At 50.6% G+C, this 68453-nt stretch overlaps 3 protein-coding genes across 6 annotated transcripts; 1 reads left to right on the top strand and 2 right to left on the bottom strand.

The window, feature by feature from the left end:
- Positions 1-902: 902 nt before the first annotated feature.
- Positions 903-23315, bottom strand: TFAP2E (transcription factor AP-2 epsilon). 2 transcript variants are annotated; one of them, XM_085081076.1, is made up of 8 exons: positions 23155-23315; positions 22600-23046; positions 22246-22297; positions 9102-9320; positions 6446-6674; positions 6109-6227; positions 3006-3147; positions 903-2444 (listed from the first exon to the last, which is right to left on the bottom strand). In XM_085081076.1, exons 1-8 carry the CDS (start codon positions 23179-23181, stop codon positions 2156-2158), a joined length of 1524 nt encoding a protein of 507 aa, XP_084937202.1. In that variant the 5' UTR covers positions 23182-23315; the 3' UTR covers positions 903-2155. The 2 variants fall into 2 exon arrangements, with proteins under 2 accessions (XP_084937202.1, XP_084937203.1); XM_085081077.1 differs by lacking the exon at positions 9102-9320.
- A 5847-nt stretch (positions 23316-29162) lies between these two features.
- NCDN (neurochondrin) lies at positions 29163-33718 on the bottom strand. 2 transcript variants are annotated; one of them, XM_085081365.1, is made up of 7 exons: positions 33398-33718; positions 32634-32758; positions 31274-32260; positions 30903-31129; positions 30504-30728; positions 30196-30338; positions 29163-29898 (listed from the first exon to the last, which is right to left on the bottom strand). In XM_085081365.1, the coding sequence occupies exons 2-7, from the start codon at positions 32733-32735 to the stop codon at positions 29432-29434; spliced, it is 2151 nt and encodes a 716-aa protein (XP_084937491.1). In that variant the 5' UTR covers positions 32736-32758; positions 33398-33718; the 3' UTR covers positions 29163-29431. The 2 variants fall into 2 exon arrangements, with proteins under 2 accessions (XP_084937491.1, XP_084937490.1); XM_085081364.1 differs by lacking the exon at positions 33398-33718 and having other exon boundaries at positions 32634-32858.
- Positions 33070-63220, top strand: KIAA0319L (KIAA0319 like). 2 transcript variants are annotated; one of them, XM_085081362.1, is made up of 21 exons: positions 33071-33389; positions 34426-34592; positions 38449-39095; positions 44117-44402; positions 46425-46526; positions 47343-47440; positions 48581-48668; positions 49705-49797; positions 50361-50493; positions 51372-51600; positions 52343-52466; positions 53008-53140; positions 53965-54113; positions 54423-54574; positions 54748-54886; positions 55213-55372; positions 57278-57420; positions 58402-58524; positions 59027-59117; positions 59473-59564; positions 61510-63220. In XM_085081362.1, the coding sequence occupies exons 2-21, from the start codon at positions 34451-34453 to the stop codon at positions 61695-61697; spliced, it is 3312 nt and encodes a 1103-aa protein (XP_084937488.1). In that variant the 5' UTR covers positions 33071-33389; positions 34426-34450; the 3' UTR covers positions 61698-63220. The 2 variants fall into 2 exon arrangements, with proteins under 2 accessions (XP_084937489.1, XP_084937488.1); XM_085081363.1 differs by lacking the exon at positions 58402-58524 and having other exon boundaries at positions 33070-33389.
- Positions 63221-68453: the final 5233 nt, after the last annotated feature.

Raw genomic sequence — 68453 nt, 5'->3', positions numbered from 1 at the left:
CTGAGAAGGGTCAATGCAGGGAGTGCTGCCATGGCTCAGTCCCATTCCAGCCTCTGGCTGTGAGGAGCAATGGATGTGTAGGCAAGACTGCAAGCAGGCTCCCTAAAATCAGGCTTTTCCATCTTTTCAAAAGCCATTTTTACATCTGCTCCCATGAGAAGTCGCAGCTTCTTACCTGAGACAGTTAAGACTTATTCAAACCTGCTTCCTGACCATTTCATGGGTGTCCTGCCTCTTGTTTTGGTGTTTTCTTTCCCTGTTTGTGTTCTTTTATCCCATAGTTTTCCACACCTCTGTCACACACTGCTCCTGGGTTTCCTTCTGCAGGTCCAGCCCTTGGATTTACCAGCTGGACTGGCCGTATCTGTAAGTGCCATTCAGGACAGAGCAATACAGGTGTCATGCAGCATAATCTGTTTTTTGGTTTGTCAGTCCTTTTTTTTTAAGCAGTGTGTTTATTTCTAAGCTCTGAGAGTACAGGGTGCTGGTGCAGAGTCCTGCTCATGGTGACACCACAAACACAGCTAATTTGGAGCTTCATTGCCTGGAGATCAGTGGGGCTGTTTTATCTTCTATTTCATCCCTGATACCATGAGGTCCTTCTGCAGCTCTTCACAGACAGGTTTAGATTTGACTACCCTGAGTAATTCTGAAACATCAGCAAACTCATTCATCTCCAGCGGCGCCGGCTGGCTCAGCACGAGGCCTGGGGACACCAGGCAGGAACACCAGCTCCTGTCACCCCTCAAGCTCTTTTTTTGGCATCATTCAACCCCCAGCCATGAAACTAGGGAATTCTGTCTTAAATCTATACAATTTTATATAATTTCCATATAATTAACCTATTTTAAGATACAACCACAGAGGCGAAGGATTCTTCATCACAAAGACGATGGAGGTGCTTTCTTCAAATAAAAAGAGGTTTATTAAGAGAATGAGAATGACATTGTGGTGTGGGTGTTGTACATCTATTGCAGCATTAAGAGAAACAACAGCAAGTACAAAATCCTGCAGAACTTCTAGAGTCATCATCATCACAGCCTAGCTTGTCCATGCTACAGTTTGGTGGATCCAAAACTTCATTCCCATTTCTATTGGCAGAAAATCCAAAGACTTTCATCTTTCAAAAGAATAAAACCCAACCCAAAACAAACAAACAAACAAACAAAAAAAGGCAAAACAAAAAACCCAACTCAATTTGATATAAATAACTTGCACTGGACATTTTAAAACTTTCAGATTTTAATTACACATAAATAAATATATACAGATTTAGAACAGTTCCGTTTGGCCTGGTTCAAGTTCTGCTCCTTGTGCTTTATTTATTATTATTATTACTAACTTTAGAAACTGGTGTGCTGTTATCTGTAGGTTGTGGAGTTTTATTTAGTCCTGGGTTTAACTTCACCTGCCTTATCCCCAGCAGGGAGGGCAGCAGTCAGGAGGCTCCCCTCGATCCTGCCCTGGGACCTGTTGGCTGTGTGGTTTTTCCTCCCTCCTGCCGGGGCTTGGGGCTCCTCAGTGAGGGAAAATCCACAGTGAGTCTCAGTTTGAAGCTGTAAACAAAGCCTGGACCTGCTTTAAATCCACAGCAGTTCTGCTGGCAGTTTTCCGTGGCCTGGCGTTAGGACTGGGCTGTGGGTGGGGAAATGGGAAGGTTTCCTGTGTGTTTGCCTCAAAACCAGCAGATAAATCCAGGTAGAGCTAGGGTTCCACGCCTCTGCCCTTGGCTGCTCCTGCTCTGGGTCTTGCACTGACGAGGCTTTTGCTCTTTCCTCTCAGTTTTTCAGTTGGAAGAAATTCCTGGAGCACCTCGGGATTTCATGATGGGTTTTCAAAAAAGCAAAATAAAATCAAATTGCACATGACTTGGCTTCCTGCATCCACGTTACAAAAAAAAAAAAAAAAAAAAAAAAAAAGGCAAAACCCCCAAGCCATCAGCCTGGCTTCTCTCAATCTCACTATGTTCATCAGCACTGTTTTCTTCTCAAATTCTTTAGCTCTTCTCTTTTTTTCTGTCTTTTCTCTGTTTGCTTTACGAGTTTCCTCTCACGTCCAAACTCAGCAGTTTCAGAAAACAGTGCACTGGGTCATCTTCCCCCCTGGAGCCATCGCTGGTGCCCTGGGGAATCTCCCACCGGGGGAGGCAGCGCCGTTATTTCCGATGCTTCACCTCTTTGTCTGACGCTTTGGAGTCCCCAGCCGTGTGCCCATTCCCTGTGCTGTTCATGAATATTTTATCCAGCCCCTTGAGGGACTCCACCAGGTAGTTCTGGAAGGCGGTGAGGGCAGCACAGATGGCTGGGCCCCCGAAGCCGTGGGTTATCAGGCTGAAATGAGTCAAACAGCTCTGGACTCCTGGCTCGAGGATGAGCGAGGGGCGGCTGTTCCCCAGCGGAGAGCGGTCCTGGGCTATCAGGTCTGCAAACTCCTTGCAAATTTGCCTGAAAGAGAGAGGTTTGGTCACTGTAATGATTGTGGAGAGCTGCAGGATGCAGTTGTAGAATCATGGAACAGTTTGGGTTGGAAGGGAGCTAAAAGATCATCCAGTTTCAACCTCTCTGGCATGGACACCTTCCTAGACCAGGCTGCTCAGAGCTTCATCCAAACTGGCATTAAACACTTTCAGGGATGGGGCATCCACAACTTCTCTGGGTGTATTTGGGGGTTCTTTTCCTGCTCTCTGCCCTAACAGCCACCTCCCCACTGGGAGTTTTCGGCTCCAACCTGGGGAAAGCCCCTGGGTGCAGACCTGGAGTCACTGCTGCTGCTCCTGCTCTGAAGGGGCACATGTGGCAGTACCAAAATGCTCCCTGGGGCTGGGTTACCCTCTCCCATGTGGGAGCAAACCCTTCAATCCCTGCAGGTCATTCCCCTCGCTGCACATCTTCCTGCAGTGTGAGCCCAATCTCTTCCCTGCAGAAGAACAAACTTAAGGGATTGACACTGCCCTCCCAGGCTGGTGACACCAGACACACTGGTGGCTCGTAGCCCTCTGTACTCACTTGGTAGCCAGCAGCATGTTTTTCCTGGTGTGGAGCTCCGTGGGGTCAGAGTGCTGCCGGCACAGATACTCTGCTGCTGCCTTGGCTGGGAACTCCGTTTCACAGACGTAGCCAAAATCCCGAGCCAGGTGAATGGCTTCTCCTGCAAGCAGTACAGATGAACATCAGCACTGTGCCAACACCAGTGGGAAAAGGGAGAATTTCTGCAGCAGCTTCAGCCGCTTCACTAATGGGGCTTAGTTGTGATGGGGCTCAGTGCTGGTGGGATTAGGTTCTGTCTCTGTCTCAGTGGTCACCCAAAAGCTCTCCCCACCTTCATCTCTTGCTTCAGAAACACCACTGTGAGCTTCTTATTCTCATCTGTAAAGCAATTAATCTATTGGGCCAAATGGGTCATTGCCAGCTCTAAACAGCAGCTGAGTCCTTCCTTTACTGCCTTTTATGAGAACATTGAGAAGGCGCTGGCCTTGGAGCAGGGTGAGGTGTGACTCAGGGCACCTGAGCCTAAAGGAAGAACAGCAGAGAGATTTCTCACTTGGGAACATCCCCTGCTTCATCTTTCCCTGCTTCTTCCCAAATTTCCTGCTTGGTCTCTCCAAATTGAGCAGAGATTGAAAGGGAGACTGGAGGGTCAAAGAGTGACCTCAGTGCTGTGAGTGCTGGACAAGGCAGGGCAGGAGGAAGGGGCAGGAGGAAGGGGGTTACATCCCCCACAGAGCCCAGGGGCCCTCGGGCTGGACATGCAGGCAGCGTATCCATCACCCCGTGGAAATGCCCACCCATTGATGGAATTGATCCATCTCCAGGCGTCCCCGTGGAAATAATCAGAGCTGATGGCAATTGATCATACCCAACACCCGAAATCCCGGTCGGGCAGGCAGAGCTAATTTGCCTTGCCCCCCTGCTGCTCACACGTATTAGGCCATCCATCCTGACAGCATTAACCCAGATCCCATCCCAGCCTGCCAGAGCTCAGCCTGTGGAGCCCTGGTACAGGGAAGGGTCTCTGCTTCCCACATAATGACAGTACTTTCCACATCATCTCCTCCTCCAAAGAGGGAGTAAATAAGGTAAACCTAAAGAATCAGAACTGCAGTTGTTTGTGTGTTAAAAAAACAGTCAGAAAGGAAGAACTGCTGGAAAACTCTTACTGGGATGGTAAAAAAGAGCTGAGTGACCCCACAGTCAGAGCCAGGGCTGGAGCCAGGATTTATTTCTTCCATGAGTGTGTGAGTGGCTGCAAATCTTAATGTTTTAAAGGCAGTTTGGATGCTGGATTAGAGAGGTTTTGGGGGGATAGGGCAGTCTGTCTTTGGAAAGAGCTGTTAAAACCACACTGAGCCAGATTCTAAGGAGGAGAGGTTGTAGGAGGGAGCACAGAGGGCTGTGGTGGGCAGAGAGGAAGAGAGAGCCTGGCTGAGGGCCCACCTCCTTCCAAGAGCTTAGGGATGTTTCTGGAGTGGAAATGCAGCCCTGCAGCTCCTCTGGGTCCAGGCTGGAGCTGCTCTCATGGTTGCCCAAGAGAGGGTGAGTGCTCAGTGTACATGGGGAGAACTCCCAAGGGAGCTGCTTCTACCTGGTGCTCCCTGGGTTCTCCAGGAACATCCTCCCCATCTGTATGAGTGGCTGTGGGTCAGTGCAAGAAAAAACATTTCATTAGCACTCAAAAACCCACCTGGAGGCTCTTTGAAATGATCAGACATTGGGAAGGCAGAGGGGAGAAAACACATTAAGCCAAGGAAATGTCCAGGAAAGAGTGGGGTGGAAAGGCACAAGCCAGTTTGTATGGGCTGGGTGATGACAGCGCAGCAGAACCTTCCTCTGGGGGGAACATCCCCTGGTTCCATCACACTTACGTGCAGGAGGAAATTATATCCATCAAACACACACGGCACCACTCCTATTAACTATGAGCTGGGAAGCAGGAGCCAAAACATCAGCAGCCACTTGAAATCGAACTGTACATTTCTTCCTTCCTTTTCTTCCCTTCATTCTTTTCTTCCTTTTCTTTTCATGGAAATCAGCCTTTCATTCAGCACGAACCAACTGCCCTGGGTAACAACCTCCGCCTAATGAAGCGGGTCATTTAATTTGCTGGCGACAATGGAGATGATTTTCTATTCAGGATCCGAAGGCAGCTGCCTGCACCGCCCGGGCACAGACACAATGGATTCCTGAGCTCGGAGGGAGGCAGAGCTGTCATTCCATTTGTTTGCATCCCCGTGTGCTTTTCTCCCAGGACGCAGTGGCAACATCATCATTTCCATGGTGCAGAGAAGTAGGAGGGGAGGAGGTAACCGAGTTAGGCACATCACATGTCTGGGCAGGGCTCTGCCTGCCAGGGCAGCACCTTTTCCGTAGCTCTCAGGGCAGCTGCTGCACACCTGAGCTCCACCTGCATGACCTCGGAGTGGTTTGGCATCTCTTCAGTGTCTCACTCTTCCCCTGGAGGAGGGAAGGTCTTGGATATGGGGCATTTCCTTCTTACAGGAGAGAAGATCTGAGCTTGGGATGCTGCCTGAGGGTCAGAAGCACCCAAGTTGTGTCCTAGGTGGGCCCACGGGGCTGCAGAGCAGCTGTGAGATTCTTGGCAGCTTTATTCAGGCTTTTTTTGTGTTTGGTTTCTGTGACCCAGCTATCAGAACCAGCTCACAGGAATGAGGGATACCCTGAGCTCCAGCCAGCAGGATGCTCACAGTCCTGCTTGGCATTCATGGGGAGACCTTTTCCATGGGCTACATCTGATCCAACAGACATGGCTGAGTTTTGGAAAACAAACACAGAATCATGGAGTTATAGAATGATTTGGGTTGGAAGACACCTTAAAGATCATCCAGTTCCAACCTTCTACCACAGGCTTGGACATTTTCTTGGACATCTGCTGTTTTGGTTTCATTTGTCTTCTGCCCACTGCCTTCCCAAGAGTCTGGTCATTTAAAAGGACACATTTTTGAATTGGTGTGGTGACTTACATGGGGACATTCCCATGCTCATTCAGTGGTGACCACTCCATACTTTGAGTTCTGGTTTGTGGAAAGCTGGGAATTAAAGGGATGGAAGTTTTGGCACTCCACCCTCCATGGGAGCAGGGAGAGACTCTTACCTTCCACAAGGGATGTGAGCAGGGTGACGTTGGCAGCTTTGCGCCTTCCTGCAGGTAGATTTAGCCCAATTTTCTCTAACCTTTCCCTTAAACACCGACCCCCATTTTTTGATTTGGCTCTGAAAAGAGAAAACAAAGAGGAGAAACAGATTTCCATGTAATTCATGTTAAAATAACCATAATCCTAGCTTAAGCTTTGAAGTTTGAAAGGAAAGGAGAAAAAGCAATAAAAATACTTTTCCTTAATGTACCACACGCCAGAATTTCTCATCTTTTTTTATCTGAGTGGTAAGAGCTGGTGCTCAACACAGCTCCTGGGGCTCTCAGAGCAGCTTACCTGCGGAGAACCCCGCCGAGGAGAGAGGCGTTGAGACACTCGGGGGGTGAGAGCCTCCTCTGCACCTCCCCGACTGTCACCTTGTACTTGGAGGTGGAGCTGAGCAGCGAGAGGCGGCCAGGAACAGAGCAGAAAACCTCGTTGGGATTCGTGACCCCTCCGATCAGGCCGTCTTTGTTCATGGACAGCGTGGAGATGGTGGTGCCATTGGCCTTCGAGGGGATGGGCACTGGAGACAAGGGAGAGGGAGAGAAGAGGAGATCGTGGCTGAGAGATCCAGACTCTCCAGGCAGCTCTCCAGGCCCCCCAGATGGCAGCACAGCTGCTGGGGTGTCTCACTAGTTTCTTATTTTCCTCAATGAGAGAAGCGAGGTTGGGTGATGAAACTAAATTAAATAAAGGTTAAAGGGAAGGAAGAAGCCTGGACTCTGCCCTCGCCTGCATTCCCACACCTCCTCAGCTGTAATTAAAGCCAAGGTTTGGGCTGCTCTTCTGGAAGGCTGAGGATTGTCTGCAGTGTGGCTGGCTGGGCTTGTGACCAGCTGCCCTCCCTGTCCCCTCTGGGTGCTCCATGGAGGTGGGTGGCCAGGCAAAATGTGTCATGTCCAGCTGGCCAGGATACCAAATCCCCTCCAGGGATTGAGGTTGCAGCCCAGCTCTGTGCCAGCACACCCTGCATCCCACCAGGCAGGATCAGCCACCTCCATTCCCTGCCCCAAACCCAGGAGCTGCTGGGATGGCCGAGAGCTGTGCTTCCCTTATGTGCCCACAGGAACCAGGGGAAAGAGTTTCTTTGCCTTCAGCTTTGGGATTAACCCCACAACAAGCCGCAGCCCTAAACTTTCATCATCCCTGTCTTAAAGGAAGCTTGAGAGGATCAAACCCAATTAATCCGACACAAACTTCCCTTTGCTTAATGGGCAAAAGTCAATTAACACAAGGTTAGGCAGGCACTGGTGGCTGCAGCATCTCATGGTACCCATGGCATCACACTGGGGCAAAGGGGCTCAGTCTTCCCTTTTGTCATCCCATAAGAAATGTTCTTAGACGCAATAAAGATTTATAAGTTAAAACTGTGGCCGAGACTTGTGCCAAATCTCTTTGGCTTTTATGCTCTGACATTAATAACCAATTTAACTCGGGAGAAAAAAAAGCAGGTTTTGAAAGAATCCAAAGATCATTTCAGCCCTGGCATTCATTCTTTGTGGCTCCTCAGGAATGACTGTTTCACAGTCAGATGGTTCCTGCAAGTAACACAGCAGTGAATGCCAGGGTTTATAAAGGAAATACACATGCCCAAAATGAACCAGAAGCCCCAGGATTAATCGGGGAGGGTACATGGGCTGGACCTACGAGGGGGCGCTTACAATCGGCATATTGTAAATCCAGCTCAATGACTTGCTAGCGTGGCAATAAAAATCAGCACATGCTCCATAAAAATGACTCATGTTTTAAGACTAAGGGATGAATGGAAAGGAGCTGAAGGACATGGAGTTTCCTCCCAGCATGAAACTTGCACAACATCAGGGAGAGAAGGGCTGGATGCACCAGTGCCCTGCTGGAGCCAGCAGCTGCGGTCAGTGTTTGCCATGACTGAGGTTGGTCCAGGGCAGAACAAACACAGGAACATCCCCACGAGACATAGGAAACCAGAACCATTTCCAGGAAGGAGCAACTTCAAAGCTTTCTTCCACAGCACCAGAACAGGTTAGGTTAGTCTCTAGGGGATCCCTTAAAATCAAAAGTCAGAGCGTGGTTTGCAAATATCCGTGCAGCGCTGCCAAGGCGTGTGGCCCTGCAGGGTCCCAGGCACAGGGGATCCTCTGCAGAAAGGGCCACCCCCAAACCAGACCCCCCTGGGGAGCAGGTGTTGCTTGTAGTATCGTGTGAAGAGCTGTGCATAATTGATCACTCTGTAACCTGGATTGTATTTGGATAAATCCGTGCATGCCTGCGATCATGCCGTGGCTGCGCTCGAGCCGCATGCGTGGCTGAGGAGCTGCAAACACACCCGAGGGACAGCAGAGCCATGCAGGGACAGGGATTGTGTCTCACCACACATCCATGGGACACGGTGTCTGGGGAGGAGGCAAACCCAGCTGGCACCAGTGTGAGTTAACACTGGAGCCTATGGAAAACGGGGCTGGTACAGCTCTGGCATGTTTGCCAGTCACCCCACAGGCAGCGACAGGGAGGCATGGATGATGTCGATGCACAGCATGGAGACACAACACTTGGGAAACACATACTGGGGGTTTTAGGAATGATGCTACTGTCAGAAACAAAACCCTGGGAAGCTGTGCCCCGGAGCTGGCCGCTGTGAAGGGTAAAGCCCAGCGCAGTCTGGTCAGCCCAGCTGTGTGCCATGAGCAAACCAGGCAGGCACTGAGCGTGGATATTGGCATTGCTCTTCAGCCACAGCCACAGCTCCGTGGGCACGTGCAGCTGTGGGACAGGATGCCTGTGTCACACAGAGCTTGTGCCCTCACGAGGCACATGGGGTGCGAGGGACAGAGCGGGTGGCAGCACTGGGAACTGAGCTGGCCACGGAGTCCTGCAGCAGTGCTTCATCCATTAGACAGCGTTGCCTCAATACAACAAGAATAAACAAAGCCACATTCGCCATTAATCATGAATTATGGTTATTGAGCCTCACCTGCTGCTGTTTGCCTGGTCTGATCTGCAGCTTGTTTGCCCATAAACATGCTGCAGGAGGGAGACAAGCTACCATTAAAGCCTGACAGCTTTGTTTCCTTGGCTTTTGGGGAACCAAAATTGTCTCTTGTCATCTGAGTAAACCAAAAGTCCCCCTCGATCTTCAGCTGCTGCTTTCCTGTTCCCGCAAGCAGCAGGTGATCGGAGCACCTGAGCCAGCCTGCAGACAAGAAGGAAGCATGAGAGCGGTGCGGGCGCCCGGCGCGGCCGACAGCCCCACCGACCCCCTGGCCCTGCCAGCCCAGCCGGGAAGAGCTCGGTGCTGCTCCCACAGCCTCCTGCCGAGGGCTCATCCCGGCTGCGGCGCAGAGGAACGACACAGCAGAACGGAGATGGGGTGTGCACGATGAGGTTTGGGGTGCTGAACGGCTCCGGGGTGAGTTGGGGGGCTTGCGGTGCCCGGGAAGGAGCAGCCGGGTACAACATGGACCTGAGCCCCACGTGGCGCTTTGCAGCTGGGGATAGAGATGTCACATCGTGTCACTCACTCGTCACCCCTTCTGAGGTCCTCCAGGATCAGCCATAGGAGACACCCAGCATGGGAGGAGGACATCACCTCAGTGACACAGGTGTCCCCCTGCTCGTCCCCCTGGGCAGGCTCAGATGCCACTCCTGAGCATGGAGGATGAGCTTCTCAGCAGGAGCACAGCCCAGAGATGCACACAGTGACAGACCAACACGTCACACAGGCTGAGGAGGGAAGGCTTGGATGCTGATGCCCAAACAAGTGCCCCTCCAGCCCTGCCTGATGAGTGGGACTGGGCACTCCTGGGTCACCCCAGCCCACCCCAGGAAGCTGTAAATGACTGGGCACAAGCTGGGTTTGGGGCCAAAGAAAGGGGAAGAGGGAGATATCGGACATTTTGTGACTGCTCAGAGCACTCCTGGGGAGTGCAAGGTCCTTTTCTCTAACGTCCATCTTTGCTATCTGTTCTTATTATTTATCAGTTCACTCTGTCCCCCTAATTTTTCTTTTCTCTTTTCTTAAGCTGCTTGGCATTCCTGAGGGGGTTTTTCCCATGGAAGAGTGGTTTATTCAGATTAAACCTTCTACTTCTAAATCAGCAAATCCAGGTGAGCTTGGCTGCAGATTTCACAAACTAAAGCCCCTGTAAAGCATTTTGACCTGCCCTGGCGATGCTGCAGCTGGGACTGGACACAGGTAAGCACTGGCACAGGTCTGGGAGGTCAGATTTGAAAGGGAAAACTGGTTTTGGAATAAGGTTATGCTGGCAGACCTCAAAGGGCTTCACGCATTGCTAATCCTCAGCCCAGTGCTGGTACAGCACCAGCAACCAAAGCCATTAACTCACTCCTGGCTCAAGCCAGCTCCTTAGTGCAGCTGGGGAAAATTAAGGCACAGAGCAAGTTAAATGATTTACCAAAGCTCAGGTACATGAGCATGATCTCTGTGTGCAATTCCATTCTGTGGGAATGCCTTCTAAGCAATCCAGGCTTCAGCTATTGCCCAAGTGTTGGGAAGTGTTGTGCTGCAGGCTGATTACGTACAGCCTCTGTTTTTATAGCTCCGGATTTTCTGTGGGAAGCTGTGAAATAGAGCTGTTTGTCACTGCATCCTCTTGGCTCCTGGTGCTCTGGTGATTTGGAGAATGGCAGCGTGGCAGTAACAGGAGTACAGCAGCATCTTGCTGAGTGTGGGAAGGGAAATGATCCTCCTTTCTTCTGTACAACATCACAAGAAGTGTTTCCATCAGGCTCAGCCTCTCACTGCTGCCTTTAACCTCACAGGGCAGGTGCCACTTGCAATCCATCGAGTTTCAGGTGTGTTGAGCAGCACTGGGGAGTCCCAAACTCCCACACCAGTCTCTTGCCCCAGTGCTTGGAGCAGATACTTGTTGGCTTCATCTTCCATGTGAACCACGAGGTTTGTGATCTCCCATCAGAAGAGGCTTTCTGTGCTGAGTCAGCTCTGGTTTGTCTTTTAAACATACCATGGTGTAACTGTCAGATGATGAACTCACACAACTCCATTTCCTGTGGCTCAAAAAACCCTGATGCAGAGAGAGAGAATTATTTCAAACAAGTCCCGATTCCCAAAAACACTGAAGGCTTCATCCCTTGACTTCCCTGAGCTGGAGAACGCCCTGCCTGCCTGGGGTTATCTCCTTGTGTCTGGCACAGCCAGCATGGAATTGTGTTATGACACAGGACAAGCCACTCTCCCAGTTTGGGCTTGACTGTCTCCAGCAACAAATTGCAGATAATGATATAATAATGTCTACCTGGGAGGGATGCTGTGATACCCAGTTAAAACTTGCCAAGTAATATCTGGTGAGAGATTTCTCCAGGTGAGGAGGCCTTGGGTGTTGAATGTAGCCAGAAGAAGTTGGTCCAACGCCTGAGCACAGGATGTGATGATGCCTCTTGGAGCAGACAGGCAATGGAAAGGCAATTCCCATGAAAAACAGGAGGACCTGCGATGCTGCAGGTGGGATGGGATGTCACAGCCTTGTCTCCCTGAGGGTTTTTCAGGAGACAGCTAGGAGAAAGATAAAAACACGACTGAATGGATTGCTCGGCTGTGAATCCAGTGAATGGAGTAAGGAGCCTAATGCCTTCAAAGTGTCCCAAAAGAAAGCACAAAGTTCATGCCGCTTTTCTTCTGGCTTGCAGAGGTGCATCCCTTGCCTTTTAAAAAGAAGGTAAAAAGAGGAAGGAGCAAAACAAACCCATTCTTCAAAGGCTTTTACCTAGAAAACCTTGGAGAATTTCCTGCTTTTCCCCAGTGAGTTCCAGCACGAACCGATCCGCAGCTCACTCCTCATCCTCCCTCTCTTGCAAGGTCCGGGCTGAGGATGCTCCATCCCTTAGCTCCTACATTCCTTCTCCTTCCTCATCCAAACCATTCCACAAACCAAAGCTTGTGGCTGAAATTACCACTGTGATTCCTGAAAATGGAGGCTTTGATATGTAAATATTCGGTGAAAAAGGTGCATCTGCAGCCCGACTCAGGCTCCGGTGCGGGAATTGCCGGGAGCTGCGGGAGCTGCTGTCCGTGCTCAGGGCTGGAAGCAAACCGACGACTTTTGGGTCTAAGGGGAAAGAAACTTTGCCTACAAAAAGAGAAAAATACGAAGTACTGACTCATTTCCATAGGAGAAATGTGCTGCCTGCTCGCAAAATGATTTGTAAGCAGGAAAATTTGTGGTGCTTGGGATTTGAGTTGCTTATCGTGGTGTTATTTGTTCTGTTCCATTTCCAGCTGGAGCTCGGAGTGCTGTGAGGGGAAAAACAAGTCCAGAGGGAACATGCAAATCGCGTGCCCGTCTTACAAGTCTGTTTTCTTCTCTTCCCCAGATACATTACAGGTAAATTCTCTTCCTCGGCAAGGCGGAATCCCTGGATATCGGAGCTTTTATTGCGACATCCCTTGAAAAGTGGGAGTGTGCCACTGTTGAGATTGCATTTTAAAAAGGTATCAGTGAATCGCCTTAGGAGACAACCTGGGACAAAGCAATCGCTCATCTTCAAGCACAACAGCGCTGTCTCCAGCCCCCCGCAATGCCTCTCAGCCCCCCATCCCTCTCCGGGGCCATGCCGCGGTCAGCTCGGCTGCCTCGGGCGTCGCTTGAGGACAGAGACCTGAGCTTTCTGCCCGGCGAGGGGACACCTGCACCCTCCAAGCCTGCCGCAGGTGCCGAGGTTTTGCTTCCGTGACTCTGCAGGTGCAGCGATGACAGCCCCAAGCCCCGCGGTTTGTCCCCTAGGCGGGGGTTCTGCTGCTCTGCCCCGCTCGGGGCTCCGGCAGCGGTGGGAAGCTCGGGCTGATGGATGTTTGTGCGCAGCCCCTGATGGAAGTGCTGCAGAGACCTGAGGAATTGCTGTTGTCTTCCAGGAAGAGCTGTCAGCGAGCTCACCTACCCTTCGTTTGAATGTCTCTGATGTAAATTATAAGATGGAGATACATATATAAAAAAATATCTGGATGTGGGCGTGAGCCGGGGCAGCTGCTCCCGCCATCCCTTTAAAAGCCCTTTTTCAGGGAGGAGGTGCTGCAGAGTTCAGCTGCTCCAATTTCCTGATGTTTCAGCAGAGAGGTATTTATTGATGGTCCAGGGAAGGAGGTCAGAGCCATCAGCTGTATTTCAAACGCGCACTCTGTAATTATCCTCTCTTCCCAGAGGGGATTATACAGGTATTCTCTTTATCTCGAATGCACAACCTGAACCAAGTCCCCGTGTCAAAGAGCCTCTCTAGGAACCACCATCATCGGCCTTTTCAAATGGAAGGATGGAAAGAATCTTGGTTTTATCTGCGGGTTTTCGAGATTGCTGAGTCCTGATAGGGAAATGAATCTCGGACCCTCAGAGGAGAGCAGGGATACAACTTCAAACTATTCCCATGAGAAAGTTAATCAGGAGAGGTCCCATGCCTATGCAAAGCTCCCATATTTAACATTTTGTTTCCCATGCAAATCAATTCATCATGTTGGGAAAGAAATGTGAAGGTGCTGTGTGATATTAATTCCATTTTTCATTCTGTGCCTCTGTTTGTCCCAGGGAAGTCCCGACCATGTGTCACTGCAGGTGTCTCCTGGAGAGCTTTGGAATGGATCGATGGAGCAGGAAGGTTCAGACTCCCCCAAATCAGTGGCCACAACGGCTTTGTTGAGGATGGTCCCTGCTGAATACACTGTCCTTTGATAGAAATGGCCAGCTGATATAATATTAAAATTTACTCAGTCCTCTGTGCTCCTGCAGGACTGGGAAGGGGATTAGTAAATGTTTTGCAATTGATAATTTCAGCGAATGCATTTTCCTGCTTTACCATTTAGGAATGGTTCGGCCTCAAATATGCTGCTGTTCAGAATAGTTTGTCAGTTTTTTGGAAATTGCTCACATCTAATCTGTGGGGAGTTCCCACATATTTCCTTTCTATCTTCATTTCATGGAATGGATTCTGCTGTGTGTGGAACCCTGAAGTCACAGCCTGAGCACTAACTGCAGAAACACCTCACTGGAAGGCACCAAATATTAATTATTAAAATGTTCCCCTACATGGTAAAACTCCTGGTAAAACAAGGTGTCCAAATCCTTGAAAGGAATTAACGAAAATTATTTGGGTTCTGCTTATGAATGACAAAGTGTTGGGAGATATTTCCTGCACTGTTGGTCGGAAGCTGCCCTGATGCAGCAACTTCATTGGAGAAGGCAGTTCAGTTTGGTAATTCACATTATCTCCCTCCCCCTGATTCTAAATTATTTTTTTTCTGAATCTACAGCTATGCCCTTTCATATCTACACTGGAAAATTAACTATTTAAATTTCAGTTCAACTACGGAATAATTATTTAAAATTCAGTTCCAATTCTGCCCGTATAGAATTCATGTTTCACAGCACAAACCAAGCAGGCCTTGGGAAGGCAAAAAATAGAAACACGAGGCTGGAGAGCCTGAGGATTCAAGCCAGAGGAACTGGAAACCCGCACTGCTCCACGCTGACATCAAGGGAAGTTTCCCATCCAGTGTCACCCCTGGCTGTGCTGCAGCGAGTGCTCCCAGCCCCGCGCTCTCCATCGCTCTGCCTGTAGCATCAACCATCCCAAGTTTATTCCTTTAGCAGCACAAACACTTTGGCACCCGGGCAAATGGGATCTTTGCGTGTTTAAACAGTTTAATCCATTTTACAATAACACGATTGAGAGATTTTCTCCTGTATTCCCTATAGATGCACCTGAATTTGGGTGGCTGGGATCTCCATAAGCTAAAAAGGGAGAACAAAGCTGGGACGCCGCGGTGAGCTGTGGCCGATCTTGTGGAAGCCACTGCCACGTTCCTGTCAATTTGTTAAATGTATTCAGGTTGTTGAAGGGCAAAAGACCCTTCAGCAAAGATTAGACACGAATAATAATAGAAAAAATTCTTCCCTTCATACTGAGCCCGCTGCCAGCCCTCCGAGCTGGCGGAGTTTCTGTCTGGGTCTGACCGCAGCAACGTGAATCTCTCTCTCGGTTCAGCGGCTCCTCCAGAGCTGCCGGCTTGTCCAGGGATCGCTCCGGGGACAGGCAGTGCTCACCCACCATCACAGCAAAAAGGGTTTTCCTTTTCCTTGCTCAGATGCCCTGGGCTGCTGACACCAGTGTATTCGTGGGACAAACCCTCTGATGATGGTTTTTCAATGCCTGCCCTGTCTTTTGCTAACTGGGGTCTTGTGCTTGAAACCACCCTAAGCACCCTCTGATCCTCTGCTAGCACCTCTCCAGCCCTGGGACGGTGGCTCTGCTTTCTCCCATGCATGTGGCCACTTTGGGGCTCCCAGGGAGCCCTGGGGACACCACTTGCTCCCTGGGACCTGTCTGACCAGTCCAGAGGGAACAGGACCTGACCCGATCCCTGGCGCCTCGGCACTCTGGTGACTGATGCCAGATAAATGCCTGAGATAGAGGGTGGGGAGACTCAGCCCGGCTGGAATCCCAAGCACGCACCGCAGACGCTACGATGGATTTTTAAGCCTCGAAGGTGAACCTGCTCCCAGCTCCCCTTGTCCTGCTCCAAGCGCCGAGCTCCTGGCACATTGTTTTGGGGTGTTGAACTGCCGTGGGTACCTTGGGCTCGTTTCTAGCAATTCCCTCTCACTCCCGTGTGCTTCTCAGCCCTTTCCCACCAAACCACAACATATCTCCCCAAATGGGAGGCGATATTTGGACGCGGCAGAGCTGGGCTGGGGACAGGCCAGGGAGATGAGAGCTGAGCACGCAGCAGCTTCAAGCACCACATCCACATTTGCTAATTAGTTCCTCCATTAAGAATTAAAATAAACAAACAAATGGAAGGACAGCAAGAGTGAGTAATTCCCTGGATCACACAGGAAAGGGTGGGATGGTTTAGTGGTTACAGTGCTAGTCTAGGACTTCAGAGAACCTCATTTAGGCTCTTCAAATAATTAAGACAGATTGCAAACATTTTCTTTTCTGAGATCATGTATCTTGGGATATTATTAAACTGGGAGGAACAGTCTGTGTTTGCCTCTGCTGTGCTGCAGGTTTGGTGTGACCCTGGGCTGGAGTGACATCGGTGGGTCCCTATGGGTCTTGCCTGTGGCTATGCTGCTGTGGGTGGATGTTCTGTGGGACCCCGGGGAGGTAGATACCTGTGCTGTGGTACACTCTACGAAATTAAGATCTTGGCACCACTTCCATCGCAGGGACAAACACCACGGGTGTCACCTGGCCGAGGCTGTCCCACTGCCAGTCCACCTGTGGGTAAAGTAGCCCCCAACGGGAGCCAGGCTAGTGATGTGACAGTGGCCACCAAACTGCAAAAACACCTCACAGCCCCAAAATGAATGGAAAGGTGCTCCAGAGCCAGCCCAACATGTCCGTGGTGCTCACTCAGTGCTGTTCATGGAAAAGCCTCACCCGGGGTCCACCTCCTGGAGCAGAGGTGCTGCTGTTTTGGCTCAAGCCACTCGCCAAAAAACAACCCAAGCTGGCTTTCCTGAACCTACCCTTTAAGAGTTGCTCTTTATTTCTACCAAAGAAAAAAAATTCATTTAAAAACATCTAATTAAACAGTAAGTCATGACAAGGTACATGAAACTTGGAGATAACACATGCCTGGGAGGCACTGGGGAGGTTGAGACAAAGCCCAGCGCCTTCACCAGTACCCGCGTGTGTTATCTCACATGAACACACACCTGGGCTTATCCCGGTGCAATTATAGGACATTAAAAATATAATTTTAATGGAGGAATGGTGATCTGGATGCAGTTCAGAGTAAAAACTTTCTTTTTAGTCTCTCTGTTTGATTAGTAGGTGTTCCTGCCGCGCACCGTGTGCGCGCGAGGGGGAAGCGCCGGGCTCGGGAGGTGTGACTGTGTTTTGAGGAACGCTGCTCTATCTCCCGGTGTGTGCGAGGGCTTGTCGAAACTTTAAAGCATTCGTGAGCAGCGCTAAGGCAGCAAAGCTTCCAGTCAAGACCCGGCTTGTCCCGGGTGAGCCCCTTTTCCACTCAGGCGATGTACCGCCGCAGATGAAGCTGCAGAGAGCTGGGAGAACTCCCCGGTGAGCCCAGCACCCTGCAGCTGACTGGAGGCCAAGAACCTCCACCCACGGCCCTGGACAATCCTATAAAAGCTGTGTCTTCGCAGCCCCAGGTGTTTTACAGGATGACCTCATTTATTACCTTGCTCGTCACAGGAAATGATGTTTATCTAATCTTACCATTCTTTCAGGATTTTTTTTTTCCCTGCCACATCTGGTTTTTTACATTTCTTACGGCTCAGTTCCTCCTTGCACCAAAACAAGGGAGAAATGGCACCGCTGCTGCCATGCCAGTGCCCCAGTCCCACCAGTCCCACCGGCTCGAGAAGCACACGGGGAAACTTGGCTTCAAAACCTGCAGCTCGCGTGCGGTGGCGAGTGGATCTAAGGATCTCGGTCTTAATCTCCCTCCTCTGCCGCATTCCTTAGTAGTGACAGCTACTTCTTGCAATATTCCTGACTGTGGGCTCTGAGGCACAGCTTTCCATCTGTCTGTCCAGTATCCAGCCAAACAGGTCCACATTCCTGAGCAGAAACGCTAGCACTGCCACTCGGAGCGGCTCGAAAGCCTCGGGTGGAAATTGGAGCAACTCACAAACACGAGGGAGGGCAGCGGCAGCAGCCGGATCCACGAACACGAGGGACAGTGGCAGCACCAGATCCACAAACACGAGGGACAGCGGCAGCACCAGGTCCCACTGTCCCACCACGCAGCCTGGGGATGTGCTCCGTGCACGCCTGGGTGCCAGTGTGAGCCCACGCTGGTCACACCCTGCTCTGTCTCTACTGCAGGTTGTAAAATGCCACAGCCAAAACTTGTGCCCGCGAGCGAGTGCACGGCCCCTGTGGCTCACCCTGCTCCTGCTGCCACGGGGCCCCAGCTCACCCCAGCCCACCGCCCGCAGGACCCTGGGCTGCTCCCTCACCCCAGCCTGTCCCCAGGTGCCAGGGAAAGAGATTTGTATTTTTCTTTGCAATAAAAAGGCTCTCTCAGAAGCTTTGTGCTGATCCCAAAAGGATGTGAAAGCAATAAAACCCCTCCTTATTTTACAACCAAGCTGCAGGATTTTTTGCTACTGAGCGCAACGACCTAGTGCTTGATTTCATAACCAGAAAGTCGCACCCTGCATCAGGAGCTCGGGGCTTGCTGAGTCCCCAGATTTATGTTTGGGGGTCTCACAGCCGGACCTCGGTAGCTGACCTGGGCATCTAAACATCAGGGCAGCAGGTGAATGGAGCAGAAAATGCCTGAGCTGCTGTAGATTAAAGCAGCCAGAGCCCCAACGAAACTTTTTCAGAGTTAATTTTAATGTTTCCCAGCCTCATATCTTCCTGGTCTTATATAAATGTTTGAAAGGAAAAGTAAAATTAATAATAATAATAATAATAAACAACCCCCAACCACAAACAAAACAACAACAAAAGAAAGACTCAGAAAACCATTCCTGAAATACTTTTGGGGGGAAAAAAAAAAAAAGGAGAATGAACAAACGGGGTACAAGATATTCATAAAGGCTCTGCTGCCCTATCCGAGATTTTATCCATTTAATTCCTGAACTAAATCTATCACCCCATTTGTCATGACAGCACGGGGGGAAAATTATCCTCTGTTTTACAGAGCTGTCACGTCTCTCCCATTTCTCCAGGTGAAATCCCAACTCACACTCCGCACCCTGCGGCCGAACTGGACCCTCTCACCAGGGGTCCCCCGGCACCCCGCATCACCCAGCACATCCAGCCCCAGGGATCACCAGGGGCATAACGAACCGGAACCAGTCCCGAGGGACACGGTGGAAATGGGTATTTGAAAGCCTTTTTCCAGCCGGAATCTACCTCCTTGGGCTGCCCCTGCCTCGATGCGGGCACCGCGCAGCCACCGCCGGGACTGCGGGATGGGGGTCCCGGGGAAATCCCCCGAGCCCTTCCTGGGGCGAATCCCCCCTTTCCTCTCCACTTGCTAAATTCGGGAGTACCTGCAGCCAAGGGGCCGGAACGCTGCCGGCTCGGGAAAACATTCTCTTGGGGGGAGGGTGTCAGTGCACCGCATCCCGGAGATCCCCACAAAATCCCTGGAATTATATTAACGGCTGGAACCGTGGAAGTTTTTTAAGAAGGAAAAGGAGGGAAAAGAGACACGCTGCCAGGGATGCTCCCCCATCGCGCTCCGGGCGGCATCTTCCCCGCTCCGGGCAGTGCAGCCCTGAGCTGGTGGCGGAGCCCGTCCGTTCGGGGGGACATCGGCAGTGACACCCCTGCATCGGGGAGGGACCCGAAACCCGGGGATACGGGAGGGGACAGGCTGCGGGGACAGCGCGGGGCTGCGGGTTCTTCCGTTCCGGGCTGTTCCTGCCCGGGGACTAAATGCGACTCCAAGGACGGGAGTTAAAAGGGAGATTTGGGGCTTTGGGGCAGGTGATTAATATTTTGTTGAACCAGGATAACAGTATCTCGGCAACTAATTAGGAGAGATATATCTGTTTTCACAGGCACAGATTTCTATCAGCTTTTTGTCCGACGGCCATTCCGCCAGGAATTCCAGGATTAATCGGTATTTGGAATCTCGGTGCGATTTAGGACAAAACTGCGCTTTTTAGGGTTTACCCTCGCTCCCTTCAGAGTGAGGGTCCCCGAGCCCTGCTGCCCGGCCGCCCCCTCGGGCACCTTCTGCCCGGGACCCGCCGGGAGCTGCCTCAGCTGGGTTTAATTTAATTTTATTTTTCCTGGGGTGTCATTCACCCGCGGGGGCCCTGGCTCGGCTCTGGCCCCGCTGGGGCTCCAGGACACAGCTCAAAGGTGACAGAGCCAGCGGAGTGAGAATGACCACATTTTATATATTTTAAAAAATTAAATAAAGCCGAGTGTAAAGGAATTTATTCCCCGGACCGAGTGGAGGGCAGCGGCGTTTTATCCGGGATTCCCGGCTGCGGCTTCCATAATTCCTCAGATTTCTTTTGAGCTGAACTCGCCCGTTTGGGAGCTTCCAAGGCCAGCGAAAGGGGAGCCTGGCCATCGGCTTTGGTCCCCGTTCTCCCGAGCCCCGGCAGCGGGGTGGGATGACGGAGCGGTGCCGGGACAGAGCGCCCGATGCTGCCGCCGCTCCAAAGAACCCCCGGCGGCTCCGTCCCGCCGCTTCCAGTGTGGCTGCCCAATTCCCCCCACAAAAACGCTCTTGCCTTTGGATTTATCGATTTCTCCAGCTAACTCGGAGCTTCCAGCTCCAAACACAGGAATAATAATATTTTAAAAATTTAAAATAATAAAAAAGAAGGCAAAAACAGGAAAGAAAAATAAATATTAATATTTTAAAAGTTAAAAAAAACCAAAAGAGAAGTGGCGTGGGAAGGGCAAGTGTTTGTGGGCACAGGGGCTGCGGTCGACCTCTTTGCACCATGCCTGCCTTCAGCCAGAGATATTTTAATTTTATTTTTCCTTTCCTGTCCTATTTTTTTGTTTGTCTTTCCAAGACTAGAAGGACTAGAGAATCTGCAGGCAAAAACCATGTACTAAACAACGACCAATCCTCCCGACAGGAGACGAAAAATTCTAACTAATGGCATCTTTGGAAAAAGGAGGGGGAAAACCCCAACAAACCACTACAACTCCAACCGAACTTCCAGACAAACATTCCCACCGCGGGGTGTTTCCCGAGGGTTCCGCGGTGCTCCTGCCCGGTCCAAGCCGCGGAGGTACGGCTGACGCCGGCCCACGCACCCCTCAGCTTCCTGCAACCTTTCCTCACGCCCGAATGTTTAATGAAACGCCTCTCCAGCGTTCTGATTAAAGCTCAATTAATGCGGGTCATTAATGTCCCGCTGGCAGCCGCGTGTTCCTAGAACATCCATTTCTAGGGAAGGGGCTGCGGGGCGCCGGGAGCGCCGCTCTCCGCGTGAAACGGCCGCTGGCAGCGGGGAAAGAACCTCACGACCGGGAGATTTTCCGTGCGGTTACCGGGGATCGGCTACGGCCGGGACCAGCACCGGGACTGCGGGGCTGTGGCACCCATGGGCCCACGTTACCGACCAGCACCGGTGGATGCGGTTCCGTTCGCACCGGGGCTCGGCGGTTAAACGCGTCCTTCCCATCCACATATTTCTGTAAAACATCGCGGGGAGTAGCCAAGAGCTGTGCTGGAATATTCCATAGTAGGGATGGCCCCGAGCACCGCACCGAAAGCTCCCGGTCTCCCCCTCCTCGCTCTCGCAATGCCCCGGCGGAAGGTTTAGTACAAAAATATTTTAGGGAGGTGAACTGCTGTACCCACCGGTTCGTTGGGATGTGGGAGGACTCGTCAATGTGCGAGGTGGAACCGGACGCGGGAGACCCCGGGGGTCGTGAGAGACTTCTGCCCGCAGCCCCGTTCCCCGTGCCGGGCCCGGACGGAAAGGCTGTTCCTCCCCTCCGGTCCCGGAGAGAAGCCCCGTTTCTGGAGCGGCAGAGGGGCGTCTCCGCAAGCTCGGGTTTTGCCGAGATGGGGAGCGAGCCGCCCGGGGGATTGCGGGACGCTCCCGGCTGCAAGGGCGGGCAGCATCGGCCCCTCGAGCCGCGCCACCTCTTCGTCTCCGTTAAACGCGTCCTTCCCCTCGGTACCAGTCCCGCCGAATGGGCCCGATCCGCCGCGGCCCGGGGCGGCGTGAAGCGGTTCGCGGCCCGCGCTGCATCCCCCGCCGCCTGCCGCGGGGCTCCGACCCGGGGCGGAGGGACCGGGAGCGCAGAGAGCTGCCGCCGAGAGCCGCCGGGGCATCCCCGGGCTTTCCACGCGAACCGTCCGAGGCCGCCGGCGGGGTGGGCCCCGGGGCTCCCCGACGGCGGGATCCGCCCGTCCGGGCAGTTCGGTACCGGGAAGGAACGGAGGCCGCGGTACGGTGAGAGGGAGAGCAGCGGACCTGGGGCGGGTAGGCTCGCTGGCCCGCCGGGACCCGCCGCTTTCGTTTCAGTCTCGCCGGGGACAGCAGCGGACCTTTCCCGGCGGGCGGGGGGCTGCCCCGCGGGACGGAGGACGCGCGGGAACACGACGCTGGGGAGCCCCGAGGGCAGGAGCGTGGCCCGGTCCGGTGCCGCTTCCCGCTGAGCCAACGCGCTCTTACCTTTCTTGATCACGGACTGATCGAGCAGGTTCATCCCGCCGTCGTCCACGGCCTGAAAGCACCGAGGAAAGAGCCGTCAGCCGGCCCCTGGTACCGGCTGCTCGCGGCGCGGGGACACCGCGGCCTCGGCCCGATCCGTCCGCTGCCCCCGGCCAGAAGGAATTTTGGGGGCACGAGGGAGCCCCAGTAATCCCCGGCCCGGTGTTTCTTCTTGCCCGGGGGTACGGACGCCGTGGGGCCCGACTGGTCCCGGCCGAGAGCCTCCGGTAACACAGGCAGCGCGCTGTGTCCCTGCCGCCCCGCAACCAGCCCACCCTGGTACCCCCTCCCGGTGCTCCCGCTGTCTCCCCGTACCTGGATGTCCTCGATGCCGTGATGGCCGAGGCCGTGGAGGCCCAGTGGGCCGTCGGCGAGGCCGTGGCCGCCGTCGGGCAGCCCGTGGAGCAGGCGGGGCACGGCGGGATACTCGCGGCGGGGGTCGAGCCCCAAGGCGCGGTGGGTCTGCGAGAGCAGCCCCGGCTCGTCCTGCCGGCCGCGCTGCGGGGGCCAGGCCGGCTGCTGGTGCTGGTGCAGAGGGCTGAGCGCCGCGTACGGGTCGGCCAGGTGCGGGTAAGCGGGCTCCTGGCCCTGCGGGTAGGGCAACGGCGGCTGCGGGTACGGCGGGGGGAAGTAGGGCGGCTGGAAGTCGGCGGCGGGCGTGTGGCAGAGCGGCGGCGCCGAGCCGTAGGGCGCCTGGTTGAGCGAGGGCAGCTGCGGCAGGCGGGCCCCGGCCGGCGCCCCGGGCAGCCCCTCGGCGCGGTCCTGCGGCGGCGAAAACAGAGACGGTGAGGTGGGCACCGACCCCCGGCCCCAGCCTCCGACCCCTTGTCCCGTCCCGTCCCGCCCCGGCCGTGCTCGTCCCGCACTCACCATGCCCGGGTAGCTGTGCACAAGCATCGGTGCGGGCCCGCGGCAAGCCCCGGGCGGGCCGGGCCCCGGGGGTGCCCCCGTCTCCGCCCCTCTATCCCGCTGGAGCGGCGTCTCCCATCGCCCGCCCGCTCCTCTGCGCCGGCCCCGACTCCATGCACGCCAGTTATAGCGGCGGGGGCGCGCCCGCCGCCCCGGGAGCGCGCGTCAGAGCGCGGGGACGGGGACGCGCCGCCCGCTCCCGCGGGGCCCCGACGGCTCCCGACAGCGGGCGCGGCGGGACGGCGGCGGGAGAGGGCCTGGGCAGGGGGAGAGAGGCATCCGCCGCCCCCTGGGAGAGCGGCTGGTGCTATCCCCGCGCCGTCGGGCTGCCCCGTTCCCTGCCGCACTGTACCGCACACCCTCCCCCGGTGCCACCCCGGGTTCCCCCGCCCCGGGCCGCGCTGCCTGCGAGTCCTGTCGCGGAGCGCCGCGGGCCGCACCAGGGAGCGATCCCCGAGGGTCGGGAAAGCCCAAGGGCGCAGGCGGGCTGCGGGGCCGCGGCGATGCTCTACGGTTTGATTTTATTAGCCCGAGCCGGGAGCGGGGCCCCTTCGGGAGCGCAGCGAGGACCTCGGCGGCAGCTGCGAGCTCCCGAGACGGCGGCAGGAGCGAAGCCCGGGGCCGGTCCTGCCGGGACAGCTCGGGGCTCCTCCCGGTACGCTTCACCCTCCTCCCCGACGGGGAGCGGGGAGCCACAGCCCGGACTGGGGCAGAGAGAAGTGTCTGGGGGTGCTCCGGGCCTGGCTCCCTGCCCGAAGGGACGGACGGGAGGGTGGGCGCCGGGTGCAACAGAGCCAGGGGAAAACGGGGAGCACCGACGGGCAGCGTGCGAGCCTCCCCGCCCTTCTCCATCCCTCCCGCCTCCTCTCCATCCCTCCCTCCGCCTCTCCAGCCCTCCCTCGCTCTCGGTTTGGGCCCTCCCTCCGGGGCAGGACAAGGCGTGCCCGCAACATCGGGTCCCTGAGCGCTGCACCGGGCACCGGCGGGGCGAACCGGGCAGAAGGGAAAGCCCCGCCAGCGGCACTGAGCGACCCCAATGACATCCCGCGCTCGCCCCGCTATCAGCGTGTCCCCACGGTGCCACGGCGGAGCGGCGATGCCCACCCGCACGGGCACACGCACACACCCGCCCGCTCTCACACCCCGACACACACTCGCCACATCCGGACACCACGGTCACAGCTCCCCGCGGCCCGCGGGCGTCGTGGCGTGTCACCGCAGGTCCCCGCGGTCTCACCGTGCCACCCGCAGGGTGCCGGCCGCCCATCGCTGGGCGGGACGTTCCATTGGCAGCGTTTTGCGCGGAGCAGAGCACAAACCCTTCACCCCCAGCTGTAACACGCTGTGCTGTGTGATCGACATCAACAAACACAACCTCACACTGCAGTTAATTTAATTCCACTCTTCCCGCCCCGAGCTACAGCTCCCTTCATTTTCATTTTTCCTCTGAATTCCCACAACTCAGACCTCTTTGATTTCCAGGTTTAATTAACAATGCTCATTAAATGAATTTTTATTCATTTCTTTTAATATTACCCTGCCACCTGTCTTTAGGAGGCAAGAGCTGATCGTTTATTCTAATTTATTTCTGTTAAAGATGGCATTTAAGGGTGGGAGGAGGGATATGCAGAGGTATAGAGGGTTGATCCATTCAAATCTCTTCATCCCCCTCAAATGCTCTTCAAGGACGCAGCTCCTGGAAGTTCTGTATTTATTTTCCACCAGATCAGTTTCATTTGCTAGGAAAAATTGGATTGGACATGCTGTATTTTGCAGTTATGTTCCAGTTCATTCTTAATGTCCCTAGCTCGTCTAGTCCGTATAATGTCGAGTCTTTATTCATCTGAAAGAGGTGAAACTGTGCAAAATCCAGGCGGGAAGGGTTGTGAGTCGGACTGCACAGGCGAGTGGGAGGATGGTCCCTGGCAGCAGCTTGGAGGGAAGCTGTATTTCCCCCCAAAAATGAAACAGAGCAGAGGAAACCTGTAACACTGACAGACAAAGGGAAGGAAAAACAAAAGGCAGAACTACCCCACTGCCCCTCATGGAACATGCTGGAAAAACTGGGGTAATGGCAACACATTAAGCTTGGGGCAGTGTGCTAGGGCAGCCTGGAACTGTGGGGCTGTAGGGCTGCTGAGGGGTCTCACCCTCTCCCGCACAGCACAGCAGTGCCCAAGAGAAAGACAAGGGACCTTGCAAGGGACTCTGGGCTTTGGGAAGCCCTCAGCACTGCCTCCATCCTGGCAACGTCTCTCACCTTCTCTGGGAGAGCAATGAGCACCTTCCCAGCCCTGGGGTCTTGCCCAGCAGCACCCTCAGAGCCCTTCGAGCACCAGAATGGTCCTTGCAAGATGTCTAAGACCTGTCTGAGTCCTTCACTGCCCCAGACCCTCTGCACAGCACCTGCCTGATGATGAGGGCAAACCAAACCCCTGGGCCTCTCACAGACAGGGGGCACTCATTAAGCCACCAGTGCTGATGATGAGCAATTATTCACTTTAACCTGCTGTTCCAAGGTCCCAGCCAGGGCCCAGGACTGTCACACAGGGCTGCCAACACACTCTCCCAGCAGCTGCCTGCTTTTGTTACTGGTTCAACCTGGCTAGGGCAATTACTGGAGTCACCTGAGCACAGGACACTCAAACACAGCTCACCACTACCTGTTCTTTAGCATCCCTCTTTAAGGACCATACATTTAGCTGTGTTTTGCTCTGTCAAACATCCTTTGTGTTTCCTAACAGTGACATGGTCCTGCTGAGGTCCTCAACACAAGGGCTGCTCCCTCACCCCCACCTATAGGGAGCATTTGCCATGAATCTGGGCGAGGTCTCCACCCCAGGGACCACTTCTTGCATTTGGACCCAAGCCAGAAATCTCTGAAAAACTGGTTTTGTAACAAAGGTCGCAGAGTTCCTTCCCAGGAGATCAACGTGTGCATCAGCACTGTCAGGAGCATGTGAGGGGTTTGAGGCAGCAACCTCTGCTCCTGGAGGTCAGCAACAAACATACCAGCAGAGCAGGGCGATGAGAGCATGGAGATTAAAGTACAGAAGCAGAGCTCTTCCTTCTTCTTTCCCAGTCAAAGATGAACCAGTTCTTCTCAAGAAGCTCAGCTCCCATCAACACCTCAGGGAAACAGGCTGCTCATATTGATTCCCTCATCCCCTTCTCAGGAACCCAGGTGGGGAAGGAATCTCCTTGCTATGGGTCTGCAGAACCAGGCAGGGCTTTGGGGGGATCTGTGACCCTGCTGAGGAGTGGGCAGGGAACAGGGCAGCATCCTTGCTGCGCAGGCCTCCACCCTCACCACCCCTGCTACATCTCACAGCAGGAGGGAGGGGGCTGAGCTAGGTTCCTGCAGCACAGTGGCCAAATAAAAACCTTATGAAATTTTTAATTTTATTGCCAGTGCTTTTGGGGTGAGATGAATAAATGCTGTAAGATAATATGTGCCATGGTTAGGTTGCAATGGCGTTATGACATTTAAACTGTCACAGAGAAACAGAATGTGGATCTGCTCCTCTGGGGCTTTGTCCATCTTGTCAGAGCACAGTGAATGATCATCTTGCTCCTGGAGAGCTTGTCCTGATGTTGGAAGTGCACTGGGAGATGAAACATGGTTTGCTCTGGGTGTTGCTGGCTGCAATCCCGCTCCAAGCACTGGCAGAGAGGGGACGTTGGATGATGCCACATCCACCTCTCTGGCACCAGATCATTGGTGCCTGCAGATGCCAATTGCTGGGGGCAGAACCTGTGGTTGGGCTTGCAAAGCTCGGGGTGGCTGAGGACACCCTGCAGCCTTTGAAGCCTTGGCCAAGCTGCTGGGGCACCATCTCCCTTGCGTGGGCTGAGCCAGCCAGGCATGCTGGGGCCTGCAGACTGGCACACGCAGAGCCAACCGAGATGCCCACGTGGCAGGAGGTGTCCAACAGCTCCAGTACCCTCCCCTCCTGAATGTGCAGTGCTCACTGCTGTTAGAGCCCAGCCTTGGGGAGGCAAAACAATCTTTTGGGGGTGCCCTGTAAGAGAATGTTTGGAAAGTGTCCTGGGACAGGAGAGCAGTGATATTGCTCAAGGAGTTTTGCCATCTCCACGGGCATTCAGCCTGGTAATGCCAGAGAAAGGCGGGTGTCTCACCCCTTCCTTTATCAGCTCAGAAGCTGTGAGGAGGTCCTGAGGGCCATGTTTTGTTTCATGCAAAGAAAGAAGTACATGACAAGACATCAGGGTCTCAAGGAGAGTCCAGCTCTGGCAGGGCATGGATGGTCCTGCTCACTGATGGGACTTTCCACTGAAGAGTGTGAGAATGAAGCACAAGTGCTGCTCTTCAGGTACCTGCTGGTGGCCAAACCCCACTCCCTAAGATGTGGGGAAGGATAAAACTGAAGGACTTCCCGGGCTCTGGGTTTGCTCCCAGGTAGCCTCTAAGGGAATTAAAGACCAGCAGCCAAATGTCCCCAGGTTAGGACTGTGCTGGTGTTGGACAGGGTCCTGCGGGCCCAGGCTGGATCTCTGGTCAGGTGTTGTGGGAGTTCCAACCACTGCCCACGGCGGTGAACCATGGCCAAACCAGATCAGCTGTCCACAGCGAGCTCAGCACTTCTCCGGGGACAGCAGAGCATCCTTCTGCTGATAAAAGTCATATCTCTCATTAGCACTAATTAGTGGCTGTCATTAGTGGAAAGCCCACACCCCTGACCAGAGGCAGGAGAGTGTACAGGACTGGGAACATTGGAAGATAAAGGATTTGAGGGTTTGGGTATTTTTTTCTGACACTGCAATGTATTCCTAACTTTTCCTGCTGATGTTTCCCTGCCGTGCAGGGATGTGCTCCTGGCAGGCTGAGGAGCCTCTACCAGCCCAGCTCTGCAAAGTTCTGCTCTTTTCCAAGGCCAGGAGGCTCATTTGCCTGTTTGGCTCACACTGCTCTGCTGGGAGCACCAGCCTTTGTTCCAACTTGCACTGACTGCTCAGGGCTGAGCTGAAAAGATCTAAAGACACTTTCCCTGAGCAAACAGCCTCCTCTCCAGTTGTGTAAGGCATTCACTCTAATAAAGCAGTGAGCCAAAAACACGGTGTAAAGCAGGAATACACCCAGAGCCAGAGCTCCTTTGGAGGCAGCTTCATGCTTGATCTTCCCTTGATCAGACGATTCCACAGCTCCCTCCAATGAGTTCTGATCAACGCCTTGGGCTGGCAGCAGAGCCAGTCCCAGCGAGGCAGCAGCTCCCAGAGAACTCCTCGGCTGACACCTGGTGGAAAAGCAGGAGCAGGGAGCTCTGTTTGAATGAAGCCAGCTTCAGCAGCCACCCTGTGCAGCTGCTCCCTCTGGGAAACATCCTCAGGATAACGGGGTATCCGAGAGCTGGAAGGCCAGGCTGCAAAGCCAGTGCTAGAAGAGATTTATTCCATAGTACATGTGGCCTTTCTCTTCTGTAAAGCAAAGTCTTCCTTGGTCTGTGGGGAGTCGGCAAGGGGGAATTGATTCGACTTTCATGCCCTAAAGAGAGCCAAGGCAGGTTGAATCCTTCACCTTGCAAGAGTGGAAAATCCCCTGTACCTCCCATCTCGGCAGTGAGAGGGAGCAAATAGAAAATCCCTGGGATGTACTTTGTTTCATGGGGCAAAACAGGCAAAGCAAGTGGTGCTGGAAAAGTTCTGTAGGTGTGAATTTGGGTCGATGGTACCAGTGGTGGATATGAATGGGGAGATGATCCTGCAGCATGGCATCTTCAAGTCACAGGGAGTTACTCCCAATGCTATCAGTAAAAAATAAAGCTTTTCCCATTACTGCCTTTTTCAGGCTTCTACGTGTAGTGCCAAGTTATTTACTAATATGTGCATGACTGACAGAAAATAAGGTGAAAACCTGCAGGGCTTGCTGTGACAAAACTGTGACCATATTAATGGGACAAACAAGCACTCTGTCAGGGCCCTGGGCAGAAGGAAATCCCAGCACTGAAGAATTTGAAAAACAAACCAACAAAATGTCTTTAATAACAAAACAGGCTCTTTTTACAGAGAAATCCTGACAGGAGGTTGAGCAGGGGTGTGGTGAAATGTTCTGAGGCAGCAACACTTCTGCACATCAATGTGGACAGTGCTGATCATGCTGGGCTCTGCTGCATCACTCCAGTTTTGTACAGTTTGGTCATTTAAATGGGTTTTTTTGTGCCCACCTGACAGCAAAGAGCACAGGAGAAGTGTTGAACACACGCTGTGCAGGTGCCTGGCTTCATTTCCCCCCTGGAGCGTTGCTGGCTCTTCCCTGCTCAGCCAGACACTGTTCCAGAGCTGCCATTCCATACAGGTTGGCCCACTCCATGCCATGGTGGGACAGGATCACATCCCTGCATTGCTCACTGGCTCTGGCCAGCTCCACCAGCACGCCCTGGAAGGCAGTGATGAGCTCAAAATCCACGGAGGCTGGAGCAACACGGGACAGCAACTGTGAGAGTCCTTCCAGCCAGCGTGCCTGGAGAGCAGCGTGTGGCAGCCAGGGGAACAGTGGGATGCAGCCAGCCAAGGCCTGCATTCCCAGGAACCAGAGCTCATGGATGTCATCCCAGGAGCTCACGTAGGAGGGTGACACAGCAACGGCCAGGCCATCGCTGCTGGGGTCTGCCTGGGCTGTGTGGGCCTGGGAGAGGAAGCGAATGGCAGCTCCAAAAAACTCCTTGGCAGATTGTGTTTCCTGAAGGGCTGGAAGAAAAAAAATGAATGACACAATACAGAGTTTAGTCACTCAAAGAAGGGCCCTGTGGTGGGTCTATGCGGAGCAGGACAACATCCTCCTGCCCTAGAAGTCTTCTAATCCCAGCACATGAGCCTGCTGAATGTTCCCTATATTCCTTGCTCCTGCAGATTATTGGTTTGTCACTTTTCCAATGACAACTGGACCAGTTTCCTTTCTATTTGCTTTCTCCAGCCCAACCTCCCAGCTCCTGGTCTCTGCCCATGTAGCACAATGTGGGCTTTGCCAATTGGAACTTCCTTTACCTGCTGACCCCGTGAGGATCCTAGCCATCATCAGTCCCAGAGTGGCAATGTTTGCTGCCAGAACCAGATGATGCTCCTGGGGCAGAAGAAGTGGAAGAGACTTCAGCAACACATCCATCAAGGAGGAAAAGGTTTTGTCTTGCCTAGAGAGAAAACAAACCCTGTGACACATTTCCTGAGCAGGGCTAGAAGCACCTGAAAATGTCAAGGGTAAATGCAGCACCAAAAACGTAATGAAATTGGGGTTGAAAAAGGAACATCCCTTTCTTCCCACTGCCAACCTCAAAGTCAGCTCCCACAGCTGTTACCTGACCAGGTCTGGAGAAGTCACAACCAGGTTAAGGAAAATCCCACACATGGTTTGGAGACTCATTTCAGTGCTTGTCAGAGGTGCTGGTGATGTGGACTTGGAGGTCAGAACCTTCCACTGCTGCAGGAAGTACTCATACAGCAGTGCTGGTGCCCCGTTGGAGACAAGGATATGCCGGGGCCTGTCCTCTGCTGTCAAATGGCAAAAGCCAGGCAGCAGAAATCTGGAAGGGAAAAGAAACTGGGAGCATGAGGTAGAAAGGGTCTAAGCCCTGCATTTACATCCATCTCAGGGGAAAAAGCCCCATGGAATTGACACCGCAGGGAGAATGAAAATAGAAAAAATATTCAAGCAGGTTTATGCTAAAATGCAACAAATGTGTGCTTAAAATGCTTACCTCAGAGCATCCTGGGGTAAGGCAGAGCCCTCGGTGCTGACCAGCTCTGCCTGGGGAAGATTCACAGCTGGACTTCCCTCCTTGAAAAGCTTCCTGGCATAATCAACAAGAAAAGGCAAGAGCTCACAGATTTCCTGCTTGAGGGAGGATGTCTCTTCTGCCATCCAGGCTCCAAGGATTCGAACAGAGGCAAAGATGAAAGGATCTTGTAGCTTCTCCTGTTTAACCTGCATGAAGAAAGCAAAGTGACACATTATTGTCACTGTACATCAACTACCACGGGTCTGGAAACCACAGTGGGCCAAGAGGCACAGTTTGCTTCGCATTGAGACATCCCCAAAACCTGCTCTTCATTAAAAGCCTTACATTACCTCTCTCAAATAGAATATCACAGCTCCAAATGCCTCCTCCATAATCCTCATGAGCTGCATTTTCTGCACATCTTCTAGCAGAGGGTTCTCTTCCCTCAGGCACTCCTGGATCCCCATCTCCATAAGGACATAGCAGGCTGTCACCACTTCTTTCTTCCCCTCCACCTCCACGGCATCTGGCTCCTCCAGGGTCAGGCGGACCTCCACACAAGCCAGGTTCACCAGCAAGGCCAGGAACTTGCTGCCAGCACTCCCTGCTGGGATCCACTCAGCCCCATAGGCCTGCACTAGGCTGGCTGCAAGCTTCAGAGCAGGGTCCCTCTGTGACTGGCTGAGTTTGCTGCCCAAAATGTCCCCCAGCCCTGTGTAAAGTCTGTGGAGGCATTCGGAGCCCTGTGAGTTCTCTGTGAGTGGAGGTGACAAGGGGACGAAGTGAGGCAGAACCTCACACAGCTCAAATTTGGTCATGTCTTCAGCCTTGAGAAAGTCACTGGAGAGCTTGCTGAGCACAGCCAGGAGCTGTGGAGCATCTCTCTGCCAGCACTTGGCCTCTGCTATGGCCAACAGCCCCACGAGCAGTGTGAGGGCACGGTCAGAGCTGTGACCACCGTTCAGGAAGGCCTGGCACAGGGCAGACACTGTCCCTTTGGTCACCAACTCCCTGGGGCCCCTAGCCGTGGCCAGGACAGCGCTGAGGCACTGGTACACATCATCAATCATGGATGTGCTGTCCGGGTCGCAGGGGGAAAGCAGGATGTCGTTGAAGGTCAGGATTTTGTTCAGGATCTGGGAGTGCCCAGCTAGCTCTGGGTCGGTGCAGAAGCAGGCCAGCAGGGTGAGGCCAAGGGCTCGGAAAGTGTGTGGGGGGCAGCCAGCCGGGGGCTGCCGGGAGGTCAGCAGGCGGGTCGGGAACGTGAATCCAATCGCATCGAAGATCTGGCGGCGGGTCTTGGCATCCACTTCTCCGGCTCTGACTGCTTTGGTCACCTGCGAGGCAAAACAGGGGTGAGCGAGAGCATAGCAAAAGGAATTGTAACGTTTATAGGATGGAACAGGCAAATCAGAAGCCAAAACAACTTTCATTAGTGCAGGGAAGTACCCACTGAGCTGGCACTTGGTCCAAGTGCTAATCCAGAGGTTTAACAGGGCGTTCCAAGAGTGTGGCAGCAGTGACTGACCCTCCACACACTCCGGTCAAGGCCAAGCTCCCTCGTTTTGCTCATGGGAACCCCAAGGCTCTGAAGCACCTTGCTCCGAAGCTCCCAATCCCCATCTCCCCGCGTCCCCCGGGCACTCCCGTGTCTAGCGGGGGGTTTGGCCTCCCCCTGCCCGCCCCTCAGGCGATTCCGCTGTTCCTTACCAGAAGCAGCGCTGCGAACTGCTCGCTGTCATTCCTCGCGTCTCTGAGCACACCGAGGCACCGCTGCAGCGTGGCGCGCCTGTCCCCGCAGTCCGAGGCCATGGCTGGGAAGCGCGGCGGAACGACTGGAGGGGAACACCGGCAGCCTCCTCTCAGCGCTGTCTCTCACGGCTCCAGCCCCCTCCTTCGCCGCTCCAGCCCCTTCCTCAGCCCCTTCCCTCACCTTTCTAGCCCTTTCCTCAGCCCCTTCCCTCACGGCTCCAGCCCCTTCCCTCAGCCCCTTTCCTCGCCGTTCCAGTCTCTTCCCTTACGGCGCCCCGCCCGCGGGCGCACACCGCCTGCATCCCCAGCCAATCCGCGCTCCGCTTCCGCGCCGCTGGCCAACCGCGTGCCGCCTTGTTGGGCGGTGCCTGAAGCCATCCCCCCGCGCGGAACTGTGGGCAAATCACCTGTGGCTGCGCGGCCTCGGCGCCCGCCCCGCCCGGTGCGACCGGGACCGGCGGGGGAGCGAGCGGCGGCGATTCGCGGCTCCGCAGCCCTGGCACCGCCCGCACGGCCGGACCCAGCCCCGCTGCGGGGAGGCGGCGGTTCAGCTTCCGGGTGAGCGTGCGCGGGCGCCGCCATGGCCGCGGGGCAGGAGGCCGCGGTGCCCCCGGGCCCGCCGCTCTGGAGCCCCGGCCGCGCCCGGTGCCCGGTGCCCGCCTGAGCTCGCCGAGGAGCCGCCGAGGAGCCGCCGAGCCTCGCCATGCGCCCCTGGTACGTACCTGCCGGCGGCACGGGGCGCTGCCGCCTCCCGCGGGGTTCGGGCCCGGCGCCGGGAGCTCCGTGCCGTGGGCTCCGGCCGGGAGGTGCGGGGATCGCGGGTCTGGGGTGGCGGAAAGTTTCTTCAGGGACCTGTTGGCTGAGCGGGTGCGGGGTTCACATCTCCCCCCGTGAAGTTTGCCTCCCGCGGCTGTTCCTGCTCTGCTGCGGACGGTTGAGTGAAATTCCTCGAGGTGTAACAAGCTCTGAGTGCTTGAGCCGCGCTGGTGGTTCTGGATGTAACAACATTCCCTGTAACAGCATCCCCTTTGGATTCTTCCGAACTGGCAGATTTAATGCTATTTAGTGCCTAGTGATGCATCATTGCTGCCTTAAAATAGATACTATTTGTTACCTGTGAAATAATTAATGTTCTCCTATCGCATCACCTAGAGATAATTTACATTTAATTAGCATATGAGGCTGTTAAATAACCTTTGGCATTAGAAAGGCAGAGAAGTTTGGTGATCCTTGCCCTTTGGAGCAAAATAGGAACCAAACCAGGGCGTTAGCTTCCAGTTTCCCAGCGTTGCTGTATTCTCGTTTCCCTGTTTCTGGCTGGCACCAGCCAGCACGGACGTGCCTGTGATGACATCGCTGGGCAGATGTGCAGGGGTTGTCAGTGCCTGTGTTATCCTCGTGCTGCTGCCTGGGTGTCCAATCCTCGGGTGTGTTTGAAACTGAAATTTCCTAAACGCCTGTTTGGAATCCAGTGGACAGCCACTGTGATATCAGACAAAAAATGGGGTCTGGAGGAGAAAACCACAAGGGCCAGGCTCTCTGCACTCAGCAATGGGAGCTGTGCCATTACAGATTTCATTTTGGTATCAGGCATTGATAGTTCCTTAGCAACAGCTGGACTAATCACAGCAGATAAGGCATTCCTTTTCCTGCACAGATGCTCTGTTCACTTTGCACTGTTGCTGGATCTGTGTAGAAACACTTCAGTTGCCACTGGATGTTTTGTGTTTCATTCCCTACGTGTTTCTAGAACCCCGCTGCTGCCCACAAAGGCCATGGAGAAGAGGTTGGAAGCCAAGTTCAGCATCAGTGCCCGGTTCCTGTCCCGATACTGCCTGGGAAAAGCTGTGAGGGAGCTGGGAATTCTGCAGCTATTCTACCTGTGCACTTGCCTGTGTGCCTTGTGCTCCTCTGCAGGTGACTCTTGTGTTTTCTCTGTTTTTTTATGGTATTTATCCCTCTCACTTGTTTAAAATATTGAGAGAAAAGTGAAATTACTTGCTGATAGAGATTGTGGGATTGTTTGTTTATTGGTTTCCTTTTTAATTGCTTTTTTAAACTAATAAACCAAAGCTGTTGTTTATTTTAAACCAAACAAAACGCTAAATGAGCTCTCAAAAGTGTAGCCTGCATCTCAGAACGAGCTTTTTCTGACCTTAATTTTTGACAAAAGGAACAAGTGATAATCTGAAAAATAATTTAGGGAAAGCAACTTGGAAAGGCAGGAATGTCTTTTACCCCTAAGATGTTTAACACTCTCCCCAAGAGCAGTGTGTCAGAAGTCTTTATTTGCCTACAGGCAATGGTTATGTTTGTTTTTTTTATTTCCTGTTCAAACTTGAGTAACCAACCTCCTGCTCAGGTATATAACCAAGCTGGTGTCTTGGATGGAAGTTTTCCTTTAATGGATTGTGTGGTGTTTGGTTTGGGAAGGGGGTTGGTTTGCTTTGTTTCCCAGTTAGGTGGATGTGTTCTCCAGGCAGCTGCCGCATCCCTGTCGTGTTACTGGACCTTCCTGGACAGCTCCCAGTGGCAGATTTGATTAAGCTAATGAGCTGTGTGGCCTTAATCAGTTAATTTAGACCCTGGAAAGACATGTTTGTATTCCTGGTCCTAGCAAAGGATTGTGTGTTTGAATGGTGATTGTTTTCCTTGTCAACTGGGCTTCCTGTGTTCATTTCCTGGCTTTAGGAATTTCTCGGAATTTTAGAGTTAGAGCTCCTATGAGACTCTCAGAGGGTGTTCTAGACAGTGTTGGTGTGTTTAGGGGCTCCTCTACTTCAAAGAGTTAAAGCCAGGAATCATAGAATCGTTAAGGCTGGAATGGTGCAAGTCTGAGATCATCAAATCCAATGGTTAAATGGGTGAAGATTCCGTTAAATTAAGGGTGTTGCTTGTGCAGAAATAAATATAATTATATGGACACAGTTGCCCCGATGTGGACACTTTTTCCATTGCAGAGTTTTTGTTATTTTGAGCTTGTTTGTGTCACTCAGGCAGCAGAGTTTGTGAGGCTGAGGAGGAGTTATGGCTGCCTAGAAATGAGCGTGGTCATGTGGAGTTACGCAAGGGGGACTGTGTTGACATAACTGACTGACGTGTGGCAGGTTTAAAAAGTCCACAGAGTCAAGTATTTAATCATTAATCTGGTATCAGGCAGGATTAACTGCCTGGGCAAGTCTGTGAACCTGAGGTTATTAATAGAAGCTGTTCCTGTTCCATTCCCCTGCTGCTCAGCAAAGCTGTGAGCTGCATCCCTGGGACAGGAACTCCTGAGTTCCTGGGAAGAGCAGTGTTTTCTGCACTGATGTGACAAAAACAATGTGGAAAAGTGACTAAGCACACCCACTGTGCAGGTGTCTTGTGACTTGTGTGGTGCTGAGCTTAGGAGGGAACTCATCCTCAGGAATGTTCCTGCTTTCCTGCCAGTTTCATCTGCCAACAGATGAAATGCAAGTGTAGGCTAAAGATCTCTGTTTTCTCCTAGGGAACTTCGAGTTATCTGAATGTTTGATGCCCACCAAAGGCCATGGAACTTGAAAATGAAAAGTGAAAATCAGTATGTCTCTGTGGAAAATTCACATCTGGCATGCTGGGCTGGCATGCTGGGAGTTGCCTGTTCACTTCTGTCATTCCTGAGAGTTATCTGAGTTTTAAGCTGTCCATGCATAGCAATTCAGAAAAACATACTGGTTAATTTCAAATAAACATGTCCCAGGTGGGCATTAGCAGAGTTCTGGAAATGAAATGTGGCCAAAATATTATTCAAATCTTGTTTTAGCAGCGTGTTAAAAGAGAAGCAGAATGCTCTCAGCATGGTAGTGTTGTGTCATCCAGGATAAGTCATGGCTCTGACATGCTGAGGAGATGTTTCTGGGGATTCAGGCTTTACATTTTAGATTAATAAATAAACTTGTGTTATGTAGTGATTTGTCACAAGAGATATCTTCCCTGGGAACATTTTTCTCTTAAATATGCCTCATTCTGTGTGTGCTCCAGTTCTAAGCGTGGTACTAGAAACTGCTGCTGAACTTCACTGCTTCTATATCAAGCCTTAATTTGAGTGGTATGTGTGAGCCAGGGCTGACATCTGAGGAGAGATGGATGAGTAGTGATGGAGGAGGAGGGGGAGGGATTTTAGGAATGTGGAAAGCATCACATTTTCTTCATGCTCAGGATATATTAGGGACGGTGATTCACCTTTAACAGAAAGGAACTTTTGTAGGCAAAATGTGGATCTGAGTGGATAAGATCCTGTTGAAATTCACAGGAATGGTGTAATTCTTCCATTTGTTATTGTTTCTCCAAGTCTGGAGAGTGTGTGTGTGCGCATACACGTGGGTTTGGTGTGTACACACGTTCCATACTGCATTCTAATTCCAGACCCATCAGGTTGGTGCCAGGTGCTGACAGTGGTATCAGGAACTGTCTGTCCAGGCATTTCACGTGTGATGAGGTTGGCTGTTGCCCTGGGCACACAGATTCCCTGTCTGTTCTCTCTCCAAGGAAGTGCTGTGTGTTGATGAGGTGTGACAAGGGTGCTGAGGATTTTGAAGGTGCTGATGTCAACTTCTCTTGCTTGTTGAACATTTGCAGAGTTTCATTTACAAGTTTCATTGCTAGAATGAGGAGCTTCTCCCCCTTCTACACAGTGGTGGGTTCAGACACCCACAGAGAGCTCTGTCCCCTATGACTTGGTCACTGATCTCACATGCATTCTTGATCAGAATATTGTAATTTGAATTCAGACTTTATTTTAATGGAGAGAAAAGTTCTGCATTTGTGTTGTGTTCAAGAACTCCATTCTTCACAGGCAGGGAGCCAGATCTGGGGCATATTCTCCAGCTGCACAACTCCCAGTCCAGCAACACTGTTTGTAAAGTAATCTTCCAATGACCTATTATCGTTTGGATGCTGAACACAGCACAGTGTAACAGTCCCATAGGTCATTAGGCTATTTTTAGGGAGTCCTTAATCTGCAGAGCTCTGAATTTTGGAAGCCTTTAATCCATTGATCCCTGCAAGCACTCGAAATTTTCATGCTAAGAAAAAAAAAATCCATATGCAAAGCAATTGCTGCATGACTGCAGAGCTGAGACCTGAAGTGACTTGACTCTTAACAGAAATTATGTCAAATGTTTGGGAGTTTTTAATGAAAAACACTATGCCAGGGTGGGTGGCAAGGCTTTGCCTTGTTCTAGAAGCTGTAACAACTTCCCAGGTGGAGCAAACTCAGTCAGAATAAGCAACTGATGCCAGATATCAGCATGGAAGCATTAAAAATGCCTCTGTACTGTGCACCAAGTTAGCGTCACTGTTTGCAGTGTTTTCATTCTAGGCAGACTATGGGCAGAGAGACAAGGCCATTACTGGTTAGAGTAAAGAACTGCACTTGGGATTTCAGGGTTCAGTTTCTGGCTCTGAACTTGCTGTGTGACCTTGGTCTCTCTGCTCAATCTGTGCCTTATGGGCTCCTCTGAAACAGGAATGTTTCTGTCTTCACTTCTGTTGCTGTAGATGGCTTTAGCTCCATCCCTGTTGGAAAGGGTGGTGGAGGCTTAGGTAGGAGGAGCAGATTGTTCCTTAAAATCTTGTTTAAGTACTGGATACAGAGGCCAGGTGGAGATTCTGAGAAGTCAGATTTACTTTCCTATATTCTCTCTCCTGTGTTGCTCCTGTGCCCCAAATTCATCTTGACAATAGCAATGAGATCTATTATCCACTGCTTTAAAGGACTGATAATTGTTTCTTTGTCTTCACTTCTCTTTGCCAGATGCAAACTGGAACAGATCTAAATGCGAGCTGGAGAAGATCCTGCTTGGTGGCCGTTTGAGATCGTGGGCAGGTGACCATTTGCAGCTTCTGGAAGGGTTCCATACTCTGAGCTCCTGTCAGACCACTTGCTGCCAGCACCCCACCTGTGATGCCTTTTGGTTCTTGGAAAATATGTGCATCCAGGTGAACTGCACTGTGCCTGGCACGTGTCAGGCCAACAAGACTGGCTTTTTGGATTCTGTTTTGGTGTTTTTAAAGAAATCAAAAAGCACAGAGCACTTGTTAAACTTTCATATGGAAGGTGACATGAAGACTTGGAGTCACAAGTGGTTGGACTGGGACATCCCTCTCCAGAGGCAAAAAAGACTGCAGAGATCACTCCAGAAGCTGGCAGGTAACAGGGTACAACTCTTGAGAAGGGATCTGGCAGACAGCTCCAGAAGCAGTCAGAGTGAAACAGAGCGCTTGAAAGATCAGGTCCTGAGACACTTAGTGGCAGACAGAGCTGCTCCTGAGAAAGAAAATCAAAAGCAAGACTTGCTGAAAAATGGACAGAATCCAAGAGAACAGAACCCCAGAAGCCCACTCCCTCCTAAGAGCAATAATGTGAACGGATCACAGGATGCCAATGGTGACTTGCCCCAGGTAAGTGTGGTTGCTGGGGCTGGAGTGGGGCTGTCTGGGACAGCTGTCTCCCTCCTGAGGCTGCCTTTAGGCAGATTTTGTCTTGAAACTGCCCAAGTGATGGGATTCCTTTACAGGTTACCACTTTTCAGCTTCCTATCAACAAGGCAAGGCCAGTGGTTTGGGTTTTTATTTGGGTTTTGGGGTAGGTTTTCCCCCGCCTTTTCTTGGCTGGGATAAACTGTCTTTAAGTGGGAAGGTGAGGCAGGATGGGGTCCATGATAATGCTTATCCTCTGTATAATCACACACTGTGTTTGCCAGATGAGAAGGAAAGGTGAGATGTGCTATCAGTGGAAAGTGTCTGGGAGTTGAAAACTGTTGCCTGTAAAAGTACCTCTTTAGATCCACACAATAAAATAAGCTGTTTTCATTTAAATGCTGAATCAAGGCAGTTAAATACATTATTTTATGGAGTCATGCACAGAGCTCACAGTGTACTTTGATGTCAGTCTGCTTGCTAGTGTTGGCATCTTAATGCCAAATGTTCTGTTTTTAAGAGTGCTCCAGTTTCTCAAATCCACCAAAGCTTACCTTGGCACTGTGTGAATGAAATCAGTTTAGTCTCTACTCCAAACACATACAGTGTTAAGCCAGTAAATCTTGATTTTAGAGAGAATTTGGCACGTCTGAATTGTTAGGTGATGTTTGTATTTTTACATCAGCAGCTAATTTTTTGAGCCTTATCATACAAAAAAGCCTGGGCACTCACAATGGTGGAATAGAATTCTACTTTGTGGAACTGTTCCTGAAATAGCTTTTGCCATGTTTCAAGGATTTGGCACTGTACAGAACTGGTGCCTCTGGTTCTGGAAATGACTGTATTTTTCTCCCCATGTATTCAAATCCTGATTGCAGGTAGGGCTGTGACTGCCTGAGCCACCACCCTGGAGCAGGATGTGGCAAGCAGCCAAGGGACACAGCTGAGAGCTCCCGGGCAGCCCGGGTGACACGTGTGAAACCAGGCACTAAAACTTCACAAATGTTTGATTTTCCAGACCCCCCCGAGCATTCAGGGCTGACTTGAGCTCAGCTTTCTCTCTCCTCTGCAGTGCTGCAGCATTTCCACCCTCCCTGTTCTTTCCTTCTCCTAGCAGTTGAGCTGAGCAGGGTGACCCCATTCTCTCAGCTGTCACACATGTGAGGAGACATCTTCACAACCACTCTTAAATGTCTTCTCTTGCTCTTGGGGAACAGCTTTTACATCTCCCTGCCTGTGCAGTTTGCAGTGTTGCTTTCCAAATTATCCTGCTATTACTGTCCAGTGTGTGTCTAGTAAACTGGTTGCAAATATTAAATTACACTGATTAATCAGCTTCTGAATATTGTTGAACATCCAGGATTTCCCACATTTAGGAAGTGCTCCCTTTGTCATTAATGTGCATTGTTGGATGTGTGCTGGGGAGGGTTTTTATTCTCCTTGGTGGTTTTTGCTAGTAAAAAAGTCTATGTCTCTTAACAAAATACAAGTTCATCAAAATAAAAACTTCTTACAAAAGTATAGGTCTCTGATGGAATTCCTGGCAGTCACATTTCTGAGGTTGAGGATGGAGTTTTTCAGGAGAAGGAAAAGTTAAAATACCCACCTGGGCTAATTCTGGGATTATTGAACCATCCAACTTTACCTACAAAATGCAAACCCAGCTCTGCAGCTGTCCTTGCACTTCAGATCCAAGAGCAGTTTAATGTGAGCCAAGGATTCATCATTGGAGGCTGTGTTCTTGGGACATGGCCAGACCTTGCAGGAGGGAGATATTCCAAATTGGCTTGGTTATGGCCAAAAATGAAGTTACACACATGCTGAAATCAGTAGAATTTCATCTGGACTAGATTTGGCCCAATCCATGGAGCACATGGCTGGGTGTTTAATGCAGTTCTTTAGGAAGGGTTGAAAGATGGAGACAGTACTGGATCATACTGGCCAGTCACACCTGGGAGCATCAAACACCTGAAGTAGGAAAGGACATTTGAAATCAAAGTGCTTTTTCTCATCTGCTGCTGCTGAGCATTGAATGTGTGGAAGGCCAATCTTTTCCTTTGCTCCTGCAGGCTCAGAGAGAAGGAGAGTGACAGTTTTGGGAAAACATTGCCTCTATGGGTTATAATTTTCCTCTTGCAGTTCTGATGGCTCCACAGCCATCTGCAATGGCATTTGCTAATGTGCAGTGAGCATTAATTTGTGGTTTTACTGTATCCATGCTGTGGAACCAGGATAAACCACAGTGCATCCTGCTCATCATCCCTTAACTGAGGAAGGGAGATCTGTGCTTTTCCATTAAAGTGAATGACATTTGCCAGGCACCAATTTTTTTCTGTCTCGTTGTAGAATTCCTTGTCAGTTTTAAAATATAGGAACACATTTAATAACCAGTCAGGAGAAACATATAAGTGCAGCACTGCTGATGAGCAGGGCTGCTGCAGCACTGCAGCAGCTCTGCAGACAGACTGGGAAAGGCTGGAGCAGGAGTGTTGCAACAGAGCCAGAGAACTCATTCCTACCCTCACATCAAGCCCCGTTTGGCTCTTGCTGCCACACTTCCTGCAAGTGCTGGGTGCTTTTCATCCACGAGGAACAAGGAAATGTCTCTCTTTACCACCAGCACTAGCTCTGTAATTGTTTGTGACATTAACCACATTTTAGTGTCTTAAGAGTCTTCACAGATGTGGCACTTACTGCAGACAGCAAGGACACCATCTAAGCTGAAAAGAACCCATTTTGTAAATTCAGACTAGGTCTATTTAAATGAAAAAATAAAAGAAAATTCCAGGACAGAGGTGTTTTTCTCTCAAGTAACTTGGGCTTAGCGTGGATTCTGATGCACAGGGCTCCTCTACTCCCTCTAACAGACATGAGACTCTCAGACAAGGACACCAGGTCATTTGTCTTGGGCCAAAGGCATTTAGGGGTTGGAATCAAAATTGTCTGAGGCTCCTGTGTTGACTCAGGCCAACGTGTCACTTCTCTGTATTTTTTAAGCTAATAAGATAGGACAGCTGGCAAACTTCTAGTCTCCTTGTCATTTATCCCCAAGAATGAAATAATCTGTTCTTTGCTTTAAAGAATTCAGAGTTATGGAGCAAAGATAAGAAATGTCTCAGCTCGCAAGCATTAGAGGCATTTTTGACTGTTATGTTGCCCCAGGCAAAGCTTATCTAATTCGTGCTCTCCACAGACATTTGGCTGTCAATTCATCCTGAAGACTTTTGGAAGGAAGAAGATCTCTCTTAACTGTAAAGTGGGGGTTTTTGGGGAATTAAAAGTGAGTCAAGAAAGCATTCAGCTCACTGGAAATAATTACCAAGCAAAATGGGGACTCTGGTGTGGCCAGCGGGTGAATGTGGATCTCCTGGGTGTTCTTTGTGACTCTTGGTTTTGTGACCCTTCTGGGTTGATTCTTGAGAAGCCAAAAGTGGTTTCCCATAGTGGTGGGAAGTCATGGAAGCATTCTGCTCCTGTGCCTTTCCTAGAGTCTGTCTCACTTGAGTTCCTGCCTGGTTGTTCCCCTCTTTGTCCTGCCAGCACTTCAAACTTTATCTTGGGAAAAGGGAGTCAGTACCCTTTGCAGTTGTCAGTGAGTGGAAGGTGATACAGCCTGGGACAGCCAGCTGTCCTGATGCCACAGATGAAGAACAGCATGCCAGATTTTGCCTGCATGGATTCCAAAGAATCCATAGTTTTGTTTGAGTAAGCCCATTAACAAGTAACCAAATAAAGGAAGGCAGCTTATGTCTGTTGCACTAACAAATAGTGTTTGATTCACTGGTCCATAAAACTCAGATGCTAATCAAACAATTATTTTACATTCTATGAGCAAAAGTGAGCTGAGATGAGAGGAAATTATTTGCCCAGGGCTGAAAAAAGCCCCTTGCAGAGAAACCTTCAGTGCTGCTCCTGGCTTGGCTGGTTGTTCAGTGTGTGCAGCACAGCTTTATTTTTACAACCATCTAGTGTTTTCTAAAGCCCAGCCCATTCACTGACAAGGATGTTGCCCACCATGGTCTGGAGTGTTTTCCCAGTTCCTGTTTCCTGGACTGAATGCCAACAGTATGGTCTAAAAGCTGGAGTATATTTCCTCCAATATGAGCTTTTAATCACTCCTCTAATGGGGAGTAGTGGTGGGAAATTCATCTCCAAAGCACTTTCTGAGTCAAAGGTGGTAAATTGCTCCATTTAAAATATTTAGCAGACGTTCTCAAAATAGAGTTAGCTAAAAAAAAAAAAAAGTGCTACACACATGGACTTCATGGTGGAGGGTAAATTGTCAGGAGTATGGCCTGGCAGGCTAGGAGCTGGAATGGGGCTAGGTAAAAGGAATTTTCTGAAGAAAGAAAGGAAATTGTTCCTCTGATTATTTTCAATCAAGTAGCTCATCCTGTGTGGATGTGAGCAAACTTTGTGCCCTCCAGCTCCTCTCCTTGCCCCACCAGCATCTCCTGGGATAGGCATGCAGGGGGCTGTGTGTGTGTCAGTTCACCTTGCTTTGAAGAGTAATTCCAAAATAAATATCCTCTTGTTGCAACAATTCAGTTATTACATAAAAATGCCACTGCAATCCTCCTGTTTTGTGCTGGCCAACTGCATGGCTTCAGGAAAAGGAAATCACAGCCAAAGTAAATGAATCCCAGTTTGTGGTTCCTGTTTTAGGGGCTATCTTATCCCACCTCTCTGTTCTTTTAGTCCCACTCACTGCAGTTTTGAACCTGGATTGTCTTGTCATGTTTGCCACATCAACAGCCTTGGTACTTAAGATGCTGTAGCTAAATCTGGTAACTGGTGTTCAGCTGAGGTAGAAATGGCCTGTCAGCTGTGGAGGAAGAACATGGAGAAACATTTCAGTAGAGAGAAAAGGAAGCAGTACAAATTCCTGCTTCTGGGAAAACAATCCAGGGATTTTTCAGCCTCCCTAACTGGAGGAGGAGAAGGGCAACTTAAAACTGACATTCAATATTCAAGCAAAACTCAGACAGCTTTTTCCCTTACAGATCCACACAGGAACATCTGCACCAGAACCATCAGTGCTGGCTACATTCTCCAGTCCTGCAGCACAGGGCTTGACAGCTCCAGGGAAGACTGAGAAGCTTGGGCAGCCTGATGATGCCCATGCCCACTCCTCTGAGGCATTGCCCACAGCCAACCCTGTGCCCCTAAAAAGCACAGCGAAGGCACAGGTGGTGACTCCTGTGCCCAGTGGAGTCCCCACAAATGGCAGTGTTCCTACAGCCCAGACCAGCACTGCTGCAGCCCCAAGCACTGCTGCCACCACGCCAGGTGAGGACTCCAGCAAATGTCACCTCTTCAGGCTTTTTCAAGCCACGGCAGCGTGGAAAAATTGGAGATAATTATGGTACCTTGGAGAAAACAGCGAGGTACCTGTGTCAGCACATGTGCTGTCGGACCCCAGTGACTCCTGAGGTCTGGGAATGGGACTTGGGCATCATAAATCTGCATGTGACCATTGCATATGAGGACAGCTGGAAAGTAATGAGGATATCTTAATTCCCAAAGTGAAAGCTGAGACGTGATGTGGGGCAGAGTCCTGGGAAGCATTTTTCCAGTAGCCTTGGCACACTGCTATCCATCAAATCAAGCAGAAATCTTAATGTCTGCTCAAGAAAGGGTGTAACTGATTATTTTCTGTCCCTGAAGTGTCACTGCACAGTTCAGCCGTGGAGAACAGTGTACTTGGCTGTTAGCCCGTGCTTTGCTTTGCAGCATGACGATGTTTCTGTTCACACTGGTATTTCCTAAAACAGACTGTTGAAAATGCATAAAGGCCAAAATGCCCTTTGGCAGCTCTGTTCCCTCACTCAGGCTGTCAGCTCTCCCTGCAGGGATGGCTGTGCACAGGGAATGGTGTGTACTGCTCGTGTGGTGTCTCAGAATTCAGTTAACCCAGTTTGCTGAAGGATTCACAGCTGAATTTCGTTTGAATTTAGGGTTCCTTTCCCTTACAAGGGAACAAATGGAAAGTGTAAGGGAAGCACTGCATCCAGAGATGTTTTTGGCAGGAAGCTCATTGGCTGCCTGTGCTGACAAGTTAATGGTTTTTTTTTAAGGGCTTACCCCAGTTAAAACTGGAAAATATACTTTAAACATCTTCATTGGCTTGTCTTGGAAGACTAACATAGCCAGAGCCTCCTCATCTTGCAATACAAAGATGATATAAAGAGTAGTTTTACCAAACTAACAGATTTTTTCAAGTTTTTTTGTCCATTTATCTGGGTTTTGTTTTTCTTTTTTCCTACTGAGATTGGATTGCTTTTTGCTTTGGAACTCTTTGCAGGTGAAAGGTTGAGGTGGTATTTGAGAGGGGGGGGAAAGGTGGTTAATTCCAGTAGCTACTAAAATTGGAAGGTAGATAAATAATAGATAATAAAGGTAGAAAAATAGCTAAATGTTTAAGGACCCTTTTTCTTATCTTTTTTAACTTGAATTTTTGGTGCATACCTCTGAACATTGTCTTTGACAGGGTCAAACTAAGGAAAGCATATTTTCTATGCATAATTCCCAGGTCCAATAATAAAAAGACAAACATAAAGCAAACGGGAAAGGAAGAGGTGAATGAGGAGGCTGAGAGGTGCTTTTAAGAAATGTATTTAACTTGCTGGTTATCTTAATGCTAATAAAAAGCAGGAAAAATTATGTCCCTAGCCATAGTTTTCAAGGTTACCCTGTAGTCTTTAAAAACAGCCTGTCAGTTTATTTGAAATGGAGTGGCAAGAAAATTCTTGAGCGGGGGTGGAAAAGAAAATATAAATAAAAGGTCCAAGTTTGTATTTTGAGCTTCCATACCCAGAGTGGCAGCCATGCAGGTTTAAAAAAAAAATCCCTTAGCCCTCAAGCAGTTTTTCAGAAAAGAAATTCTGTGGATTCTTTATATATTTGTGAAGCTCTGGAATTGCAGTTTGGAAGTAGCAGTGTTTGTCTTGCTGTGCCATGAGCCTACAGCCAAGATCTCTGCCAAAAAGCTGTCAAGTAAAACCCTTCCCATCCTGCTGGACCTGGGTGAAGAGATTCCCCTGTGCAGGGCTCGAGGGCCACATTTCAGCACAGTTTCTGCAAAGAGAGAGGTGACTGAGTAATTTTGGGCTTGTCTAAAAATTGTAAGCCCTCATTAGTGCTTTTGCATTAACTAGGAGGGCAAAACCTGAAAAAGGAGCTGTGTTGAGGAACAAAATGTTTACAAAATTTGTAGCTGGGGTTTATTCCATAAACTGAAACCAAGGTGGATTTATGTACGTAATAACTTTTTTCTTGCTCCTCTCCCAATTCTGTGTTTGTCCCTCTCAGCTATGAAGGAGCTGGTGGTTTCTGCTGGAGACAGCGTGGAAGTGACCCTGCCAAAGAATGAAGTTCAGCTGAACGCGTTTGTGCTTCCTGAACCACCCCCTCGTAAGGCTTCCCTGGGAACTCTGCTAGGGGTTTGGGATGGGAAATGGCAAACAGGCATTATGTATGGCATGAAATAAGGGCAGTCTTGAAAATGTCTTTTGCCAGAGAGCACTTTCCTGTAGAGATTTTTCATACTCTCATGCTGCCTCTTAGAGAAAATAGACACAAAAAAATGGAAAGTGCTACAAAGCCAGTGGATTTGGGAGATGGCACATTCTCAGGGGGGTGTGTGAGGAAGAAGTGGATTTTCAGCATCTATTCTTGATATTTGCTGATGGGAACTGAGGTGTATTAGCAAGCGATCAAAACCTGAATTGGGGTGTTTGCCTGCTGGGGAACACATTCTGTACGCTCCTCATTTCATCATGCAAATTGTTGGCAGATATTTGTAAAGTTCCTGTCTTGACTCTGTCCTCTGTGGCAGTGGGAGCTGCAGAGGAGAGGCAGATGTGTTCCATGTTGTGAAGCAGCAGGGATTGATTCATTCCTGCTCAAAAATTGGCGTTCCTGTGTCTGTAGGATCTGAGGGTGTGATGAGGCTTTTCTCTCTTATTATACCGGAACTGTGATTGTTCCAAAGCTCTTTATTGCCTTAGAGGCTGAAAGATGGGGTTTGACTCCAGAGTAAATGAGTTTAGAAGCACAGATTGTCTCTTTTCCTGGGTGTATTCCCAAAAAACCGCAGCCCAAGCTGTCTCATTTCTCCACAGTGCAGCAGAATGTGCCTTGTAAATGTTTAATACCTTTGCAGTTCTTTAGCATGGCAGAAAGATATGCTTTGAAAACAAACATCTGGACCTTTTTTGTTTTTTTAAGGAACCACATATTCCTATGAGTGGGAGTTGATTACTCATCCAAAAGACTACAGTGGAGAAATGGAAGGGAAGCACTCCCAGACCCTGAAGTTGTCTAAGGTAAAGCTTTTGCTGCTGCATATCCTGTTGTGTTAAATGCCAAGTGGAGAAGATGGGGACCCCGACAGCCAGGAAAGACTTGTATGGGATTTCAGGATGAATAGGAAATTGGATGATGGGCAGGCAGCCAATATTTGACTGCAAGCCCTCTTCTGAGGCTCTTAGAAAAAGGAGATTGATCTGGCACGAGGGAAAGAAGAAATTGATTTCAGGAGGTACAAGCTGCCTACAAGCAGTGTGACAAGGCACACAAATGGCACAATTTAACTGTAGCAGGGGGTGGGAATATTCCTGGAGCAGTGTGGTGGTCTGGTTAGGTCTGAGCCTTGTACTTCCCACTGGAAGAGGGACTTGCTGCTTCCATTAATGAGAGCCCTGGAATACCTCATGGCATATCTCTGGCTGCTGCTTTTAGACAAGCTCTAATGGGAATGGTTGCCAGTTCCTGCACGTGGGATTATGAACAGGGAAATGACTCTAAGTACTGTGAATATACAGTTCTGTGTTTGAGACATTCCTTTGAACATCCTGGGTTATACTGCACTCAGAAAAAAAACCTACAGGCTTTAGTGAGGATATCATGCAGAGCCAAGCTTTTTGAAAGGAGTGTGCAGATCTCTGTCAGGGTTTCAGCCTTTTGGGTATTAAGATTGTTATCCAGCACCTGGTCCTTCACCCTCTCATTTTGGCTCAACAGTGAATGGTGAAGGGGTGACTGCCTGGCTCATGTCACCTAGAAAGAAGAGAAGAAACACTTTCATTTATGAAAACACACAAGAAGAGATTTTCTTCTTACATGTAGCCTTTCTCACCTCAAATGCAATCTGCTAGTACAGATTCCTGTGGCCAGACAACCTGAACTAATCTCTGTTATCTCTTTTCTGTTCGCCTGTTGTTGCTGGGAAATAAAGCTTGACTGACAATCCTGTGGCAGAGAGAAATATGAATCTTTGGTTTCTGCATAGCCATTGTAAACTAAAATATGTGTAATACCATTTTGCCCTGGAAACCATCCTTTGCTGTGTATGCAGAGGCTGAAGCACAATTACTTGGCTGCTGGCACAGGAACTTGACCTTCCAATAAATCCTGACAAGATGCCACCAACCTGTAGGTAAATAATCCTTTGTGTTTGTTTCCAGCTTACTGTTGGGCTGTACGAGTTCAAAGTCGTCGTCAATGGGGAAAATGCACACGGAGAGGGATATGTGAATGTGACAGTGAATCCAAGTGAGTGGTGGGATTGGATCTTTCCTTGACTTCACCTGTCTCTGACAAGCCAAGAGATCATGTATCATGGGGCTTGGTTATTTGACTAGTCCCTGGTTTAGCGTGGTGATAATTCATTGTGCTGTGAATTTGCTATGTGTGTATATATAAATATACAGAGATATATGTATGTGTTAAATAATTTCCTGAGATGGGAAGCTATTGCTATTACACAGCTATTTTTGCTCTACTGTATCAAGCCAACCACTCAATAAAAAAGCTGAAATCCTGATAGAGAAGTGCTCAGCAAACACCTCGCCCTGAAAGGCCACTGCTTCCATAAAAGCTAGCTACAGTCTGGCAAAAAGCTTATAGCAGCAGGAGCAAAAACTGAAGAGAAGCCAGAGCTTTGAAGCTCCTTTGGAGGTTCTTTTCTTCCCTGTCCAGTAAGCAATATCATTCCCAGCCACAGGCAGGTTAAGTCAAATCTCATTCCTTATTGTAAGACGTGGTTTGCAGATGAGCTGGTGGAGATACAGCAGCTTGTGCTGACTGCCTCATTTTTTAGATGGCCCATGTAAAGAGACAACCACAGGTTTCAATAAAATCCCTTCATTTTGCAGTCTTCAGCAAGACCTTTTCTACAACCTTTGTGGGCAAAGAACGGCTCTTGCACTCCTTAAATTAGCAAGTGTGTGTGGCTGCTCTTCTGGGTGCTGTGGCTGATCATTTCCTTATAAGCAGTGACTCTGCAGCTGGCAGCATGCACCAAAATCCTTCACTTTTCAGAGCAGCAGCCGCACTGTGGCAAGAAGCTGTAGGTGCTTGACCCAGTAGGGGAAAACTGATGCAATGCAGCCGTCCCAGAGCACTGGTGTGCTGCCAGTTCACCTCCACACTCTTTGAACCCCCTTTTGGTAGCACTGATTCCCCAAGTTGGTGCAGAACATGCTGGAAGCATAAATCACTGTCACGGATAGTTTTGCAGTTCCTTGGCCAGGGTTTTCTGTCGTGACCTGCCTGTAGTGTCATGGTAACAGCTGGGTTGTTGTTGCAGAGCCCAGGGTGAATCAGCCTCCTGTTGCCATCGTGTCCCCACAGTTCCAGGAAATCTGCCTGCCAACCATTTCCACTGTTATCGACGGCAGCCGTGAGTACCTGCAGGTTTAAGTGCAGCATCCAGCAGGGCTGGTTTGTGTTTGGTCCTGGGCTGGCCCTTTGCATAAAGTTTAAGAGAAGTTGTGACACTGTCAAATGCAACTCGGTGAAAAGAATCAGCCTCTCTTGCCAGGAGAGGAGAACTCACACAACATCACCTCTCTGTGTTCCCTTTTGAAGGGCACTGGCCTGAACCAATCTCCTAAAAAAGGAAAAGCTCTGGAGGTTGCTACTTAGAATCAGAAAATAATTAGTGTCAGTCAAAATTACTGGGCTCTTGGTTAAACTTCAAACCTGTAAGTTACTGACACACCACCTTCAGTGATCATGGCCCGCACTAGAGCTTTTCAGGAGTTCTTTAAATAAATTCAGATTGTCTTAGCCCCAATTAGCACTGATTGTTTTACAGTTCGAGCGTAACAGAGGCTCTGGGCTTGGACCAAAAATGCCTTTGCCCACTAAGCCCAGGACAGAAGTAGGGACTGACCATCTGGGATCTGTGAAGCATCATTTTCCAATTCCTTGCATGTGTGTTTTCCTCCATGACTGAAACAGAAAGCACTGATGACGATAAAATTGTCAGCTACCACTGGGAAGAGCTGAAGGGTCCCCTGCGGGAGGAGAAGGTTTCCAGTGATACTGCCATACTGACACTGACCAACCTGGTACCTGGGAATTACACATTCAGGTAGGTCACACCTGGGGGAGTCCATCAGTTCTCATCCCTTAAGAGTGAAATATATGAGATTCCTGAAGGGTTAATCTGGTTTTAAAAAAACCCCAACACAAACAGGGAGAGAACTCCATTTTGTGATGTTCTCTCCCTCCACTCCTACACTTTCAAGTAGTTTTGTAGCTTTGCACTTCAGGAGAGATAAGCTATCCAGCTACTTCTTATTCTTGACTTGTAGCCCTGGTTAAGACGATGGCTGAAGGGAACAAATGGTCTGTCAGTGCTACAAAATGTCTCTTGAAATGTCAAATCTAAACTCTTTGGGTAAAGGCTTAGGAAGAATTGTAGTCTTCAAATCCAATTTTTAAATGCAATGTGTTTATCCCAGATAAGTGAATGAGGCCTAATGGTTTTATGCACAACCTGGGCAATAGATAGTAGCTGATTTTGCTTTGGTGTTTGTCCTGTGTTTTTCCTTTGGCCTGTATTTTGGTGTGATGTCCATCACTGCATCAGCAGATCTATTTAAAATAAAATAAACTGGAGGACCTCTAACTGAGCACTGCTTTCTTCTTAAGCAGTTAGTGTAGGAACTAATCAGATCCATGTTCAGATCTAGATTTAGCAAAAAGCAGTTGTGTTTTGTGGTACCAACCTACCTGAGGAGATGTGCCATGTCCAGGCCACTTGTGGGTTAGTAATGAACTTCTGTGTTTCACCTTGGAACTGATTGGTAGATTCCAAGGGAGAGATGGATGTGGCTGTTGAATTTCTTGTATCACTTTGAGGCTGATAATTGGACATTTGGGGGAAAATTCTATTCAGAAAAGGCTGCATTCAGCTCTGATCACTATCACTCTTCCATGCTTTCACTTCTTTTTTCCCCTCTTCAGTCTAACAGTTGTGGATTCAGATGGTGCCAGCAACTCCACCACTGCCAACCTGACTGTGAACAAGGCAGTGGATTATCCTCCAGTGGCCAATGCTGGCCCAAACCAGGTGATCACCCTGCCCCAGAACTCCATCACGCTCTATGGCAACCAGAGCACAGACGACCACAGCATCGTCAGCTACGAGTGGCTGCTCAGCCCCAACAGCAAAGGGAAGGTGATGGAGATGCAGGTCAGTGCAGGTCTCCAGTGTTCCACCTGGATTGCTGAGTAGCTGGGTTTTTATCTGTAATCAAACCAGTTATAATGGACTGTTAGTCAATGTCTCCTAGAATCCTACAGAGCAAATGTGTGATGATTAAGTATATGCTTAAAATTAAATCCCTGTGAAGCTGGTATTGGTTTAGTGGCTGAGCTGGTGCACCAGCCTCACCACCAGTGTCCTGTTCCTTTTGTGAGCAATGCAGTTTTAAATCCTGCTGAAGAAGGAGGATTGGGAGAAATGGGAACTTTTTAGTTGAACCGTGGAGTTTAAATTTTGCTGATACTGGCCAGACTCTCCTCAGTCCTAAACAGTAAAAGTTGGAACTTGTTTCTGTGTCATCATTTTTCTTTTAAAGATTATTATTACTGTCAAGTTTATAGAATAAGAAAGTCCATGAATCAGTTTCACAATGTGTGGGATTTGCACAGGGCTCCCCAGAGGTTTTGCTGGAGTTGGGAACTACTGAATCCCAAAAGGTCTGCTTGTATGGCATTACTCTTGTTATGTTCCACAACAGTGTCCTTGTAGCTGTGCATAAATTCAGCTGTAAGAGCTTTGCATGCTGAAGTGGCACAGACTCCTGCCCCCATGGCAGGAGTTGATAATAACCCTCTAGAATGTGCTGGTAATAGTTATTTTAGAATCAGAGTCCGTCATCATCTGTGTAAGGATTGTTTTTGCTTTAATCCATGAATATCTCTTCTCACAGGGCGTGAGGACACCAGTCTTGCAGCTCTCTGCAATGCAGGAGGGTGATTACACCTACCAGCTCATAGTGACTGATTCTGCTGGGCACCAGTCCACTGCAGAGGTCACTGTGATAGTCCAGCCAGGTAAGCTGCCTTTACTTGCTTTTGCTGCTTCCCTTCCAGGGTTTAGAGGTGAACAGCAATCTGTCAGCAAACTCCAGATCTTACAGTTACTTTCATAAAAGCTGCCCTGATTTAGGACCATTCTAGGGTGGTGTATTGCTGATAAGTGAGCAAAAGAAAGCTTGTAGGAATACTACCTTTCTAGGCTGTTCTCTTATTTTATACAATGTCACTGAATTGATGATTTCCCACAATAGAGACAGGATTGTATTTCCAAACAGCTGTGGCTGCCCACAGTGCTGGGTCCTGGGACAGGTGCAGGAAAAGTGGAGCAGTACTTAATAGAATGAAAGCAAAAATCAGACCTCCTAGATTTCAGTCTCATTTTATTGCAGATGTGTGAAATGCTGATTGGAATTCTTACCTGGTTTTAACCTCACTTTATCTGAGTACACAGGAGTGGCCAAGGGATATGATCAGGATCCTGGGGAAAATCTGAGTAGTGGGTTTTTAAGCTCCACCTTTACAGCACGTGTATGAGAAATCCTGCATTCTTTTCCAGAGAACAACAAACCCCCAAAGGCAGATGCTGGTCCAGATAAAGAATTGACTCTTCCTGTGGACAGCACCACTCTAGATGGCAGCAAGAGCTCGGATGACCAGAAGATAGTCTTCTTTCTTTGGGAAAAAACACGGTGTGTGTCACCTTCCATGTTCTTGTGTATCCAAACCATTAATTGAAAACAAGTCACACCTCCCTTGTGTTCAGTCTTGATCACACTGGGCCTGACAAGCTTTACCAGTAACCTGAATAAGACAAGGGTTTGTGTTTGATTGGAGAGAGGTGGATTTTTGGTTGAGCATGAGAAATAGCTTTGCCTTCATCTCTAGGCTGTTTCCATTCACAGCAGTGGAGCGTGGTCTTGATCTCACAGAGAGACTGACTTGTAATCAAGCAACAGCAGGGCCTCCTAACTCAATGCTTTTGCAGTTTGTTTGAATGAGGCAGTTCTCCTCATTGTCATGCTTCCCTTCCAACTCTAAATTCCCTGAAATGCTTTAAGCAATTCAGGAAAAAGCCTATGAGCAACTTGCAATAGCTTTTTCTGTTTGTTAATGCAAAGTCTGTGAAAAGCCCTAGAAATGAAGGACTATTTTTGCTTTGCACCATTTTCTTTTTTTTCCCCAAAATTGGCTCATTGTGCAGTTCACAATCCAATTAGATGAAAGTACCACTATTTATAAACACCACCTAAATGCCATTATCAGTGCTTCCCTGGTTTAAAATTAACCAAAACATTAAACCCCCAGAAATTATTCTTTTTGTTCTGGATGCTGCGCTTACTCTTTAGATTATCTTACTGTAACTGGAGAACATAATTTTGCTTTTTGTCATGGACTCTTATTTCCAGGCTCCTGTTTGGAGCAAGGCTGCCTGTAGTGCTCTGTGCAAAGTTTAAACTGAACAAAACCCCTGAAAAAGGTCAAAAACTGAACAAACCCCTTGTGTCTTGGTTAGGGGTCCAGATGGTGTGAAGCTGGAGAATGCCAACAGCAGCATTGCCACTGTCACAGGCCTCCAGGTTGGGACATACGAGTTCACTCTGACAGTGAAGGATGAGAGGAACCTGCAGAGCCAAAGCTCTGTCAATGTCATCGTCAAAGAAGGTATGTCCAGCCACGAGCAGAGCTGGGCAAGTCACAGGTTATCTCTGAGCAGTTTAGCAAAACCTGTGTTCAGAGGCACAGTAAAAATAAGGAATGGAGGGAAATAATGTGGAGAGCAAATAGCCTTCGCTAAATCAGGGGTTTGCCCTTTTCTGGAAGGACAATATCTTCAGTTTAATCCTGCATTATTTCCTTTCTCTTCCTTGGGGTTAAACAGGGATTTCTGGAGTACACTGGAGATCTAATGCAGTAATTTTTGATTGGGCATTACCAGATCTTTCTCCAAGTGCTTTCTCTCTGTTTATTTAGAGATAAACAAGCCGCCTGTTGCAAAGATTGCTGGTAACGTTGTCATCACCTTGCCCACAAACACAGCGGAGTTGGATGGATCAAAGTCCTCTGATGATAAGGGGATTGTCAGCTACTTGTGGACCCGGGATGAGGGGAGTCCTGCAGCTGGGGTGAGCTTTCTTTTGTAAAGCATCACAAAAATCAGAGCAAGGTAGTGTTGACAGCTCCTGAGGAAATACAGTGTTCATTGTTGGGCTGTTACCTTGTCATATCTTGAAGTATGATGATACATCATTCTACTTTTATTCTTTGTTTCCTCATGCTTACTTTGCTCTGCCTTCAGGAAGTCTTAAATAATTCAGACCATCATCCTGTCCTCCTCCTGTCCAATCTGGTAGAAGGGACTTACACATTCCACCTCAGAGTAACAGATGCTAAAGGAGAGAGTGATGTGGAAAGGACCACGGTGGAGGTCAAACCTGGTGAGTCTGGGTTTTGTGCTGTACCATGTTTACCTACAGCCCTCTGGGTATAGTATACTGGGATTAAAATGTGTCATCTGGTACTGCTTAGAACTGTAAAAGTTCTAAGTTTTGGGGTATGTGGTTGTGTTTTCCTGTGGTTCTTGAGGGCTGATTCTTACTGCTTCTGTTACCTGTGAAAGTCATACTTGTGTCCCTTCCTACAGTGCCAATCTGTAGTTCTGTGTTCAAATCAGAAACATCCTGGAAAGATACTAAAAACCTGCTTTGTACCCAAGCTGCTAAATAGAAACTCTGAAAATCTCTACTATCTGCCTTCTCCCTAGATCCTAGGAAGAACAACCTGGTGGAGATAATTCTGGATGTGAATGTGAGCCAGCTGACGGAGCGGCAGAAGGGAATGTTCATCCGGCAGATAGGGGTGCTGCTGGGGGTCCTCGACTCAGACATCACTGTACAAAAGATCCAGCCATACACTGAACAAAGGTGGGATTCATCTGGGAGGCTACATGGGGAGGGAATTGTTTGAGGGTTTGGAAAATCAAGGCCTCTTTTCTGTTGGAAAGCAGACTGGACCATCAGAATGTGTGGAGTTGTTATTTAGCATTGATATTCCTGCTCAGATCAAAGTTGCCAAGCAGGTCTTGAGTATCTTTCCCCTCTGGAGATGGTGCATTGTCCTTGAAAACTGCTGCTGCTCATGTCTTTTTGTCTCAAACCTGTAAAATAAGAACAAATCTGATTTGTTTTTCGAGAATTGTGGAGACTGCAGTGGTGATTTATAACTGGAGAGGTAACAGGGCTTGGTGCAGGAGTTTGGTGAAACACTTATGACACACCAGGGGTGGTGTGTAATGATCCTCCTCACCTTCATGCCAGATTGGTAGTTCATGGAATCACAGACTAGTTTGGGTTGAAAGGGACCTTAAGGATCATCCAGTTCCAACCATGCAGCCACAGGCAAGGATATCTTCCACTAGTTCTGTGTTTGCTTTATTGCCTACACAACTACTTCAACTTAATGTAAAAAAAAATGTTGAAAGCCAGTGTAATTTCTATTTCAAGAGATGAAAAAGCTTAATTTTGATTGCTAGTTGGCTTACGGAAAACTGCATTTCTCCTAAACACATGGAAGTTGTCTGCTGAGCAGGGCTGTAGGTCAGGGTAGTGTTGCCTGCCTGGGGAGCAGCAACAAGCCACGAGTGGCAATCTGTTGAAATAAGTGCAATATTGCACTTAGTTTTTATTAAAAGGGGTGTAGTTTTAAGATACCTAAAGCACTGAAGAAGATTTAAGGGACATGCTTGAAGTCCTGCAGCAAGTCAGCAATAAATCTGCTGTTACTTTACACTTCCCTGAGTGCAGTGATGTATTGATTCCTTCGTGTCCATGTGGCCAGCAGGAAAATCAGAATTCATTGTCCATGCAAACCTGGAGAGCTGAGAACAGAGGAGCCAGCACTTTCTGTTGTAATATTAGCTCTCTGTCTCTGCCATGACCAAGCCAGTCGCCCCTGAGTAAGGCAAGTAAGGGATTCTTGTCGTTAATGCTTCATCTGTTTATATGTTCAAGCAGAGAAAAGAGTGGGAAGTGTTATAAAGGAGCAGAGATTGTTTCCTGACAGATGGCTTTAAGATCCCATTTTTGCTTTCTCTATCAAAGTAACTTGTGCTGTTTAAGAAAGAGCTTTTTCCTCTGACATACTCTAAGGGTTTCACTAATATCCCACTGACTCATAAGCTCACTAGTGATAATAAATCCCAAACACTCATGCATCCTTTTGTAAGTCTAAAGGATCCACAGGGCTCTGCAAGATGAGCAAGCCATGAGGAACAAGTTCTTCTGTCATAAAATTATTGCAGTAAAAGCTGCAGAATACAAAATCCTTCACACCTGGGTGAAGGATTCACCTTCAAACCTGGGCTGTTTTCTGGCTGTAGCACTTGGTGCTTTCAAACTAAACTCTGCAAAGCACTGTAAACTTCCACTGTCTGGTGCTGGAGCTCTGTGCTGAGCAGGTAAATGAACCCCCAAATTCCAGGCATAGTAAAGTCTAAGGATCCCACAGGGAAGGAGGGAGAAGAATATGAAAACAGAAGGACCTTGCAATTTGGAGATTTGGTGCTTAGAATGTACATGCAAAGATATGCTTCATGTGCAAACTCAAGAACAGTGCAGCCCTAGCTTTGAAAATATGAATGGATCTGATATCCTGAAGGGTTTTCTGCTGTAGGGCCAGTCTGCCATTGTGGCTTTCAAACAGAGCCACAAGTCTGATCTTCAGATAAATTTGGGATTCTGAGTAAGTCCCTCTATTGACAGACTGGAGAGTGTGGCTCTCTACCTGATATTTGGAGAAGCAGCAGATAATCATTCTTGTTTGTCTTCCAGCACGAAGATGGTGTTCTTTGTCCAGAACCAACCTCCCCATCAGATATTCAAAGGACGAGAGGTGGCCTGGACACTGAAAAATGAACTGAGGAAACAGCAGTCAGACTTCCTCATCTTCCGGGCATTGGAGATTAACACAGTCAGTAAGTGAGAGTCTCTTGGGACAGACTTAACATCTTTTCCATTCTTTTTAGCTGCCTGACAGAATAAGGACCTTTGTGGGTGCTAAAAACACCCACATGCCCACACACTTCCACTCACTGTAGGAGCTTTCATGTTAATAAATGGGGAACAGAAAATTAAGTCTATTAGACTGTTCACTACTCAGTTATTTACCAACTAATTCTATCTATTCACTATTCAACTCCTTATAAATAATTATGTGCAGTGTTGCTGTGAAGATAAGAGTTCACAAAACCAAAAGCAGATTGATGTTTATGAAACTAAAATACAGTGTTAATGGACTACAGCCACTGAAATGAGTGTTATCCTGAAAAACAATAAACTGCACATCTTGGTAGCTGTGAACCCACTTATTTCCTGTGCAGCACAAAAATCAGTCTGCAGGAAAAGCTCCCCTTCTATCATTATTTTACAACTTTACATTAGCATTGTTTTTCTTTTATGAGATCCATCCTGTGAGGATCATTTGCTGATCAGTTAGAGATTTGAAACTAGAATTGTGTAAAGTAATTACTGTCATTACTTCCTGATCTTACCATTTTGTGGCCTTCTAAAGACATTTTTCAGTTCTATTTGAATCCTCCAAAGGATCCATTTGTTTCCTGTCTGTCTCACAGGCTGGGTTTGAATTGGGAAGTCAAAACTTCGTTTAAAAACGTTTACTTAACAAATACACAAATTCCATAACTTGTATATCAAAATGAGGATTTATTAGGCAAAATGTATGTTGTTGGTGAAGTGGGATGTTTCTGTTTGGCATGAAGCCCAGGTGCTTATGTTTGCACTTCTCACCTCTTTTGATTACGGCTGAGCTATGAATGAGCTACAGAGGGGCCACATTCCGGTCAGAGCCTGCAGGGCTTGACTCTGTTGAACTACTTTGTCCCATTTTTGCCTCACCTGTGAGTCATTTAGTTCACCTTGCTGGTTTTGGCCCCCAGCCTGTCAGCTGAACTGCTCTGAGCACGGGCGCTGCGACTCCTTCACCAAGCGCTGTGTGTGTGACCCGTTCTGGATGGAGAACTTCCTCAGGGTGCAGATGGGGGACGGCGAAAGCAACTGTGGTATGTGAACTGAACCCCCCAGAATGGGCAGCTTTGCAGAGAAACCCATGTTTGAAACCCAGGGTGGGCACAATGACAGGCACCTGCTGTCTGCCACTTCCTTTGCTGGGATGCTCACCCAAGGACACAGTCCCTTGTCTCACCTTCTGGGCAGGTGATGTTTGATAGGGGAGTGACTCCTCTTCAGACCCTCCCAGTGAACAGTAAGAGTTGAGTCCATTCTGGGTGTATAAATCAGAGCTCTCTTCTCTCATGTCCATGCAGAGGCTTTTCTGCTACAGGAAAGCAAATTTTTTAAGCCAACACATGGTAAAAACTGCCCAGCGAGTCCAAACACTGCATTTTGAGCTTCCTGGTGCTGCTGCCAGTGGGGTATGCTGGCTTCTAATTCTGCAAAGGGCCAGGCCTTGCCTTTTCTTTCCCAAGAACAGTCCCCTAAAATGCCTGCTGTCCACCTCTATGAGTTGCCAAAATATGTTTATCTCTGGGGTTTTGCTTGCAGAGTGGAGTGTGCTGTATGTCATCATTGCATCTTTTGTCATCGTGGTTGCTCTCGGAATCTTGTCCTGGATGGTGATCTGCTGCTGCAAGAGGTGGGACTGAGACCACAACCCCCACTGTATCCAGGCTTCAGAGCCAAGTAGCTGCAGTAGGAGGTTAAAGATTCAGACCCATTGTCTCAGCAGGTCATCTGCTGAGCCCTGGGATGTTGAGTTTTCTCATTCAAGTGTTTCAAGTGAAACATTGAAGTCCCAGAACTCTGGGTTATGTTAAGAAGCAATATTTGGATTAACCTATAAATGTGCAACTTAGCAACATTTTAATGTTTCACTTTGTAATATGTACATAATCCTAAATAGCGAGTGCTTTAGCTTTGAAGATCAGGGCTGTTTTTCTTCTGGCTCTTTTGGAAATGACTGTCTCTTAATTCTTTTTCCTCCCCTTTAGACGGAAAGGAAAATCCAAAAGAAAAAGCAAATACAAGATTTTGGATGCAACGGATCAAGAAAGCCTGGAGTTAAAACCAAATCCCAAAGCAGGTAAAACATGAGAGGGAAGAGCTCAGCACTTCCAGAGTGCTGGTTGAGAACTCTTCCTCGGTGGACTTAAAATTACAGTGAAACAAACGTGTTGTAGGGACTGACAGAGGGGTCTCAGAAGATCTAAGAGCTTGTCTCAGATCTGTATATAGGGTATTTAGTGAAGTCATCTAACTCTTAGGTTTGGAAACAGGGGCTGAAACTGGCCTAGTCCTGATGCCTCCACTTGGTGTCTCAGAAGTAGGAAGTGGTTGTATTAAGCTGTGCAGAACAGCCTGACCCAGGAAGCCCAAAACTGGGTCTTGACTGTAACTTCTGCTCTGAAGTTTTCCCCTGGGTTCTAGTAGTTCCCTTCTTGCCGTTCCTTGGTCATTCTCTACAGCAAAGCAGGAATTCAGTAGCACTAAACATTACACTAAACCGATTGACACCTGGAAACAACCTGAAAATACTTCCTGTACTGGAGAGATTGAGGTTTGTTTCTGCTCTGCTACTCGCCCACCACAAACAACTGGTTCGTTAACTTATTTATTCTTGCTGTTGTGAGCATCAGGCTGTGAAAATTTCACATTTTAGCTCATCCTCTGGTTTTCCAGTAAGAGGTGCATTTAGGAGGGAGATCCATGAATTCCTCAGTGCTCCATGTGGCTGCAGGCCTGTTGGCCCATTCCAGAGGCACAGGATTTGTGTTCAGTGTTCTTAGCCAGCATTTTCCTGCCTGCATTGCTGTACTGAGAATGCTTGTCAAGTGCTTTGCAAAGATCAGGGAGTTATTTCAGGCTGGAGAGTTTTTATCTGATACCTGAACCAAGCTGTGGTCACCTGCTGACTGACCAGGAAAAGAGGGAAATGTGGGAAAGGATGTGCCAAGTACAGCTCTGCTGAATGCCAGGGAGCTCTGCAGCTGCTGAAGTGTGTGTTTCATATCAGAGTGTGTCCTGGTTTTGTTTTGAGAAGGGGATGTGTTAACTGTGCGTGGAAAAGAGCCCCTGATCCTTGTTTGCTAGCAGAAAATAACTGCTCATCCCAGTATTATCCCATTTAATGGTGTTCCAGCAAAGTGAGCAGTGCCCAAGAGCAGCATGGAGGGCATTGCAGTGACAGACTGATCAGCTGTTCCTCCAAGGACCAGCCTGTCCCAACTGCTCAAACACGGATACCCTTGAAGGAAACCCGGGTGTGTTTCCCTCCCTCGGCACCCAACCCTGCTTTAATCTGACCATCTGTCACCTCAGAGCCCACTGTGCAATAAATGTACTAAATGTGCCTCACCATTTGCTCTCTGGTAACTAAACTCATCTTGCTGCTTCCGAAGCTGGCTGCTGACTAAAGTCTTTTTTCCTGCTAGATATGTCCAGGGAGCTTTCTGCTAACAGAGGAAATGTTGCATTTCTCCATTAAGGAAAAGCTAAATTTAAATATTTCCTCTGCTGACAATATCAGTAAATGTCTCTCTCCTGTCCTTGTGCGTTAATCTAAATTCATCCCGCTAATTTATCTCTCTTCCCTTGCAGCCAGGAGCAGCAGAGAGGAGAGTAGAGAGAGGGTAGTGAGATGGCAGAGATCTCCCCTCACACACCTGCATGTTCTCTTAGTCCAGCCACGAGCCCTCGGAGCATTTTCTAGGCAATGCCCCGAGCAAGGTCAGGGAGACACAACTCCCACATGTACTCACAGCCCCTTCTGGTCACATCATTGCCTTCCTGCCTGCTTGTTGTGCTTTGTGCTGTCTTGGAGTGTTGTTGTGACCTCTGACATGCCATTGTGTCTGAGACAGGATCACTTTGGCTTCAGCTTCGGAGGGAATAAGAGACACACAGGGAAAAGTCAGATTCTGCTGCCTCTTAGACGTGATCAGAAAAGGAGACTTAGAGGGGATGGAGTAAGGTGAGGTGGTTCAGTGGTGTTAAAAGCATTTCTAACCTGGGAATGTTTCTCCTTCAAGGTGGCAGACAGAAAGCCCAGGTCCTCAACACGAGCCTGATGCACTCAGAGTCCGAGCTGGACAGTGATGAAGCCATCTTCACATGGCCTGACCGGGAAAAAGGGAAGCTGCTCCGCAGCCAGAACGGCTCCTTGCGCAACGGACAAGTGACACTCAAACCCAAGAACCAGAGGGAGGAAATCCTATAGCTCCCCTTGGGCAGCCTTGGCTGGAGCTCAGCAGGGAAGGCCACTCCCGTCCCTGTCCTACCAGGGCCTTTGGAGGCCACTTTGATTAGGACAACGCTGCTAACTCGTTTCACAGAAAATAACTTCGGTTTTTGTGGGTTTCTTTTCATTCAGTTAAAACTGGTTGTACTTGAATTTGAACTTCAAGGGAAATCAAAGGGAGGAGAAGGCAATTGTGAGCCCCAGGAGAAGAGTCAGAAAAGGACAGAGCTGGCATCTGGAGACGACAGGACAGAACCACTTGGAGCAACTGTGAATGTGCAGGATCCTCCTAAGCCACCTCAGACTGCAGTGGAGGGAGCACCTGTGGACTTCCAGCTCACTTGCCTTGGAGCTCCTCAGAGAAGGAAGGTCAAGCCTTTGAGCTGTGCTCTGAGCTCCCTTCAGGCTCCTGTAGCCTACCACAGGCTACTTGTGCTGTCCAGTAACTTTCTTCTCCTTTACTCCCACCTTCCCTAATGGTTTAAGCACTATTTTAATGTAGACTTGTCCTTTCACATGCACTTGGCTGCTGTTGGAGTGTAGAGAAGGGGGAATGTAAACACACTGGTCACACTCCAGAAGTTGGCAGGTAGGAGAGGGGTTTGTGGCTCTTCTAAATCACTGTCAGGCCACTCTCACGGGGAGTTGGGGACTTGGTGCCTGTTCACATGTGAAAAGCTGACCTGTGGTTACTGCCCAGGCTGGGAGACCCTCTCCTGCAGCAAAGTCCTGCTGGGTACCAGAGCTGGGTACCCACCTTTGGTACCTGTGTCCAATGTCTGGCTTCATTCCAAAGCTGTGACATGTTCTGTGGCCCCAGCACCTTCTGTTGGTCACCAGGCCGTCCATGAGGCTGGATGTAAACCATATCTCAGTTATGGAGCACTAGGTACTGTGGGTTTTTTCTTTGGTTTGAGTTTTTTTCCCCTTAAAATTTGCACATCCCAGGTGATGGGGATTGGTCTCTGCAGTCCCCAGCTGGCTGCTCCCTGGGCTGGCAGCTCACTGGCCTTGTGCTGTTGTGGCTGCAGAGCCCAGTGTGCTCCTATCACAGTGTGAGGAGCACACGTGGTGTCCTTTCATGATGGAAAAGGGAACTCTGGTATCTGAGGGCACTGGGCAGTGTCAGCAGCATGTGGCACGGAGTGTCACTATGTCCCTGCTCCCTGAGCTCGAGGGACCCCCATTCCCACTCCCTTATCTCACTGTGCTGCTGTCATGAGTTGCACCCCTGTCCTCGGGCAGAACTCAGCCTCGTGTTGGCATGAAGGATGCCACTGCTCCTCTGGGGATGGGTGGGCAGTTCATTGCCTTTCTTTGTGTTTAATTTAAAAACTGGAAACTTGTTTCACTGGCTTTTTTTTTTCTTCTTTTTGAGCTATGAAAGCCAAAAGGCTTTAAGTTCCTCAGTTGTATTTATATTGCTGCACTACTGATTTGTGTTGAGCTAGATGAAGATTAAACACTATTGAACGTGAGGGGACGTTCCCTCACTGAATGTAGTCATGGCTGCTGCTGAATTTATTTTTTGGGCAATCAGCTGCTCCTCAGGCCCAGCCCTGGAGCCTGCAGCTCTCCCAGTGCTGAGGTCACAGCATTTGCTGGTGTCACAGCACGGGTCACTCTCTGCCTGGGCTGTCTGGCACACAGCTGGGGCTTGGCTCAGGCTTCCCCTTCCTGGAGCCTCCTGCACCCTCTCTGCCCGTGGCTCCTTCCCTCCCAGGACCACACACAGGGAGGGGTGATCCTGGGATGCTCCTCAGAGGGCTCAGCCCAGCGCTGGCTGTCCCATAGCCACACACTTAACTCTTGAGTGACACCACCCTCTGTGTGTCACTTCATTTGGGTGGAAGTGAACAAACTGGGAACAGGAGGATTTGGAGGTGCAGGGATTGACCAGGTGTGGTCCTGAGGCTGCCCCTGGGAGCACTTTGTGCTGGGAGAGGGGAGCTGTTGGGCTCTCCCTGATTCTGGTCCTTGGGGTTTGTGCTTTTTGAGCCCCTCGCTCCTGCCCATCCCAGGAAGGGCCCCCAGCAGCAGAAGGGGGCTCAGCCATCAGGCATTGGTTGCTGCAGGGTCAGTGCCCCTCTCAGCAGACACAGGGTGGGCTTTCCAGCAAGCCTGGCTGCCAGCAAGCAGGAGAGGGAATTAAAACCCATGAAGCTGTTACCTCCAACACCTTTGTTCAGCTGCAGTTGTTTCCTTCATCCCTGTGTTTCACTGTGGGGTCACACCCTTGGGGCAGGGGTGCTGTACTGAGGGGCTACACCCCAACCAAGGCTGGGCTTTGGGGAGGGCTGTGGCCTTCCCTCTGTGCCCAGTGGCTTGTAGTCACTTCACTGAGTGCAGGTTTGTGACAGCACAGCACAAGTTCCCATTAGACTCCTAGCTCCCATTAGTATTCCCTGGCTGTGCAGCCCCTTCCCCCTCCACGTGTTAACCCTCAGTGCCACCAGGCCTTCAGGAATGGGGACAGGCAGACACCAGCTTTGGGGGGCACAAGGACGTGTGGAGCTCACAGAGGCAAGGAGACCCCCCAGGCTGAAGGTGGGAACTTCTGGGCCAAGGTAGGAGCAGGGTGGTCTGTCTGCTGTAGTACCCCAGGAGCACAGCCCCCCCCAGGTGTCTACACAGAGCCTCCCTGGGATTTTGGAATCTCTTTCCCCACTCTCCTCCTCCCCCAGCATCACTAATTTTGCTGCTGGTTTGTTACCCGAGCGCCATGAGTGTGACCTTGCTCAGGAAGGTTTCTGCATTGCTATGCTTTATGATTTCACAATTAGAGACACTGGCTACAAGTTGCCCACGTGTGGAAGTTAAAGGCTGAGACATCTGTCAGATGAACCAGCACCTTCACTCCGTTTTGTTTTCTTTAATATATTCAAGTGCTGGTGAAGATGTTTGAGGCAAATTCTAGTTTGAAAATACTTTGCACTTAAATCTTTTCCTCATCCTGCTGCATAGCTGGGACTTCCCAACCTGTCTGCACTTTGGTTAGTGATGTTTGGTGATTGCAGGGTTACTAGGGTCAAGACTAAAAGTAATTTTTTTAAAAACAAAATGTTTCTTGCAAATAAACAGGGAAGACATTTTGCTGCTGCCCAATTGCTTTTTCTGGTTTCAGCTGCCAGACAGTTCTCACTGAAGACTTGATTTCACAGGAAAGCGAAATAGCAGCAGTGTCAGGGCTCAAGCTGCCCCACACCGGGATAGCAGCACCTCCTCATGCAGCAGAGGAATGTTTATTAATTCCTGGAGTCCTTGAAGATGACTGTGGCTGCCCAGCTCTCACTGGGGCTGGCTATGTTGGGAACACACTTTAGCACCGCAGCAGCCAGGAGGGACCTGATGGCACTCTGGGACATGGATTTTTTGGAGAGGGGAGGAGATTCACCTTCAGAGCTGCCCTTCTGTCCATGAACAGCTCACATGGTCCATGGGGTGGGCTGGAGCCCTCGGAGTTCACTTTCCTCAATGTCACCTAAGGACAGAGGAAGCCAAATCTGCTGAGCTCCCCAAATGCGGGCTCAGCTTGGTGGGTGGAGAGAACTTGCACCACCCCGGGATGGAGTTTCTCACTGCCCTGAAGGCAAAGAGCTGCTCCTGCCTCCAGCAGCTTCTGGTCTGTGTCAAATCCCCGAGGGGGGATCAGGCCTGGGCTGGAACCTCAGAACAGCCCCAGGCTCTCAGCCTGTGAAATGGGTTTTATTGCTGGAATTTCACAGCCCGAGAAACTGAGGCAGCTGTGACGGTGGCCAAGGCAGCAGCTCCAGGACTCTGCCCAGCACGGCTGTCCCGGTGTTTTGGTGGTTCAGCAGCCCGGGAAAGCCCCGCGCTCCCTGGGGAATGCGGGTGCAGGGATTTGGCTGCAGGGATTTGGCCGCAGGCACCGCGGCCGAAGCCAAGACCAGGAGCCTGTCGGACCGTGACAGGGCTGGGGAGCTCGGGGTTGGAGCCGCAGCTACCCCACCTGTGCCCCCCTAAGCAGCACCCGGGGCTAGGAGGAGTTAAAAAAAACAAAAAGCTGTTTTCTGGAGCCAGGGGAGCACGGTTTTTCCTCCCTTTGTACTCATCCTGCTGCATGTGCTGTCCTTGCTCCGACCGTGTGGATTTGGCGCTGCTCCCCAGCGCCTTCCTGTCATCAGGATTCCCTGGATTGCTGCTTCTTTCCTCCTTCCAGCAGGGCTCTCCCTGTCCTCGGCACTGACAGGAACTCCCACACCTCGCGGGGGTCTCCCTGTCGCCGCGGGGGGACACAGTTACAGTAGCGATGTGCTCCTTAAATCATCCCTGTGCCGATGGTGTTGGCACACTGCAGGGGTGCTGGTGGCTCCTGGGGAGCCGGGGGCACAATGTAACACCGCTGGCACCCTGAAGTGACCCCGGCTGCGGGGGAAGCCCGCGGGGCTGCTCCAGAGCCGGGTAGGAGGGTTGGTCACTGCCCTGAGAGAGGCCGGGATTTGCACGGGGCTCGGCTGAAGGACCGACCCTGTGCTGGCCATGTCCCGTGGGAGCAAGTCGCCCCACCACAGCCCACCTGCTCCCCGCCACCAACACCCCGCACGTCCCTCCTGACCGGGCACAGACCCAGCGCCACTCCCCGAGTCGCTGCTGGCCATTGCGGGGTTGTTACAGGCATTTTGGGGCGAGCATGGCTGGCTCGGGACGGGAGATTTGCGGAGCATCCCTGCTCCTGCCTCCCCTCTCCCGCCGCTCCTCCTGCTGAGGCAAAACCCCGGGGGACATCGGGGCGATGCGGGTGCTGCGGTGGAGGCCTGCGGGCACTGTCACTCTCTGTCCACCCCTCCGTCCGCCCGTCCATCCTCGCAGGGCCCCGTGCGCCGAGTGAGTCCGTCTTTCCATTGTTCAAACAATCCCTTTTCCACACGCGGTGCCAAAGGCTCCCCGCTCGCTCCCGCACGCGCCAGTATATTTAGCTGCCTCCGAGCCTCTACCTTTCCTTATATAGGAGAGGCCAAACGAATTTCTCACTCTCATTATTAATAGCCTGAGAGGAGCTCTTAGGAGGCTGCCAAAAATAGCAGGCAAACAGAGCGCACCCGGGGTGGGGAGGGTGTCGTGACAGGCAGGGAGCCGCCGGGACCGCCGCGGGAGGGATGGCACGCTGCTGGTCCTGGCTTTTCCCTTTGGGAACCACACTAAGGTGTCTCCCAGCATTCTGCCCCGGCCAGGGGGTCCCCCTCACCCCGCCAGCTCTCCACAGGCAGAGGTAGGACCGGCGGGGCTCCGGGTGGGCAGAGCAGCCCTGTACCCCTGGACTGGGCTGTGGATGCTGGAACAACTGTCCCGTGAGTGTTGGGGACACTCCAAGCTGGTGGTCGGGGCAGCCTAGGGATCCTCACCCCCACGGGGTCCCCCTGGCAATGGGGATCTCCTGTGGCTGAAGTGGTGACAGGTTTACCCTCCTGTGATCTCCATGAGCTCTGCTTTGCCCTCAAGCTGCCCTGGGCTGCCGCTGGGCCAAGCAGTGTGTGCCAACTCCTCCCACGACATGGCTTTGGGACCCCCGCCGGGCACCTGGGGGACGTGGGGCAGGTGGCAGAGGTGGCTGGTTGTCTGCGTGCTGCTGGCAGCCCTGGCTGTCACAGTCCGGGAGGGAGAGGGTTTCTCACCAGAGATCACCCACGCAGCATCCCCAGAATTGGGCACGTATGCCGGGACACCGAGTCCGGGATGGGGTGAGCGAGAGGGGAGCTTCGGGGTGCCCAGCGAGCGAGGGGTCTTCAACTGCGCCCGGCGATGTTGCATCCCAGGCAGGGTCTGCCTTAAATCCCTCCCTCCTCCCTCCCTCCCTGGCGAGGAACTTCTCCCGCTGAACTGGAGGATGCTGCAAGCTCCTGCGGACGAGCCGGAGGAGTCCTGTGGCAAAGTCAAGGCGAGCGGGGAAGCAGCGTGCTCGTGCCGGGTGTCACCGCAGCTCGCTGCCGCCAGCCCAGCCTGCTGCGGCCGGTGTCACCTCCAGGACCGTGAGTGGCCTTGAGGGCGGGAGGCGCGGGGTCTGCGGGGGGCAGCGGGGCTTTCCCCGCCGCCCACGTTTAACCTTCAGCGAGCCCGGCCGGTGCTGAGCCCGCGGGGCCGGGGATGCTGCTGCTGCTGGGCTCCGGCAGCGGCTCGGCGTGGGCAGGGAGGGGACACCCTGGGGTGGGGGTCACCGCAGCCTCCCCCTGCTTGGGGCCAGCCCGGGTGGAGGAGTGGGGGGCAGCGGCAACTCTCTGTGTGGCTGGGGGGGCAATGGGGCTCCCCGGCAGGTCCTGGCTGCAGAAGGGTCCTGGGCGGGGAGTGCTTGGCTCTGCGGGCAGCACCCGGCCCTGCTGCCTGCTGGTGCACCGAGGCTGCTCGCCCCCTCCGCAGGGAGCCGGGGTGCCCTCGGCCACGCAAAGTGGGGACACCCCATGCTGGTGTGATGGGGTGGGAAGGGAAAACCAGTTCCTGGGCACTTCGGCATGGCATTTTGGACTCGCACGGAGGGAAGTGCTGATCACCACGGCCGGGTGCAGCAGGGCCATGCACCCACAGCCCCGACACGGGCAGTGCTGCGGGTGAAGGGGTGGCAGGACCGGGGCAGGGGTGCTCCTCCAGGCACCCTGTGCCAGTGGTCCCCTTGCACCCACCTTCCTCCTCCTTGCTGGGCCTCCTGGTATTTTATAAGCCACTCAGCAGCTGCTGCAGTGAGTTTGCCGGGGATGGATAAGTCGGGGGGAGCCGGCTGGGGGG

Source organism: Lichenostomus cassidix, chromosome 23 (genome assembly GCF_008360975.1).
Source record: "Lichenostomus cassidix isolate B80296 chromosome 23, HeHo_3.0, whole genome shotgun sequence".
NCBI classification, from domain to species: domain Eukaryota; kingdom Metazoa; phylum Chordata; class Aves; order Passeriformes; family Meliphagidae; genus Lichenostomus; species Lichenostomus cassidix.
Note: the sequence above shows the minus strand (reverse complement) of the source record. Positions and strands in the feature narration are given on the sequence as shown.

What these genes read in the sequence shown, in the direction of transcription:
- KIAA0319L (XM_085081362.1), top strand. Translation starts at nt 34,451, where the DNA reads ATGGAGAAGAGGTTGGAAGCCAAGTTCAGCATCAGTGCCCGGTTCCTG. An exon ending in TGCCTTGTGCTCCTCTGCAG is followed by an intron (nt 34,593 to 38,448) that starts GTGACTCTTGTG and finishes TCTCTTTGCCAG; the next exon opens with ATGCAAACTGGAACAGATCT. An exon ending in AGGGGAGTCCTGCAGCTGGG is followed by an intron (nt 54,575 to 54,747) that starts GTGAGCTTTCTT and finishes CTCTGCCTTCAG; the next exon opens with GAAGTCTTAAATAATTCAGA.
- TFAP2E (XM_085081076.1), bottom strand. Translation starts at nt 23,181, where the DNA reads ATGCTTGTGCACAGCTACCCGGGCATG. An exon ending in ACGGCATCGAGGACATCCAG is followed by an intron (nt 22,298 to 22,599) that starts GTACGGGGAGAC and finishes CGGTGCTTTCAG; the next exon opens with GCCGTGGACGACGGCGGGAT. An exon ending in CTCGGCGGGGTTCTCCGCAG is followed by an intron (nt 6,228 to 6,445) that starts GTAAGCTGCTCT and finishes TTCTCTTTTCAG; the next exon opens with AGCCAAATCAAAAAATGGGG.
- NCDN (XM_085081365.1), bottom strand. Translation starts at nt 32,735, where the DNA reads ATGGCCTCGGACTGCGGGGACAGGCGCGCCACGCTGCAGCGGTGCCTC. An exon ending in TTACCCCAGGATGCTCTGAG is followed by an intron (nt 30,729 to 30,902) that starts GTAAGCATTTTA and finishes TTTCCCTTCCAG; the next exon opens with ATTTCTGCTGCCTGGCTTTT. An exon ending in GATCCTCACGGGGTCAGCAG is followed by an intron (nt 29,899 to 30,195) that starts GTAAAGGAAGTT and finishes TTTTTCTTCCAG; the next exon opens with CCCTTCAGGAAACACAATCT.